The sequence below is a fragment of the Brachypodium distachyon genome, chromosome 2 (genome assembly GCF_000005505.3).
Source record: "Brachypodium distachyon strain Bd21 chromosome 2, Brachypodium_distachyon_v3.0, whole genome shotgun sequence".
Taxonomy (NCBI): Eukaryota; Viridiplantae; Streptophyta; class Magnoliopsida; order Poales; family Poaceae; genus Brachypodium; species Brachypodium distachyon.
The window spans coordinates 51,623,824-51,691,818 of NC_016132.3; the positions used below are offsets into that span (position 1 = coordinate 51,623,824).

General features: G+C 43.7%; 9 protein-coding genes across 12 annotated transcripts; 6 read left to right on the forward strand and 3 right to left on the reverse strand.

Annotated features, from left to right (window-relative positions):
• Positions 1-2,219: 2,219 nt before the first annotated feature.
• On the reverse strand, positions 2,220-3,769 carry LOC100837055. Its single transcript, XM_003564357.4, has one exon. It carries the CDS (start codon positions 3,736-3,738, stop codon positions 2,479-2,481), a length of 1,260 nt encoding a protein of 419 aa, XP_003564405.2. The 5' UTR covers positions 3,739-3,769; the 3' UTR covers positions 2,220-2,478.
• An 806-nt stretch (positions 3,770-4,575) lies between these two features.
• LOC100827881 (protein MICRORCHIDIA 6) lies at positions 4,576-9,819 on the reverse strand. 2 transcript variants are annotated; one of them, XM_014898387.2, is made up of 17 exons: positions 9,046-9,819; positions 8,860-8,934; positions 8,718-8,752; positions 8,530-8,608; positions 8,070-8,159; positions 7,912-7,987; positions 7,735-7,813; positions 7,520-7,654; positions 6,982-7,080; positions 6,766-6,861; positions 6,547-6,651; positions 6,292-6,384; positions 5,986-6,149; positions 5,453-5,867; positions 5,191-5,267; positions 5,067-5,109; positions 4,576-4,948 (listed from the first exon to the last, which is right to left on the reverse strand). In XM_014898387.2, the coding sequence occupies exons 1-17, from the start codon at positions 9,377-9,379 to the stop codon at positions 4,847-4,849; spliced, it is 2,097 nt and encodes a 698-aa protein (XP_014753873.1). In that variant the 5' UTR covers positions 9,380-9,819; the 3' UTR covers positions 4,576-4,846. The 2 variants fall into 2 exon arrangements, with proteins under 2 accessions (XP_014753873.1, XP_014753872.1); XM_014898386.2 differs by having other exon boundaries at positions 6,547-6,696; positions 9,046-9,780.
• A 6,741-nt stretch (positions 9,820-16,560) lies between these two features.
• Positions 16,561-18,719, forward strand: LOC100837361 (pentatricopeptide repeat-containing protein At1g33350). The gene has a single exon (XM_003564358.4). It carries the CDS (start codon positions 16,714-16,716, stop codon positions 18,034-18,036), a length of 1,323 nt encoding a protein of 440 aa, XP_003564406.1. The 5' UTR covers positions 16,561-16,713; the 3' UTR covers positions 18,037-18,719.
• A 923-nt stretch (positions 18,720-19,642) lies between these two features.
• On the forward strand, positions 19,643-25,346 carry LOC100828188 (nucleotide pyrophosphatase/phosphodiesterase). The gene is made up of 13 exons (XM_003567155.4): positions 19,643-20,219; positions 20,404-20,491; positions 22,322-22,591; positions 22,696-22,804; positions 22,939-23,056; positions 23,178-23,310; positions 23,605-23,792; positions 23,923-24,109; positions 24,189-24,256; positions 24,384-24,477; positions 24,570-24,761; positions 24,876-24,956; positions 25,075-25,346. Exons 1-13 carry the CDS (start codon positions 19,921-19,923, stop codon positions 25,135-25,137), a joined length of 1,890 nt encoding a protein of 629 aa, XP_003567203.1. The 5' UTR covers positions 19,643-19,920; the 3' UTR covers positions 25,138-25,346.
• A 1,665-nt stretch (positions 25,347-27,011) lies between these two features.
• On the forward strand, positions 27,012-27,866 carry LOC100828489. The gene is made up of 2 exons (XM_024460100.1): positions 27,012-27,334; positions 27,763-27,866. Exons 1-2 carry the CDS (start codon positions 27,031-27,033, stop codon positions 27,789-27,791), a joined length of 333 nt encoding a protein of 110 aa, XP_024315868.1. The 5' UTR covers positions 27,012-27,030; the 3' UTR covers positions 27,792-27,866.
• A 3,721-nt stretch (positions 27,867-31,587) lies between these two features.
• Positions 31,588-32,677, forward strand: LOC100829092 (probable F-box protein At5g04010). The gene has a single exon (XM_003567157.4). It carries the CDS (start codon positions 31,736-31,738, stop codon positions 32,567-32,569), a length of 834 nt encoding a protein of 277 aa, XP_003567205.2. The 5' UTR covers positions 31,588-31,735; the 3' UTR covers positions 32,570-32,677.
• Positions 32,678-40,599: 7,922 nt separating this feature from the next.
• Positions 40,600-46,465, forward strand: LOC100837972 (DNA-(apurinic or apyrimidinic site) lyase, chloroplastic). Its single transcript, XM_003564360.3, has 13 exons — positions 40,600-40,710; positions 40,806-40,918; positions 41,338-41,491; positions 41,592-41,689; positions 41,775-41,854; positions 42,093-42,329; positions 42,412-42,689; positions 42,851-42,961; positions 43,678-43,815; positions 43,899-43,946; positions 44,889-44,969; positions 45,540-45,699; positions 46,032-46,465. The coding sequence occupies exons 2-13, from the start codon at positions 40,875-40,877 to the stop codon at positions 46,151-46,153; spliced, it is 1,551 nt and encodes a 516-aa protein (XP_003564408.1). The 5' UTR covers positions 40,600-40,710; positions 40,806-40,874; the 3' UTR covers positions 46,154-46,465.
• Positions 46,466-46,932: 467 nt separating this feature from the next.
• LOC100838455 (DNA-(apurinic or apyrimidinic site) lyase, chloroplastic-like) lies at positions 46,933-51,879 on the forward strand. The gene is given in 9 exon segments (XM_010234156.2): positions 46,933-47,153; positions 48,218-48,482; positions 48,657-48,764; positions 49,189-49,230; positions 49,232-49,327; positions 49,429-49,476; positions 49,747-49,827; positions 50,808-50,961; positions 51,467-51,879. Coding segments are annotated over 8 exon segments (897 nt in total). The 5' UTR covers positions 46,933-47,153; positions 48,218-48,236; the 3' UTR covers positions 51,589-51,879.
• Positions 51,880-52,251: 372 nt separating this feature from the next.
• Positions 52,252-55,456, reverse strand: LOC100838767 (bifunctional endo-1,4-beta-xylanase XylA). Of its 3 annotated transcripts, XM_010234157.3 has the most exons (3): positions 54,952-55,456; positions 53,443-53,511; positions 52,252-53,271 (listed from the first exon to the last, which is right to left on the reverse strand). In XM_010234157.3, the coding sequence occupies exons 1-3, from the start codon at positions 55,046-55,048 to the stop codon at positions 52,538-52,540; spliced, it is 900 nt and encodes a 299-aa protein (XP_010232459.1). In that variant the 5' UTR covers positions 55,049-55,456; the 3' UTR covers positions 52,252-52,537. The 3 variants fall into 3 exon arrangements, with proteins under 3 accessions (XP_010232459.1, XP_003564411.1, XP_024314716.1); XM_003564363.4 differs by having other exon boundaries at positions 52,252-53,511; XM_024458948.1 differs by having other exon boundaries at positions 52,252-53,511; positions 54,177-55,456.
• Between the last annotated feature and the right edge of the window lie 12,539 nt (positions 55,457-67,995).

Consider the following 67,995-nt stretch of genomic DNA (forward strand, 5'->3'; position numbering starts at 1 on the left):
TAGTTGAATTGCTAGCCATTCTCCTACTCCAAGGCTCACATTGAAACCACGCGAGTTTGAGGCTTGAAATCTCTTACTCTAAGACTCCAAATTAACTTAAAATCGTCGATGGAAGACAGTCAAAAAGTAACAAAACGTCGCCAGGTTCCATCTCCACGATTGAAACAGCACCGGTAAAACTGAACCGAGTTTGGGGATAAAAACGTACTTCTGTCACTGTCAGGCCAACTTCTAAGGAAATTATTCGAGCTATTCTCAGTGCTGGGAACTGCGTACTAAAAGACTAAGACGGTTTTGCTTGTTTATCTGGCGCTACGGACGCGCACAGATGACAACACTTGGTTAGAATCACAAACAAAACCATACTTACAAACAAATAATCACAAGACCTCTTCCCTTCAGGCAATCATCAGGCAATCCTACATCATCACACCACACATGAATACTTGGCCGAGAGATCTGAATTCTGAAACAGTATGCTCTATGCTGACACATGGTGAACAGGCGAAGAGACGTGTGACAACAGTAATTACTGCTAATAACAGGAGGAAATAGCCAAGAGTCAGCAGCCGTGCGACTCAGCGACTGACAGCAAAACGACTAACAAAGGCAGAAATAACCAAAACATCAGCAGACAGAAGAATCCAGGCATCGAAAAATAATTCAGGGCAAGCGGATAACTCTTCCTCGTAGACACACACTGCAGATGCCTGTTTATTCAAAAAGAGAGCTCGGTGGTGGGAGCATGGGAGGAAATGCATGCTGTGTCATCCTCTTTTTACCTTCCGACGAGTAGAACAGAATGCCATTTCAGAGCAATAAAGCACTACGTCGTCGCTCACATGGCGAAGTGCATTTCTGAGGCATTAACAAAGTGAACAGCACAAACATGTTATCTACTGAAACTGGCCACAGCTCACATATATTACAGATCTGAGTGATTTAATACCAAAAAATGCCCTGTTATTTCTTATCTCTTGTATTTCTATTTCGAGAAAACCAACCAACTATTTTGGTTTCTGTAGTTTGTTTGGCTTTCCAAAGAGAGATTGCATAATGGGCACAAGGAATACTCCAGTCTCCGACCACCACCATGATGAAGAATTAAATGTACGAACCACTCTACAATCTACATACTACATTCTTGATGGACGTGAGTTCTAAAGTTTCCATACAGTCAGTAAGTTCAATAACCTTAATTACTGAAACAAATATGAAGAGCAAGAGAACAACAATAAAACATTATTGGTTTCATCCAAACCTTGGTGGCAATTGTAGCATTCTTGTAGCCTGTTAAATATAATTGCGTAAGCCATCTTCACAGATCTCTTTCAGTCATCGATAGTTGCTATTTGTCTTACGGTATATCCCACCCCACACCATTCAGCCTTTTTGGCTGTGAATGACAAGAAGGTCCCAATAACACCTAAAAGGCTCTTGAATATATAGAGTTCAACCAAGCCTACTTTGCAAATGCATAGCATGTTTTAGTATTGCAGTAACAAGAGAGCCTATTTTGCAATTGCAACAAGCTTTTGCTTCCTACTCCGGGATGAAAAGAAGATAATGAAGATAACTCTTGATGATAGCAACTTGTAACATGTGTAACAAATCAAGAACAATGGCATCACTGATAAAGAATGAAGACAAATTGCACAATGTTTTGACCAAAGTTGAAGAAGTTAATTTTTACTATTTCAGAAACATATTCCAATAAAAGTAAGTATACAAACTGAAAGAAATGCTAGTGCTTGTCTCACTCTCTACTCTTCCTATTTTACTCCGCTTCTTCCCTAACAATCAAATAAATATACGCCTCTATTAGATAATTTTCTGGCTAAATTCTAAAACTTATAACAGTGACCAGTCTTTTTCTAACATCAACATAACAATGCAATTTATCTCCCAAAACTCCCAAAGAAATTCTGATCATCTCCAACCCTGATTATGCAAATTGCTTCTGAATTCATCATAAGCATTCATAGTATCTTGAAGAACAAGCTCATATAACATTGCAATCACCAATTTTACAATATTGCTTTTTTTTCTAAGCCAATATAAAACCCTCGCATGATAATATATTCGACAGAGCAAGAGTACGAGCAGCATCAAACATGAACTCCTCACATTAGTAAAGAATAAATCCATCACACAATGCTAACCTCCATTCTTACACTAGATCACTAATCATAGGTCAAGGATCCTAACATGTAACACAGTAAAGTAAAGATGAACATGATTTTGCAAAAGAAAAATAATTTCTTTATGCATCTATGTTTCATACCACAGATTGGTCCATGATGTGCATTATTAATTACAGATTACAACAGAACTCATGCTTAGAGCAAACTAGACAAAAAGAGAACTAAATAAATTCTACTAACATGCTAGCACCTCACCCCTCTTTAGAGCAAGCAGGATTCAACAACACAGCTAATTATGGAGCAAACAAACGAGTAGCTTACCCTCCCCACAATCTCACAGGTTCTCCATCTGAATATTGCTCTTGAGGGGCACATACTCGCCAAGGTAACCACCAAGGTGCTCGTAGAGCGCGGTCCTGTCAATCTGCTGGTTGTGGAAGGCCTTGCAGGCGTAGTAGAAGACGCTCTGCACGAGCAGCCCCAACAAATTGACACAGACGAAAACAGAGACTAGCACAGCGCCGGCAAGCACCCGGCCAGGCATGCTGAGGCCTAGGCTCCCCTCCTCGCCTCGTCCCTTGACAACGGCGGCACGGAAGAGTCCGGCGGTAACGCCGCAGACGGCAAAGTAGGAGAAAACGAGCACGGCGGCGAGGCGGGTGCGGCCTTGAAGAAGTTGCTTGCTTTTTGACATGGCAGCGAGGCCGCAGAGCGGCTCGAGCACGGTGATGACGCTGGCGAGGTGCCATAGCGCGGAGATGTAGACGTGGATGGCGAGGAAGACGAAGACGATGAGGAGGAGGAGGAGCACGAAGGAGAGTGAGGGCGGGGAGGTGGCGGGCGAGGGGGCCAAGAAGAGGATGAGAAGGAAGACGGTGAGGACAAAGGCGAAGTTGTAGGCGACCATGACGAGGGAGACCCAGAGGAAGGTGCGGAGGAGGCGGGGGAGGATGGGCGGCAGGGCGGCGAGGGAGGAGGAGATGGAGGCGGGCTTGGCGGCGTAGAGGGAGGCGACGGTGAAGACGGCGGCGGCGGTGGAGAGGAGGGAGAAGATGAAGAGCAGGATGGCGTAGACGAACTGGTAGGCGAAGAGGGCGAGCCACTGGTGGGAGTCGAGGGTGTGGCCGGAGGTGTGGATGCGGACGAGGATGGGGTGGGTGAAGAGGGAGTGGGCGAGCACGGCGAAGGAGAGCGGGAAGACGAGGCAGGCGGTGAGCAGCGCGAAGGTGCGCGGCGCGGCGCGCGGGATCGAGGCGGAGACGCGGATGAGGTCCGCCGCGCCCAGCGCCGCCAGGTCGTGGTTCGCCAGCTCCATCGCGGCGGGAGGCACTAGCTCGGAGGGAAATCTGGGGGTTGGGGGAATCTCTGCCGCGGCGGCGGTCTGGTCTGGTGGGCGAGGCGAGGCGAAGGCGAGGTGAGGAAGGCACGCACGGTCGGTGGGGTGGGGGCTCAAATCGGGGAAGGGAAGAAAAGGTGCGGCGAGGCCGGCAGCATGGCAAGATTGCTTCAGTGGGGAATCCACGGAGGGATCCTCCGCGTGGCGGCCCGCGGGTTTCTGTAGGCTCTGGTATTCGCGTCCTCCATCGGCGGTCATGTGGCAAATCGTCGTTTTTTTCTCCTGGCGATGCTAGGCCTGGAGGTGCTCAGGTTAAAGGGAAAAAAAAGGAGTTCAAGATGGCTTCAACACGAAGCATCTCCAGAGTGGACCCGGCAGAGCTCACGGCAAAATAACGTACGGAGCATGTATTGCATTGCGCGTTAAGCTGACTTCAAATAAATTGCTAGTATTAAATGTCATGTTTTATAGTAAATAAGTGACATGTCCGGACGGAGGGAGTAAAAGCCCCTAAACACTGTGTGTTTTTTTAGAAAAACAGCGGTACGAGAAGTGTTTTAATTTGGTGTAAAATGGAGTGTTTTGTGGCAAAAAATTATGGTTAATTCTCTCTAAACTCTTTCTACCAAACAAACATTTTTGATTTGGAGTGGATAATACTTTAGAAAACACACAAAAACTCTAGTACCGCCAAACGAGCCCTTGTAAAATCAAAGGTAGCGAGGTGTCTCAAATGTTTATCGGTACTTCGAAAATCGTTACCGAAATACATTTAACGACTCATTCAAGCCCAAAACAACATGAAATAGTTCCGGTCAATGGATTTGGATTTCGACCTGGACGAGTCAATGTACTTGAAATACTTGCATGACGATTTCTGTTAAAACCTATATATGACATGTATCCAAATAGTTTTGGAATGAGCTGATTAACTGATTTTTAGATGACCCATGGCCATGTACCTCGTCGAAGTTGTTAGCGTCACTTCATGAAGCAATAAAGCAATTGCCAACAGCAACCGAACGAAGAAAGAGTTAGCGTCACGAGATGTAGCTCCACAAACGGTTTGGGCGCCGAATAGGGCGGAAGCAAGACTGACAGAAATGATTTTCGGGGGTAGAGATGTGACCGGGGACGGAGATATTGCCTGCTCCAGTATATATACGGGTACAAATTACAAAACCCAAAGTATCCAGCAACTGAAAACAGATGGGAGATCGCCATACCAAAGGCGCCATCTACTTCTGGAAGAAACGTCTATCTCTTCTGTATCCTTATCATGGCACACTCCGCTCTGTGCATGGTGCACGGATGTGCCAGGATCCCCATATCGAAGGGGCCAGTCATCTACGCCTGGAAGAAATGTCTATCTCTTCTGTGTTCTCACAGCACTAGCCGAAATGTACTCCTTCAGTAAACTCTTGTATTGTGCCTCCGCCTGCTCAATTTCGAGCCTTAACCTTTGTTCCTGAACGAAACACAGAAATAAAATTCACAAGGTATGTCAGTGAAGTGCGCGGTTTAAGCAAAATGCACTTTTATGCACTGATCATCAATCATCGTTGTCATCATGATATCAAACTTACCTTGAGCAAGAGCTCCTTCTCGGTCACCTCAAATTCCAAGCACCTACAAAAAAAAATGAATTTCTTGAAATTTAGGCCAAATTACTAGTATCTGCCAAAATGGAGCCATGTGTGTCGGACTTACTCTTCACGAAGGTGCTTATTCTCCTGCTTCAAGAAGGAAAGTTCATTCAGCTCTGTTTCTGTCATATGTTGGCATGCCTGCAAGAATTGAAATAACTTTCAATACGAAGCTCAAATCATCAATTGAGAAATGAATATGGTTGCATGGAACTAACACATGCAAAGTTAAATCATGCGCTATTGTTGTTCTAGGTGGAGAACATCTATGTTGAGCATGCAGGGAGGCACAGAATGCTCTAAAGCAGTAACCTAAACAGACTAACCTGATCGCTCGTCGTCATGGTGTTGTTCCCCTCCAGATTGTGTGTGGCCTGTCTCTTAGCTGAATCCATCTGAAAAGCAGCCTCGTTTTTCCTTTTTCTTGCCTCTGCTAAATCAGTGGCTGGTACCACAAGAGGTGAACTTGTCTGGCCGGCTTGTACGGTCTGCTCACTTGGCATGGAGTAGGCTGTGGGTGCTCTGGTTTCCATGGGTACTGAGAGATCAGGAGGAGCGAAAGCAATCGGAATTACACTCGCGGGATTATGACAGGTGCCAGGCATCGAGGGCGCCATTGAGAGATTGCTCTCAGATGGGTTAGCGATGGTGTTTGCTACTGGAAGAATTGCAGCAGGGGATGGAGAAACAGAAGATGCACGCGACGTTTTTTGGTATCCAATCAGGTGACTATGTAAATCCCTGAAAGCAAGTCTAAAGTTGCATAACTTCGGTAAAAAAAAAAGTGTAAAGTTGCACAATAATTATAGAACAGAACCAGACTTTGCTACTTGTGGAATTTTGATGAAACAGGAGTTACCAGTACTCATTCGTCATCTCTTTCAAGCGGGTGATCAGCTTCTGATAAAGCTGTGACTTCTCAAAGTCTTGCTTGTCATGAGTGGGCTTGATAAAGTTTGCCTCGAGCACTCCAGCGACGCTCCTACCTTTACTGCTTGCGGAACTCAAAACTCGATGAAAAGGCTGAAAAGTAGAGTTAATTGTAAAGAAAAAGGTCAGATAAAGATAAACAGGATGGAATTGTGTTGAACTTTGTTTTGATGTTTATGCCTATTAAGATGAGAATATCCAAACAGAGTAAATGTAGAAGTAACGAGAAGCTTACCAATATGAGGCGATTCTTATGATAGATATTAAATCCATGCACACTAATTGCTGGGGCCCCGTTTAAAAATCCTATACTTGTAAGAACCTCACCCTGAATTGAGCAAAGTGATTGCAAAAAGGAACAATGTAAACACCAGATACAATTACAGGAAGTGTTAAACAATTTGAGGATGAATTCCTTGTTGATATGATTACAACAAGTTGACAAGCAATGTGAGTGAAAATGCAAAAGAATGTTGTGTTCAATACAAACCTCCTTTGTTCGTCCGAGTTGTTGGGGTTTATAACTAATGCATTGGCGATATATGAGGTCAGTCGCAATGCTGTGGCGCATAACTTCTTGTCCCCGGAGTATGATCTTGAAGTACCCGGGTAGTTGCAAATACAAGACAGAGGCATAGACCTACAAAATGCTAATTCAGCAACCTTTACATGAGTACTGAGGAAAAATGGCTAGCCATGTGACATTCACCCTAAGAGAATAGCGCAGCTGATTTGCCAGATGTTCTTCATTCATCCTCTTTACAGCATTACTTGCCGGCTTTGGTGTGCCACTAATCATAATATCCTGATGAAAGGGAAAGCAAACTTCATAATTATGAATTTCACTTCAACAGCGTGCAGAATTACAAAAAAACGTTGGAGACATAATCTATCCCTTAATGCAGTAGTAGCAGCTAATGCTTACCTCCTCCTTGGAGTCAAAATCCAGCTCCAGAACACCATCATCATTAGACCACAAATTGAACACTATAATCCTTGTGCCATGTGGACCAATGTCATCAAACTGTTCCACCCAACCATGTAATTTACACAACTATTAGCACAATATAAAAAAAAAACTCGACCCTTAGGGGAAGAAACCCAGAAGACATTTTTTTAGGTCATGGAAAGGCCCCAAACGCAGGCTCCACCCACTGCGGCGGCGCGATTAGCGACCTGACACGCGCAATGAAATACTACTACTGTACTAACTATATTTTATGGTTTGAACACCATAGCGTCACGAACCAAGATCGTGGAACAACTAGTCTATTGGTTACATCTAATTGTACCATTTATATTTTCAAAGATATTTCCATAGAAAGCAATCATCTAACACCAGGCTCTAGCTTCGACAGGTCCAAGTTTGTCATGTTTAGTAACATAATTGTCTTCTTTGCAGGGTGCAATGTAAATATATATAGCATCTATGGATTGGCCAATAGGAAGCATGTCTAACTTACATTATGCATCAGCTCTTCTTCTGTTGCAAAAGGGGACCATTTCAATAACACTGACAGATTTGAGGAGAACTGATCTGCACCATGTCGCTCATGTTGTTTAGCTTCCCCTGTCATCCAATTGTAATTGTAGTCCACCTAATAAAAGCAAAACAAATTATCAGAATAATGAAAGTACAGTCCGTCAGAGTTCTGCCAAAGTAAATCGGTTAGCATACCATGGGAACTACTACATCCTTTTGATCAGTTTCCGTCAAGAAAGTGTAAGAGAGAAGACCAATGGACTGTGTAGGCCCACTGAAAACAACAAGAGTTTAGAATTATTTCAACAGAGTAAGACAAAAAAGAGAGGATAACAAATTGGTACAACGAAGCAAATAGAAGTGAGCCCAAACCTGCTCTTCAAGAAGCGACTGAAGACGATAGCGTCTGCCCCTAACCGCATTGTGCTCGTCTTGAATCCATTGCCGTCTGTCAGAAAGCCCAACGCAACTTAGAAAGCATGTTGTTTTGGGGACAAGTTAAGGTGTGAAACTGAGTTAGTAGTACATACATTGTCCAATTGAAGAACCTGATTTCTTATCAGAAAATCCAAAGCTCATGCAGCGCCTCAAGGAATCTGGATCCATGCCTCCTCCGTCATCTTTATGACAAGCAGGAAAATATGTTTAGTTTCATATTTATGAGACAGGATAGTCTGACGTTCTAAAAAACATTTATGTCAAATTGCAGTGGATTGTCATAATTGCATTTGCTCAACCAGCTTTTGTGTATTCCGTTTACTGTTTGGTTAACCAACTTTTTTCTAGTTTCTGTTTCTCCACAGTTCTCAACAACCTAGTCCACGAACTCGGCAAAAATGAACACTTTAGTCCACTAGATTTTTCAGGTTTTCTTTTTAGTTTGTAATCTGGAAATGCTGTAATATGTACAGTTTATAAGAAATATTATGATTATATATGTGGTTTGCCTTCCTTAAAAAAAGGATTAGCACGTGTAATCGCAATCAGAACCTTGAACAAGTAAAGCTGGCGACCCGTTCCGCTTGTTAACGATTTTGTCCACCACAATTTTAGTAGCGCCGCTTTTTATCTGTGTCATCAATCGAGAAGTTTCAATCAAATAAACAATCCAAAGGTACAAAATGTGCTGCAATGCATCCCAGAAACACGATTAACAAACAACGAAGCAGTTGAATTACCTCGTCGACCGCATTATCCAGTAACTCTGCCACGGCTGCAAGAAGGCGAAAAGAAGGTGTAAAGACGCCAATGCGCAAGCAACATACTTTGGGTAGCAGACAAAATTCAGGCAACGACGTAAGTCACGACGTAACCGCTTACCTCCGAATGGCCATTTATGCGAGGTCGCATTCGAGTGGAGGAATTTGGGGTGGACGCACATGCGGTTCTGAACATCTGCCAGAAGAGGGCAAAAAAAGCGAGGGTGAGAAGAGAAGCATGCAAACCAAACCAGCAGAATTGGTATGGAAGAATCGTAAGGCGCAATCTGCATCATCGCGGGCGTACTTCGTGCAGGTTGCGCGGGGCTCCCGCCGTCTGCTTCGTACTCGCCGGCGCTCCAGAATTTCCGGCTAACCCGCGCGGCGGAGCAGCGAGGAGGAGGACGGGCGCAAGTCGTCGGAGCGCCGGCCTCGAGCCCGTCGCCGCCGCCTTCCGGCGCCCGATCATCGGACGCGGCTCGGTTCAGCACGCAGGCAGCCTGCTGCGGGGCCGCAACCCGCGGGCCGCGGCCCAGCGGCGTCGGCGCGTGGCAGGCGCTGAGCCCGGGGACGCCTCGTTGGCTGGCGCTAGCGGTCGGGGGAAGGAAGGGCTTGGTGTCTCTCCGCGTGTCCATGTCCATGGAGCCCCTCCCTGTCTCGGTGTGGCGGTTCCTGTTTCACATGACACGATGGATGGATTAAGGGTGTGTACGATCGTGCAGTTGCGAGATCGATCACGTCGCCGATTAACCGACAATGCCGCACCATGATCATAAGAACACCCTGACGGTAGTATATCAAAGGGCTTTAGAATACAAAGCAAAACATAACTTTATGAGTACCTTTCAAGCACCAAGGAGTTGAGGTAAAATTCTAGTCCCCTTGATTGAGTTTTGGTACCATAAATATAAATAGAAGTGGATTGCAATCCGAATTGTATAAGACTTGTTTGTTGACCAACCACCCCTATTGTTTGGGTCAGATATCTTTATTATCTCTTGGTTTATGCTTGAAATTAGGGACCTCATAACCAATCTAATCTTTCAGATTCTAAAAATTAGGACTCCTAATCTAATACAATTAGTATACTCCTTCCGTCCCGAAATAAGTGACGTGGATTTTGTATAAATTTTTATACGAATCCATTCATTTATTTCCACTCATTTATTTCGGGACGGAGGGAGTATATTATATACAACTAGGATCAGATTTTCCCAAAAAAATACGATCCAATAAAGGAAAAAAATCAAAAGAAGAAAGGCACATTCTTTTTGCAAAAAGATTTGTTAGATTAGAACTAAAAAAAATGCAATGAACTATACAACAATGTGCGGGCAATTTTTTTTTTCTAGACTAGATAGATGGATGAAAATCAATCTCACTAATTGTTTTGTTTTACTTCCATCCATAGAAGGCAGAAGCGGATCAACAACATCGACCACTTCTACAATACTGATCATCATTATCACAAATTTCTTACTCCCTCAATTCCAGAATATAATGTGTATCTCCTTGTGCCACATATTGTTTATAGTATATTGATTTTCATCTTACTCTCATGATCCATAGCTACAACGATGAGAGTATAAAATAATGCTAGGATATCTACAAACAGAGACAAGGCATATGAATCTAGATCAAAGGCCAACAAAATTACTAATTTCTTAATAAAAAATGTGGGGCCTTTTTGGATCGAAGGAATTTCTTTTGGGATTTCAATCCATATGTGTTTTTCGTATCGATATATTTTGGTTCAAAAGAGTGGCCTCTTAATTTGATACGTAGGATTTAGAAAACATAGAACAAGAAAAACATAGGATTGAATGGCATGCCATTTTTCGTCAATGCCATGCCATGTTGAATCCTACAAGAATTCAAAATAAATTTTCCATAAGGTCATGGAGATTTTCTTACGGACTTGCCTGCAGAAAATCCCATAGGAAAAATTCGTATAGTTTCAAATCCTGTCAATCAAACGAGCCATATAGGAAAAATACCTAAGGGATATAAGTCTACAGATTTCTTATGTAATTCATTTGTATCAAAAAGAGGCCCTGAAATTTTTAAGATTGCTTTTCTATGCCCCAATTTTGTAGGAATAGTTTATAGTAAGAGTTTAGGTTTTTATCTGTTTCTATGACAACTATAGCATGCACTAAATCGGTATTAAGAATTTCTATATTTTTTTGATGGTGCAACCAAATAACTTTTATAGCCGTGTTTTGATCCATGCAAGACTGACATCTTCTTTTTCATCCCTAGGTTTCTCAATCCCTGCATCCTGAAGGAGGCTTAATTGAGTGATGATGGTAAACAATAAAAGATACATTCTTTTTTTCTGAAAGGAAAGCTCCCCAGACTCTGTATCAATTGATGTAGACGGCCGTTGTATTATTGAAGCCGTGAAAAGAGATCAGAGCTTAAAGTTATTACAGTTCAGAAAGACAACAAACTAGATAAAAAACATATTCCTCCCAGCGTATTGCTCTAGTGTCACCTTAGAATTCGTCTAAGAGATATCTGAAGCAGATTCGACGAACCTAAAAGTACAGACATATTTAATAGGATCTGACAATACTTACATCTGCCTCCGAATTTGCAAGTCGAATTGTCTGCAGGTTCAACTCTTGGTGTCGTTCCCTAGGATCAGATCAATCGACTTCAAGAGTTCATACTTTTGGCAATTGAAGGTATCGTAATTTGTCAGCAAGTTCTGTTGGAAGTTTCTCCAACTTTAGAAGCTTTTGCCGCTTGCCCTTGATGACAAAACCTAGAACCTAGAGATATGCTGTTTTGAGTAAACCTTTCTCACATATTTTTTATTTATAGGTATAAAAAAACTAAGGGCTTTGGGCCCAACAAAGTCCAATACATATACACAATAAAATCTAAAGGAAGGAAATAATCTTCAAAAATATATGGGCCAAGTAGAATCCAACTCCAACACAGATACAGGATTAAAAAAAAGTTTGTTAGCAAGAATCCTTGTACGATAAGGCTTTCTTGTTTTGGTATTGGTGAACACATGATACAGAGTTTTAAAACTTGGTTGGCAAGAATCCTGGTAGGATAAGGCATTCTTGTTTGGTATTGATTCATCTAAAAAAACCTATTCCTCTGTAGTCTCTGGTATCCTAATTGAGCTGGGCCCACCATAGATTAGAGTTCAACCAATTTTAAACGCACTGATCAAAATTTAGGAAACCTCGTAGTACAACAAGAACTCTTATTCTCTATGGAGTACATGAGTCGGAAACAAAAAAACTTGCTTCAGAATTCAGGTCCATTGCATATTGGGCTCCGTTCCATATTTAGCAACAGACAGGGCCACGTTAAATTATCGATCCACTCCAGGACGTTACAAGCTCGAGGACGTAGAAGGTAGAATCAGACTCGTATACGGGTGGTACTAAGCTCGAGGACGTTACAAGACTAATCTGGGACGTTAAAATATGTAAATTTTTTTACTGAAATTAAGGGCAATATTTTTTTACTCCCTCCGATTCTAAATACTTGTCTGCCCAAATATGAATGTATCTATTTTTAAAAGACGTCTAGATACATGTAATATTTCGACAACAATTTAGGATCGGAGGGAGTACTTCCTTTTGAGAGGTGGTCCTACGGACGGTTGGTTACCAACGGTGAGGAAACACGTGCCGCCACCGCGGTAGATCTCACGTTTGTGTTCTGCCGCATTGGCTACGGCCACCATCCGCGGCTTCGCGCAGGCACCGCCGTCCGTCAATCCCCAATCTGACATTCAGTCAATACAAAGTTGGGTTGTCATTTGCGTTGCGTCGATCATGACGTCGGGCTGTCGTCTGTTGTCTAATGTCTATCCTCCGAAATCGATGCTGAAATTGGTACCAAATCCAACACTCATGCCAAGATCTGTTGTCGATTTCTGCTTATGCTGTCCATCTAATCGGGATCCCGTTTATGTGGTTTTTCTGGCCCATTAGAAATTCAGAATTCAAAATCAAAGATTTGGAGATTGATCTAGAAGAAGATCATGTGCAGGATCCGCTTGCATCCCCAACGGGAGGGAGCATAACCAAATCTAACATCATAATGTCACCTATCCCTCCTCTCTTTCTCTACATCGCTAGTTCACCCCCAAATCTAACATCCAGTTGGACGTGGAGTCGTGTAATTGTTATATGTTGATCCTATCAATCCCCACCCCCTCCTCTCCTCTTTCCCTTTTCCCCACATCTATAGGTTGCTGACCAATCTAACATCCGTTGACCGTGTCAGTCCTAGAAACTCCTGACGATAATATGATGCAATCCTGATCATCATAGATGAAATTCAGATCCCAAAACCCTTGAATTTGATATACCCCATCAAACAAAATATCTACCAAAAGATCATAAAAATGTATTTATCTTTGCATCAGAACTGCAGTTTGTGCTTTTACTCTCCGACGGAAAGGCCACGATATTTGGATCAGGATTTACTAGATCCTAGCCTTTGATTTAGAGGTGACCAACAATAGACAAGTGGGAGCGGAGCAGGAAGGCGGTCTCTAGTGATTTAGGTATTAGGATGACAGGAAATGGATCTGGCAGGGTTGATATGCTGGAGACAAGAAAAGGTGTCGTGGGATGGCAAGAGAGTGATGCAATAGGAAAGAAACTGACACAACCAAGAAAATACAGTGGGACGACAAGAGAAATAGGCGACACAATGAGAAAGCAACGGAACAAGGAAGTGCGGGTTCAGAGTTAGGATGGAATAGGAGGTAAAATGACATCATGTGGGCCTAAAGGAAACAACGGCGCGCAAAAAAAAAAGGAGGTAAGACGAGGATGTTGACCGAATCTCCACCTTTGGATCTATATCTAATCTCCTGAAATATCGGTTGAAGGATTTATTTTCTTACTTCCAAATTATGTTATAGCTATTCTGCACATGTTGTTGGAATATTTGAGCATTTGGGAATTTCCACAATTTTGAAATTCATTTTCAGAATTAAAGGGAAATTAAGAAAATGAAAAATCATTCCTGCAGTGGGTCCCATGTGTCATAGAGAGGAAAGGATGGATAAGGTAGAGTAGAGGAAGAGATAAGTGAAGAGGAATTGGTCCTCTGTTCGTGAGCAGCAGAAGGGGTGACTCTGTCGCTGCGCCTATGATGCCCTCGACCGGCCCTCCTCCTCCTCCTCCTCCTCTATAACTAACTCCCACTCTCTCTCTTGTACACGAGTTGAAGCACCAGTTCATTCTCTCTCAATCTTCCTCTCCAACAAACCAAGCCTGTGTAGGTGTTGCAGTAGCGTCGAGCACACAGCGGAGGCGGCGAGCAGCAGCAGCGCCGCGAGGACTCAATCCTCGTGCTGCCGTTGTTTTGCTGCCCTGTGCGAAGGCTTGATCCAGGGGATTCCCCAGCTCCTGTGTTGTCGAGCCCGATGGTCGTGTTGGGTTCTGCTGATTGAGATCGATTTCTTCGATTGTGGTCTCACAATGGAATTCTTGTGTGGCTTTGACATCGTGCTCCAATTCCATGATTGTTTGGTTTGCCCCATCTCACGGATTGAGGCATTGTATCTCCGAAACCTCGCCGGCATACCGTGGCAATACGGCAGCGATAGGTTTTCTGGGACATCGTCTTGGACATGCCTTGCTTCAGACTTCTCGGTGGCTTTGAGTGCCATCTGCGTTGTGAGTAATTTAATTTGTACACTATTCTATTCAAGTAGCCATACTAGTGTTTATTGACTTTGGTATCTGATGCACTAGTATAGGGAAGCTTGTATGGTTTTTGTGGGCGCCGGATTGCTCTGTGAGGATTAGTGGCACTAGTGAGATTGTGTGTGGTAATTGGAGATTAGGTTAGGTTCTAATCAATCTTATTTTGTTGTGTATGCTTGCTTAGATTAATTGCTTATTCTGATTCCATTATAGCACTCTGTTGTTTTATGTTAGCCTGTACAGTGCTACTTTTGTAGAATTAATCATTGCTAACATATTGATTTGGTAAAATTACTTATCTGAAATCTGGAACCTAGTCTAGTACTTAGTATTGCCACACATATCGATGATCAGACTAGGCCATTTGTGGCAAGGGGGCATAACTTCTAGCTACTGTAGCCCGACATCTGAAGAACAAATTAGATAACACTAAATTTTGTTATATGCAATTGTTTTAGCTCACTTCTGGTTTGGATTGTTTACAGTAATCGTTGGGATTAAAATTATAAAATGGCTGAAACCGCAATTTTTGCAACACATGTTACAGCATGTTCCAGTTCCTCCTGACCCCATTTAGGAAGGTGGGTTTGCCACAAGGACGCCAACGTGTCATTGACATTCGGTTTAAAAAATTTGGATAAATTTGATCATAATTCCTATGTCCCATTTTCACTTTACTTTGCACTCGACAACTTGCCCTGCCCTATGCAGCTGACGTGCAAGGCATGGGGTGCCTTTCAGTGAGAGAAGATGGGGCTGCATATGATCAACATCCATTTATCATGTTATAAAATTTTAGTTCCTAAATACACACTAAATAGTCATTAAAAATTCTGGTCGAGTGCATAGGTTCAACATCCATTTACCATGTTATAAATTTCAGTTCAAATTTTGTCTCTCGGATTGAGAAACAAAGAAGACAAACCATGATATGAACAATAGGTAATTCAAAACCATGCTATAAAATTTTAGTTCAATTTCCATCTCTCAAATTTGGATATGAAATTTTGTGACATGGTACATTGGTTTTGTGTTTATACGTTCAATTATTTTTAGAATTTTTGACAACTTGTAAGGGGTGTGTTTCGAGTTGGATTTTCCTAGAGCACCGCAAGAACATGTTAGCCATTAGGTTAATTTTTAGCATTTATTTGGATCACAGGAATCCTAAAACACGGGAATACGAAAGATGCAGGAATAGGATGTCATGACATGTTGAATCATACATGAGTTCAGAATGCATGAATCAATAGTAGAAGTTGTTTGGTTGGACTATAGGACGAAATCAGAAAATTTACATAGACACTAGTCTAGGGCATACTTGTCATAGACAGAAAGATTTTTTTTTTCAAGAAATCTAACTTCGTGATAGAACTTCGACAGGAATAGAGTGCAGGAAAACGGTCCATAGAAATTTTGGAAAGTAAATTTGTATGATTGTTTTTTTTTCCTTTGATTGTCAGGGCATCTCTAATGAGAAAGATAGTACCGGCACTGTCCCTCTCTCTCTCTCCTCCTGCTTCAAAGCCAACGTGGATAAAAAAAGTAAGACGTCAGTTTCTTGCAGAAGAAACGGCTGAAACACAGGTACCAAGAGATGCAAGAGCCTGACGTGCGGGCCTAGCAGAAAAGCTAAGGTAAAAAATAATGCAATGTGTCGTGGTAGAGGAAAGAGATGATGAGGTGAAATAAGTTTGGGCTTTTTATTGAGGATGCCCTTAGAATCCTATCAAAATTCTATTGGATTTTCAATAGAGGCCCTTGGTCTGGTTCTGTGCGACCTTAGGGCAACTCCAGCGGGGAGACTCATTCGGGTTGGATCGGTCCAAACGGACCGACACGGACAAAACGCGCCCCCTCCAACCCATTTCCGTTTGCGTCCGGATTTTGGTCCGTCGCGTCCCGTTTCCATCCCAAATTTGGGTTGGAAATGGGTCGGGCCGGAGAACACATTTGCACTGACCCGCATGTATATGACCAATAAAGCGGACCAAATGTGTGGTCACGCCGTGGGCATTGCCGGACCCTAACGAACAAAGTACTTTGGTCTCTATGCACCGCGACTCAAACCGAAAAATAATACCGCACAATGGCCTCCCGCTGGAGTTGTCCTTATTGGGCCGCCCCCCTGGCGTGACAGTTCGCGCTTTGACCTTATTGGCCGCCCCCATGACGCGGCAGCTTCACGGTCCTGCAGTCCCGCCCCAGTTCCAAACCGAAGCAGCCGCGCCGGCGTCACGCCGCTCTCATCGCGGCGTACGGCCACGCCCCTACTCCCCATGCCCCTTCCTCAACACCTCGCCGCCGGCGAACTCCTCGACGCCCTCCGCGGTGCCGCATGCCCCTCCTCGGCCCTCCACTTGTACTCCCTCCTTCGCATTCGCCTCCGCCCCACAGATCCCTCCTCCTTCGCCTGGCGCGCCGCCCTCTTGGCGCTGAAGCCCCTCTCCGCCGCCTCCTGCCTCCCTCTTCTCTCCCACTTCCATGCCCACCTCCTCAGGTCCAACCTCCTTGCCTACCCTCACGTCGCTTCCTCCCTACTACATTCCTATTCACTGCTCTCCCCTTCCGTCGCCCACCACATGTTCGATCAAATACCCCCTGCCACCTGCAACCTTGTCGTCGTTAACGTCATGCTCGCGTCCGTCTGCCGTTCCTCCGACCTCGCCTCCGCGCGTCTATTCTTTGATGGCATCCCTGACAAGGACGTCGTCTCTTGGTCGACTATGCTCGGTTGTTATTTCTCCCACGGTCGCCTCGCTGATGGCCTTGCCTTCTTCCGAGCAATGACATTCACCACCCAACTTGCTGCAGATTATGTATCGCTCGTCACTGTCCTTACGGGCTGTGCGTCGGCTGGCTTGCTGCCACCGTTCTGCAGGTCCGTTCATGGGTATGCTGTCCGGCGCTGCGTCCCGGCCAATAGGCACCTCGGGACGTCGCTCATTGATTGCTATGGAAAGGCTGGCCGTCTTGATTATGCTTCCCGTGTGTTTGCACGGGTGCCTTCCAGGAGTGTAATGCACTGGACTGCCATGATTTGTGGGATGGCTATGCATCTGCGAAGTGATGAGGCTATCCGGCTGTTTGAGAAGATGCGTTGGCAAGGGGTGCAACCAAACAAGATGACATTTACAGCTGTGCTCAGTGCATGTGGGCATGCTGGTCTGGTGGATCAAGGGAGGAAGTTCTTTAAACTTATGTTTGAGAAATATGACCTTGAGCCAACTATACACCACTACGGATGCATGGTTGATATATTTGCAAAGGCAGGGCAGTTGGAGGATGCCTATGATGTTATCAAGACCATGAGAGTGGAGCCAAACATTATCATCTGGACTTCGTTGTTGGCGGCATGCAAGAGGTTTAAGAATTTTGACATTGCAGTGGAGGGACTGGAGAAAGTCTTGGCAATGGAGATATCTGATGAAAATGGTGGAGTATATACGCTTATATCTGACCTGTATGCCATGGGTGGGCGGTGGGATGATGTGATGAAGGTTAGGAGATTGATGGAGGAACATAATGTGCGGAAGAAAAGAGGGTCGAGCTCCATTAAGGCAGGCGAACCCCGGGGCTTGACTGTTTCTAAAGTCAGTTGATCTTCCACATGGTTTAACATCTTGAAAGGTTTGGGCTCGAATGTAGAATGGTAGTCTATTTTAATTAGACTTACTACAGATGTATACAGCAGATAGCTCCACATGTTGCTTGATGAAATCCAGTCGAAGACTTGGGGGAATATGCGGAATGAATCTTCCGCTCTGATCTCCTGCAATGTTGTCTTGACATATTGTGATCACTATTTGGATATAGTTTAGTTGGGATTATGAACTGTGATATTAGAAGAACGATTTGGTTGGTACAGGTGAGTCACACGCATATGAATATTTAATCAAGAAGTGTTATGAGTAAGCCGAATTCATCACTGAATATCATTGGCTTTCGGATGGTTTCCAGTCATAATCATGTGATCCTGAACTGTGTTTCAACCTCTCCATTGTTCCCATATGGTTGTAGATAGCAGATAAAGATGTCTTTGAGCAATTGCTGCGTATGGTTTCACGAACTCCTTGCCATTTTGGCCTTTCAGAGAACTGAATGCAGACTTACAATGGGGTTTCAGTTCAGCAGTCAACAATGCCTTTTACCGCTATACTATTTATACAGGCGGTTTTGTTGCTAACATTGTGCATTTCCTCAAATAAATTCTCTAACCTTGTCTCCTGAACTTTGTTGATGATCTGTCCTTTTGTTGAACTGTACTGGCGTTAGATTTCAAGAACTTTGCAGTGTTACACTAATAGGTATATATTCCCACTCTGCCTGTTGAAATTCTTTAAGTTACCGATTATCTGGGTCTGCATATTTAGCTGTTGTATTTGAGTTGGGAGCTGTTCTGTAATAGAAAAGGACCTTTACTCATTTAACGCGCGTATCAGTACTTGACTACTTCGTGGGAAAGCGTCCGAACAGTTGATTACAATTTACTACTGTACAATCATTTCCTCAGGTATTGTCACATTGGACGCACGGCTTAATTACACGATGGCGTGGAGTCCTAATCAACACTGTAGCCCAGTTGATGCGTCGGTTGGACAGTTGATAAAGAACTCAGGGGAAACTTTCACGCCAAGTGATTCTTCAATCTTGATGTTACCAACTGTTGAAAGCTTGCAGCATCGTCGCTACCACTGGCAATTACGGAGTACTACTACATCTTGGAGAATTTCGCATCGTCTCGCCCGCTCCGACAGCATATGCTCTGCTGCCTGCCTGTGGACGAGCCGTGGCAGCCGAGTCAACCGGCAACAACGAACCCTGCGGCTTCGTCTACTGATCGATGACTAGTTCCGTGACGCTACTAGCTAGCGGCTGTTCGAGCAAATTCAGCCCACATGGCAAATGTTCCAATCCATCATCCATCGCGTACGTACGTGCGATCCTTGTGCTCCACAGCTCTCCCTCTCGTTATTATCGTGGACGTCGCCACGCCACGGCGGTACGTACGTAGCCGTTGCGATCGATCGAGCGAGCTAAGCCGCGCGTGGTCGGGTGTTTACGTTCGGCCGTTCTGGAGAGCCTTGTGATCGCGGACAAAAGGAAAGGAATTGGCAGCCCCGCCCGGCCCGTTCCCATTGTACACCGTCCGCGCGTCTCTCGCTTTCGGGGACGCTGATATATCTCGATGCCTTCGTCCACTCTCGTCGGGGGCACCCTGTTAATTATCGTCCACACGGGGCAGCACTGCAGCAGGCAGGGACGCGTGCTGGTGTTGAAGTGGCCGTAACTAACCGCCTTGCCTTCCTCCTTTCTCTCCCGATCCCGGCCCCATCATCGTCAGACATATAGCTTGTTGCTACAAGCTACAGGTTTAATTCTGCCCGCGTGCACTCGCGCGCAATATAGCTAGCCTCGTCCCTTATTGTCTCGATCGTTGGTTAATTGTACGTGGAGAGGGGCCGAAGCGCGCGCGGTTCCGGGCGATGGGTTTCCCTTCCTTGCTCGCGCTTCTTCTCGGCCTCTGCGCCGCTGCCGGCTCGTTCTCGGCGGCGCTTTCGCCGCCGCCGGTGACGATGCACGAGAGCTTCGCGGGGAAGTCGGAGTTCAGGACGGTCAACCGCAGGCCGCTGGAGGCGTGCCTGAACCCGAGCCCTTACCTGTCGATCAATGTCAGCACCGCCGGGCCGCTCCCCGACGAGGCATTCATCAACGTGACCATCGGCGGCGTCCGCAGGCCCGACGGCTCGCACTGGGTCGCCATGATCACGCCTTCAAACTCCAGGTACGTATATTACTTTGACAACTTAAACTATCCCTCGTAGCTAGCTCGAAAAATATGTCATTTGATCCGTTTTCCTTGCTGAAACGAGCATTACTCTGACCTTTTCTCCAGTACGTACGTAAGTAGTGTTCCGATCGTCTTGATGGATCTGCATGTTAACCAATAATAGCATATGCATGCGCAGTGTTTTCGGATGTCCTCTGAGCGGCGTGAACTATATCGAGACTGGCGACCTAGCAAGTCTCCCTCTATTGTGCCATTACCCTGTCAAGGTCAGTTTTTCTTTTTCTTTTTTTGCCATGCTGTATTTTCTTGTCTTTGCTCATTCTTAGTTGTCTGTTGTAGTAGTTTTGAGAATCCAATCCAAGCCACCTAAAACTGAACTACTCCTACAAACTAAGCCTAAAATTGAAATATTTGAAGGTGTGCGACTTTAGTGAAAATATTTGAGGCTATTTATTTGTCAGTTTGTATGAAATTGGTACTTATAAATTCATTGAGTTGCCCATCATAAAGTCTAGAGTTGCACAAATTTTTTATCTAAAGTGTCCAACTGTAGAGTTGCACATTTTTCTTAAAGAAATGTACAACTACCTAATTACGAGGTCGAATATACAGAATCAATGCTTAGGGCTGTCAGCTTAGGATAAAAAGGTCTGCTTCATTATTTGTGATTGTTGAATTTTAGCTGTCACGTCCACTTCTCTTAGGGTGCATCTTGGGAATAAATGTCTACAAGGGGAAAACCTAGCAAACAACCCTTAAGAGTAAGTGCTTCGTGGACTAGTTTCTCAAGTAATTTTTTTGTTAAAAAAATCGCAGCAGTGACGAGTGCCGAATACAGCAGAAAAATGCGCACTAAGAACCAATGCAGAAACACAAGTATAAAAATGTAATAAGAAACAGTGCAAAAACCTGAGACAAAGCCAGATAAAAATGTTAACGGGGTCACCTCTATTATATTAAGTTCCTCCCTCTCACAATTTAATACTGATTGTCACTAATTTAATGAAGAACTCGCTAAATTAAATGGTGCCAAGTCCAGTGGTAATGAAAACTAGGCCTGCGGAGCGAAAAAAAACCCGGTACTGTTTGAAAGAAGAAGATCTTCTCACACAGGCCTAGAAAATCCCCAAATCTCATGCCTTACCCATACACAACGGCACCGTGGCTTTGATATGGGACAGACGAGAGGATTATTTTTAATCCTCCGGCCTAAAATTCGCTCCCAATGGGAGTCAAACCCAGGGCCAGTAGAGCCCCTAGCCACTGCGCTAGAAGCTGGTTCGCAAGTCCAGTGGTAATGAAGCAGCTGCATCCCTGGCAGAGTAGGAATCTGTGCAGAAACGCGATAGAAAATAATACAAAAGTGTGGTACAAAATGAGCATCAAGAAACACAGCAAAAATGCATCAAGAATACATGCAGTAGAAAACATTGCAGAAATACGGTAGAAAACAGTCCAACACAGTCAAACACACTCCGTACTTCTTTTTAGGAACACAGTCAAAGGCACCAGTATATACCGTAAGAACCAGGGCACGAGTATAAAGTTTTAGCACCACACGTGCAGCCGCCACGTGAAACTCTTTATGTCATCATGTTCAAAATTTCCGCTTTTATTTAAGAAGTTGTTGTGCTTACGGAAAGGAAGTCCTAGCTCAAGTTAACGATATCGCCATAACTCGTTACACGATCGAACATGTGCGTTAGTCTCACCTAAAATGCCCGTCCATGAAGCAAAGCCGTGCTGCGAAGCGTGCTAGCATCGACTATCTGCATCCGTAGACATGGGCGGCACATGCGTGCCGTCTGCCGTTGCATGTCTCCAGCAAGACACTGTCTGGCTTACGAAAGAAACTGTATCGCAAAAGACACGAACATAATTCATATAAGACATTTATGACGCATATGAAGTTTTTTATTTGCAAAAATAAATTTTACATTTTGTGATCTATTTAGAAATTTGCAAATAAATTTTATTTGCAAAAATTCACAAGACATTTATGACGCATATGACGCATATTTTTAACGTGTCAAAATTTAGAAAGTTTGAGCATCGCTGCTCAGTTACTTACACGAAGCTTTGCGGAAAGAATGCAGGCCCAGTTCGTGAAGAGCGACCCGAACTACCTGGGCTGCAAGAACGCGGCTTGCCAGAAGCGCAGCGCGTCGGGGGCCTGCCAGGTCCAGACCTGCGGCGCCACCCTCACCTTCCACGTCATCAACTTCCGCACGGACGTCGAGTTCGTCTTCTTCTCCGGCGGGTTCCAGACGCCATGCGTCCTCAAGCGGTCGGGCGTCCTCCGCTTCGCCAACCCCGCCAAGCCGCTGCACGGCCACCTCTCCAGCACCGACTCCACGGCCACCTCGGTACGTGGCTTGATCTGCAAATGCTGCCATGGTTTCTAAAATCTCAATGGTGCTTGGTTCTAAGCGCTAGCGCTGCGTGGATGTGGTTGTTTGTGTTTTACCAGATGAGAATTACGTGGGTGAGCGGGGACGGGCGGCCGCAGCAGGTCCAGTATGCAGGGGGCAGGTCTGCCGCTTCCGTGGCCACGACGTTCACGCAGAAGGACATGTGCAGTGAGTGTTCGATCATATGCTTGGCTGGCATAGCAAATTTAAGATTGCATTGTAGAAGGAGAGTTTTGTACCATTGTTATGTAAGTTGATCTGGTGCTGATTTGCCTCTGGTAAATAAATCTGTAATTGCGCAGGCGTTCCCGTGTTGCCGAGCCCTGCCAAGGATTTCGGGTGGCACGACCCCGGTTACATCCATTCGGCCGTCATGACCGGACTCCAGCCTTCACAGTCCTACGACTATCGCTACGGAAGGTAAAGTTCTCATATGAACTTGACCACTGATTGGGCCTCCACCATGTTGTGTAACTGTGTTCAAACTAATCGAGATGCTTCATGGGTCATGACTCCGCTGGTATATTTCTTGTGTATGCAGTGATTCTGTGGGTTGGAGTGACACTACAAAGTTCAGAACACCTCCTGCTGCAGGATCAGATGAGGTGTCCTTTGTGATCTATGGTGATATGGGGAAGGCTCCACTGGACCCATCAGTGGAGCACTACATTCAGGTACCAAAATATGCTACATCAGTGTAGCACAAAAATGTTCTTCTGTTTGCAGGTTGTACTTAGGGGTGCAACTTGGTGACCCTCGGGGTACCTTTTGACCCTCCTTAGTTCAAACAAATGAACTAGTTTTTCAAAAAGTTGTGTTATTTTAAAACTTTAGTTCATTTGGTTGAACTAAGGAGGGTCAATGGGTATCCTGAGGGTCACAAACTTGCAGCTCTAGTTGTACTGTAACCTCTCTGCACGAGATGCGCCCTTGTGTCTGATGTTGATGTTCCTGACACGCATTTGCAGCCAGGGTCAATCTCCGTTACCAATGCAGTGGCCAAAGAGATGCAAACCGGGAAGGTGGACTCGATCTTCCACATAGGAGACATCAGCTATGCCACAGGGTTTCTGGTCGAGTGGGACTTCTTCCTTCACCTCATCACGCCGCTCGCTTCTCAGGTCTCCTACATGACCGCCATCGGCAACCACGAGAGGTAATTTCTGACATCCAGATTCCAGAACCTCGAGCAGCATGCATGCAGTGGTTGGGTAATTAACAATGTATGTGACATGCGCCACCAGTAAGTAACACGAGAGCTGATGAAATGCCTTCTTTTCTTTCAGGGACTATGCAGGGTCTCGGTCTGTGTATGTGACCCCGGATTCGGGCGGAGAGTGCGGGGTTGCCTACGAGTCGTACTTCCCCATGCCTGCCGTTGGCAAGGACAAGCCATGGTACTCCATCGAGCAAGGGAGCGTCCACTTCATTGTCATGTCGACCGAGCATCAGTGGTCAGAGAAGTCTGAGCAAGTATGTAAATTCCTAATTTCAGAATTGGCGATTACAGTTTACATGCTGATGTTTCTTGAAAACCTCGTTGTGTGAACAGTACAACTGGATGGACGAAGATTTGTCGTCGGTTGATAGATCCAGAACTCCATGGGTAATCTTCATTGGGTGAGTTCAAGTTCAATACCTTTCCTCCTCTGAAACTCAAGCTAAACAAAATTGACTTTGCCTTTCCAAATAATACCTGAAATTCAACCTAGTTCAGTAACACCTGCCATTTCAATGACCATTACAGGCATAGACCAATGTATTCTTCCATTCAAAGCATACTGCCCAGCGTGGACCCAAACTTTGTCGCGTCTGTCGAGCCACTCTTGCTAAATAACATGGTAAGAAAATAGCCATGTGACCCCATCTGATCTGATCACAAGTTCACAGTACACAAACTATTTGTTTGAAATGTTTTGGCTTTTGAGAATAGGTGGATCTGGTTTTCTTTGGCCATGTGCACAACTACGAGAGAACCTGTGCCGTCTACCAGGGCAAGTGCAAAAGCATGCCAAAGAAGGATGCGAATGGAATCGACACCTACGACAACAGCAACTACACCGCACCGGTCCACGCCATTGTTGGAGCAGGGGGGTTCAGCTTGGACGGCTTCTCTAGTATTAATGTAAGAGTTAACAATGAATTATAGGACTTAATAGATAATTGGTCATTAATATAATCCTGCATTAGCATCTAATATATGCTATTCAACCTTGTATTTTGCTGTCCAAATATGCAGCGGAAGAGCTGGAGCGTATCGAGGGTTTCAGAATTCGGTTATGCCAGGGTGCATGCCACAAGAACCGATGTGTTGGTTCAGGTCAGTTTTAGCTTTCTTTTTTCTTTCGAGAAGTTCTGGAAAGCATCCGTTTGAGTGTTTATAAATGGATCAGTGTTTGCATATGAAGCCTGAACAGTTGATGATCTGTTTTCTTCAGTTTGTAAGCTCGAGTACGATGGAGATCCAGGATCAATTTAGAATTGTGAAAGGAGGCAGGTGATCTAACACTATCTACAGCTCAAGACAAAACAAGGAAAATAAGGGGAATTTAGGACTAGTTTTCTTTTATTTGCTATGAACTGAAAATACTAAGTAGAGGCTGAGTTACATCTTACACATCAATGTATAGCTTTTTTTGACGATCATGTATAGCTTTTTATAGCTGTGTACACGTTACTATAATAAAAAAAGTTGCTCCTTCCATACCAAGTTTATTCCTTGAGAAAGCCAGCAACACAGATTTCTGCAGGCTTGTAAATTGCAGTGTGTCTAGTTCTGATACTACAATTAAAAAGCTTTGCTGAATCCACGGAAGCCCAAATGTTACTACATGGTCTCTGAGCTTATGCTTATAGTACGTTCTTTGCAACACTGAACTACAAGCTAGAACATACAGAAGAATAATATGTTTGGATAAGTCATTGGTAGTTTAGTTTAATACAGCACAAACCAGAGTGAGACCAGAGCAACATGCATGGATCTCTGGACTCTGGAGTCATGCTAGGTGAGGCTCCGGCCAGTGTCTATGTTTTTATCCAAAGCAATTGTAATCATCTGATTCCTGATTAATATATATCCTTTTGGTTAAAAAAAAACATGCATGGATCTAATGTATCTGCACTTGTATCTATCACGCTGGCAAAATCTCTGTAGCAGTTTAATTTCCACGGTCATCCCGGTACCCTGTCAAACTTTTGCTAGACCAGCACAATACGTGTGTGTTGCTACAGACTAAAAAATAAACTACTCCTACATATTTAAAGAAAATCTTGTACTGTCATGTATCGTCTCAAATCAAATAATCTACAGTATACCCTTTCTCATCTCAATGACTGACGCAGCCTGAAGGTGGCGGACTACTGCCACCGACTGAGAACTGTATGAGAGCAAAATAATGGAGTTCATGAAAATATAAGTAGTGCAGTGGCTATTGACATGTAGGTCTGGTGCTGAAACTGAACAGTTGAACACAATTGTGTATGATCCTTAGGCAACACAACTATTGAACTGATAATGTCTTTGATACAATAAACCATTAGTAAGCCAGGTTTCCTAGCCGTTACCCGTTACATGTGCTAGATGAAGTCAGTTGTTTGGATGCTATAATCTGAGGTCCAGCAAATTGAAATCAGACATCTGGTGCATAGGCACCTGTTAGCAGTTTGCCGCAAGAATTTCGTTGGAAAAAAGAAATTTTTGGAGATTGGCGTGATGCGCATGTATTGGTGCATCCGTCGTATAAAGGGCTCGCGAATAATGAATTGATCGCCTTGAGAGTGGTGCAGCGAAGTTTGTCACTTTGTTTTGGTATGCAAGTATGCTAAAACAATACTGCTGCTAAGAGCTAAGCACTGACGCACTTGCGTGGTTAATACCAGAAATGCAGCTTTATTTGCACGGTTGATACATAATTAATGATAGGAAATCTACGCCTGAAAGTGTTAGTGAAGGTGTTAGCTAGGCGCCCTGTCATTAAATATACCGGATACCCTGTCACTGATTTTCTACGGGAAATGCAATAATAAGCTAGCTAGTGTCACTGTCAATTCAGAAAATTGTTATTCTGGGTACAAGATGCTTAATTCTACATGCATGGATGTTCTTCATTTCCTAAGAAACAGTAACTGGACGACAGAGCTTGGTAAAAGCAAGGCACGCATAGATAAGCGTTAGCTGTGCCATAAAAAAGGTACTAACCCCATATGTACACCCAAAGCACTCGCCCTTTTCCGAACCATGCATGATCCCTATATAAACCCAGCCATCCCATGACAAACCCACAGTACATAACACACGAAGCCACTCACATTTGTAGCACGTAACAACTGAATTACTGAAACTTCTTATCATGGCTAGGCTTGCCTTTGTGTGCTTGGTTCTCCTTACCTTCGCCATGGCCGTGGCGGGAGCGAGGCCGCCGACAAATGCGCCGGCGGCGGCGCCGGTTGCCTCGGGCCCGGGCAACTGCGACAGCGACCTGCAGGATCTGATTACCAACTGCCAGGACTACGTCAAGTTCCCGGCCGACCCCAAGATCACGCCGTCGGCGGCCTGCTGCGCTGTGATCCAGAGGGTTAACATACCGTGCCTGTGCAACAAGGTCACCCCGTCGGTCGAGCTGGTCATCTGCATGGACAAGGTCGTGTTCGTCGCTGCCTACTGCAAGAGGCCCTTCAAGTCTGGCTCCAACTGTGGAAGTACGTATATTATCATGAAATTTTCTATCTATTCATAACTGTACTGAAATATTTTGAAGGAAACTACGGCGGCTGTACTGAAATATCTTAAATTTCAATTAAATTTTTGAAAATCTCAGTCACATTTCTAGTCTTTGGATTGACACATCTGACAGTGCAGCCCCGCCTCCATTTCAATCGATATGTTACCTAGCTAGAAACCAAATTAAATTTGCAATAACGTTTTTGCTGAGGTTGCACATTGTCAATACCGGGACTTCAATATAACTGATGTGCAATTTAGAGAACTAAGATTTATGAAAATTGCAGGCAACTAAAATCTGAAAATTACCAAAACTGCAAACCTATATGTGTCTATGTCTAGCTCCAACCCCAATTGTGCCCATGCTTCATGCATTTAATGGTCATGATTTATTTATTTATTGCAGGCTTTCACGTTCCTCTTCCGATCGCATAATGCAGCACATATTTCTGGTCGATGATCCTGAAGATCGCGGATGCTATTTTCCTGCCTTCGCTTTTGTACTATTTTATTCATCCACTGTATTAAGTAAATAAAGTCGATGGCGGATAGCATGGCTTTTATAAGATTGGAACCACTTGTTCTAGTTTTGTTTAGAAGACAATCGATTTTGTGGACATCAGATCTACACTGACAGGTTATTAACCAGACCAAAGAGACAATTCCGACAATTGTCTTTAAACAGACTAGATGCTGCGTATTTACTCTTATAAAAGACGTTGAGGGTACCCTTCAACACTAGTTCATTTGTTTGAACAAAGGTGGGTTGAAGTCTTGGAGCACACCTTCAAGGTCACCTTTTTGCACCAGCACTTCCCAGCCAGCTTCAGTTCTTTGTTGCATGTTCTAAATAATTTGGGCCGGTTTCACTGATCACATGGGTTGAGTCTAGCCCATGAACAAGCCTAGTGGCCTAGGTGCAGGAATCGTTTGGTGTTGGCTAGATATGTGACAAAGATTGGGAAAAATTAAAAATTAAAAATGTTGTTGTTCTCGACAACAATTAGAGTAAGGGGTGTCAATGCTCGATGGCACAAGTGCGGGTATAAAAGTAGGTCGTGTACGCCGGCCTTATAGCAAAGGTCGCCGTACACTTGGACAAGTTGACACGTCGATATTTTTTGAATAGATTCGGTCGATCCTGCGGGTACGACTTAATCCTATGTTAGGAAAAGCTTCGAGGGGGTTGTTAGCCAGGTGCTTGGGCCGAGCGGATCTTCCCAAGTCACCTTTAGCGAGAGATTCGTCGGGGCCGCCTTGTACTTGGACCGAACGCGTCTTTCCAAGTATTGAGGTTAAGATACCCTCGGAACTCTAACCCAATCTCTTCTCCTTCGAGCCCGTGCCAACCAAGGTTAACTCGGAGCCTCGAAACTAGAGTCCCCTAAAAGGCTTCCTCGAGGCCGGTCGACTTTCAGTCGATAGCGGCGCGCGAGAGCGAACCTTAGAGGGAACACTCTAACCCTCTCCCCTTGAGTTTATTCAAGTTGAGAGTGAATGATACATGCCCCCATGGGGGGGTATTTATAGCCTAGGGATCCATGACAAAAGACCATGGTTATTCTCGAGGGAGAGAGAAAAGTGGGGGCAAAATGGTAAAAGTAGCTTCTTGGTCCATAACTTTTGTGTGCACCATGTGGGAGAAAGTGAGGGTTGAGAGGCTTTCTTGCCTCCTACTCTAACTCATTCCACCCTTTGACCATAGGATGAGAGGCTTGACTTGTTGACTTGTCTTCCTTTGTCACGTAGGATTGATTACGCCACGTGAGCGTCTTGACTCATGCTTGGAAAATATTGACTTAGTCGTCGCCACGCAGGATTTACGGCCCGGCTCATATAAGGGTTTTTATTTTACTACAAAAAAAAATACAAGCATAGTCTGTATACTTATTTGGCATGATAAGTTTGCCTGTCAACTTCAAAATGAGTGGTCCAATAAACTACTCTGGTTAGTGTTTTACTTTGGTTCAGAACGCGAAGTTGGGGCACCTCTCGTCACGTTGGGAGAGTGTTCCATCTTTCCTTCCTATCTGTGCGAGACTTACCCGTTAATCGTGTTATTGACCAAACTGAACCACCAACCATATTTTAGCGACCAAATAGTCAATTGAGGTTGAGTGGCCAAAGCGATTCACTGCACAAGTTTAATGACCATAAGTATGTCATGTTGGGAGAGTGTGCCATATTTCCTCCCTATCCGTGCCAGACCCTGTTAATCATGTTTTGGACCAAACTGCAACACCAATCAGAGTTCAGCAACCAAATAGTCAATTGAGGTTGAGTGACCCAAGTGATTCCTGCACATATTTAAAGACCATAAGTACATTTTACTCTCTTTTTTGGAATGTGTATATGTGAATATGTGCAAAATGTAATAAACAAAAGGTTACCGAAAATGTAGACATGTGTCTGCATAGGAGCTAATTGTTCACATTTGTCGATACAACACAGACACAGGTGTCCAAGTGTTGCCACTTGTCTATGCAAGAAGCAGAATTGTTGACACTTGTCGATCTAAGAAGTACAATTGTTAGCACTTGTCTACACAAACAACACAAGTCTTGACACTTGTCTACTAAGACCATCTTTATCTTTGTCTTTAGTGAACCCATTAGTTTTGCATCAAAAAGATTTGTACGACATTAGTGAGCATTAAATTACTCCCATGGATGCACCTATAGAAACTCAAGTGTCCAAGTGTTGCCACTTGTCTATGCAAGAAGCAGAATTGTTGACACTTGTCTACCTACGAAGTATAATTGTTGACACTTGTCTACCTAAGAAGTATAATTGTTGACACTTGTCTACACAAACAACCCAAGTCTTGACACTTGTCTATCAGGACCATCTTTATCTTTAGTGAACCCATTTATTTTGCATCGAGAAAGAATTGTACATTAACACACTCCCGCCGACACACCTATATAAACCGAAGTATCCCCCCCCCCCCCACATCGCACTCACATAGAAACCACACAACTCCGATTTAAACATCGGACAAGGAGAATAACCTACTACGGCAAAACTCCTCAAGTTCTTCTTGGTCATCGCCTTCGTGGTTGTTGTGACGGCCGATGACTGTGAGAGCGATCTAAAGGGGCTGGTGCAGGAGTGCAAGCAATATGTGTTGTTTCGTGCAAACCCAAGGATACCTCCTTCAGACGCCTGTTGTGGCGTGGTCAAGAAGGTTAACGTGCCATGCCTATGCAACAAGGTCACCAAGGAGGTCGAGAAGTTGGTGTGCATGGATAAGGTTGTGTATGTTTGCTAATTTCTGCAAGAATCCGCTCAAGCCTGGCTCACAATGTGGGAGTAAGTGTTTTTCATCAAACTCTAATATGGATGTGTATAGTACTGATTCTTAACATATATGTTCCTTTTATAAACGATCGATGACTTGTTTTTCTTGTCTTTTGCAGGCTATAAAGTTCCCGGCCAATGAATTACTACTGGCCTAGATTGGATTTTGGTCTTGAGATGCTTGTAGTATGTGAGATCAGGTTGTGCCCAAAAAAAACAATGAATAATTACTAGGGAATGTGGCCGATGAGAGGTGAAATAATGAACTCGCATTAATAAAAAATTATCCTCCAATTATGTCTCTGATTTCGGTGCTTTATTTTCGTTGTTCATGTAGTTCGTTTTGTCTTGGTTCCTTTGAATATGAAGGTAAAGAAGAAAAAACATGATAAATTATTCAAAAAAATCAAGATTAAGAAAAAAAAACATGGTAAAGAATGTGGCCGATGAGAGGGGAAGAAGTTGGGGAAGAAGGGAGATGGGGAGTGGGACCCAGCGGCAGTGAGAAGGTTGTTTTCACGGTGTGGTATTGGACGCGAATCTCAAGACAGATCGGACGGATGGGATAGCAGGAGTAGTGTGCTCGAGTGTAAAAAAATCCTGTCTCCTGTTGGGATTGACAAAAGTATTAAGATTTTTTGAGGGAAAAGTTATTAAGATTTTAGTTCGAGTCTCCCTCAATCCTCTCCAATCGCCAGGTGGGTGGAACGGAACTGAGTCCTTCTGCCGAACGTATCGCCATTCGCCAGTGTCGCTCCGCGCATTCGCCAGTTTCGTCCGGGCACGCTCTGTTCGAGAGCAACTCGTGGAGCAGCGCGCGCTGGTCCGTCTCGGCACGCTCCAACCTCAGGCGCGCCACGCGCCCTGCTCGCGCCGCGCCACACTGCTCCTCCCCTTACCACGTGTGCTCCTCTCGCGCCCACGCACCGCCCAGCGCCTTCCTCCAATAGCAAACTCGCTCTTTCTTTCCATCCCCCTCGGCCCTCGCCGTCCTCGTCGCCTCCCCCAAACACCTTCACGCGCGCGCGTACTCAACTCACCTGCAACGGATAGACACGACGTACAGCACCAACAAACAAATGCGCACAATGGCGGCACGGCGGGCGGCGCCGTCGGCGACCCAGGGGCCGCCGTGGGAAGCGCTTCCCCTGGTGGCCGCCTTCCTCGACGACGCGGTGTCCCTCGCGGCGGCCTCCTGCGTGTCCACCTCCTGGCACGCCGCCTTCGCCGCCGACCACCTCTGGGCGCGCCTCTGTCGCTCCCACTACCCGTCCGCCATCGCCCTCCTGCAAACCGACAACAATGGCATCATTAACGGCACCGGCGACCCACGCTCACGCTCCTCCCCGCACCGCCGCCTCTTCGCGCTGTTCCACGCTGCCGCCTCCTCCCGCCGCCGCCCGCTCCCAGCGCCCCGCCTCGCGCTCGCCGACGTCACCTTCGCCATCGACCTCTTCACATCGAGCGGGAACAGCATCCTCTCCTTCGCCGTTGCCGCCTGCGACGCCGGGGCTAACAAGGGCGTGTTCCAGTTCGGGGTGGACGTGAGTGGCCGGAACGCGGTGGCGGGTCCGGGGGAGCAGCATTGGAGCGTCCGCTGGACGGCCGTGCGGACGCGGCTCGGAGACGGGCTTGCTGCGCCTGCGCTGCCTGCGGCGGCAATCGTGATGATGGAGGCGAAGGTGCCATCGTCAAGGGCCGGGGAGCTCGGCGGCGGAGAGAAGGGGGAGGCGTGGGCGTCGGAGAAGCTGCCCGCGCCTGGGTGCGGCGGCGCGAGGATGGAGGCGGAGGTGGTGGTGGAGGTGAGCGGGGAGGAGAGGCGGGTGGAGACGGTGCGGTTCGGGGTGTTGCTGGATTGTAGGTACGTCAGCGTCGACGAGGGGCTCAGATACTTGCAGCATTTCCTCTTGTAATATTGCAGCATTTCCTCTTGTAATATTGCAGCATTTCCTCTCTTGTACTGCAAATCATGTACAGTACTGCAATGTTTTATTTCACCGGTACACCAGTTGTGGACAAAAGACGCGCACTGCCTTGCAGGCCTTGCGCAAGGCTAATTTTTTTAAAATAATACGATTTTTTTAATATTTTTTAAAATAATACGCAGTTTAATTGTCTTTCAAAAATAACACGGCCTCAGTTTGGGCCAGGCCGATTAGGTCCAGTCGGCCTCGCCCAGGCCGACGGCAGGCTGGCCTCCCAGCCCGCAGGCCGTAGGCCCAGTCGGCTTCCGACAGGCCGACTCGTCCATTCTGCAGTTACCTACAAGCTTTAGGCTAGGATAGGCAGGGGGCTGATGCATGCATGCATTCGGTCCACTTTTGCTGGTGAGCGTTGTGCATGCATGGGGTTTCTTATTCCTGTCCTGTCCTGCACAGTCCGTAGCTAGGGTGGCAGTGGACATGCACCTACTGCACGCATGGATCGATGCATGCGCTGAGCGGAACTACCGTGCGCGTGGTGTGCGGCACCCAGTCGCCCTGGCCTAAGCCGACTGGGCCTAATCGGTTTGGACAAGGCCGACTGCAGCTAATCGGTCTGTGAGCTGGGAGGCCGGTCCGCTGTCAGCCAGGGCGAGGCCGATTGAGCCTAATCGGCTTGGGCCAGGCCGACTGGAGCTAGTCGGCCTGGCCCAAGACGAGGGTGGCCTAGTTTTGCAATTTTTCAAAAACATGTATTATTTTTAAAAATGAATAAATAATTCATATTATTTAAAAAAATTAGTTGCATTGCATGGTGATGGTGTCTTTGAAACGTTGGCTCGTTTCCGCTTATGTCCTGGGTGCATCTCTACATGTGTTCGTGTTGTAAAACGTTCTTTTGTGGTACTAGTCCACTTGATGCTCGCTTCATGACCGATCACATCATGAAATTTCAGTATGCAGCGAATCACCGTGTAAATTGGCACCAGATCATGCAGGCTACGAAACACACACGCAGTTAGTTATGCAACCAAGTTAACAATTAAGAACATTCTTTGTTTTAAGAGGCAAATACTCACTCCGTCCGAAATATTATATGTATGTAAGACATATTTTAGTATATAGATACGTTCATATTTAGACAAATTTGAGTCACTTGATATATGACGCGGAGTTGAGTATGACAAGAAGATCCACAATCTTAATAATGCGGTTCCTTCGAATCCGCCCGAAGAAGAGCTTTTTTGCAGGTTTCCTTTTCGATGAAAAAGATTTGGGGGCCCAGGAGCAGGCTGTCGACCCCATGGTGGAGGAGGCGCTCTCTCCTCCACGCAGCGGCAGCGATGTCGACATCCTGACATTTGGGACAGGAGTTGATTCTTTGACCACCGCTGCCTCCGTAGATGGGTGCCTGGTCGCTTTGGCTGGGTTGGGCCCGCTCCTTGGTGACAAAGCTTTCGGACCGGCTCTCTGCGAACCGGACCCGTTCGAGACTTGTGGGTCGAGCCTGTTGCTTATGGAGCCAACTGCTCAAGATCGGGCCGTTTTGCTACTTGGGCCCCCTCCTGTGGTGGGCTGCAAGTCAGCGTTGGCCTCCCCGAACCTTATCGATGCTAATTTGCAGTCCTTCATCGCCGAGCTGACCACACCTGTGCCGGCCACTGTTCTCTGCTCGCCGCCGGCGGAGTCGGATATGAAGAGCTTGCCCAACCCCCGCCTTGCGGACGGCGCTGACGTGAGGAAAAGCGGAAGGCTGGCGGCCCAGCCAACTCGTGGCCTATCCTCCATGGACAGGGCACGGCTCGTGCTTCTAAAGAAGAGGGGGGGGGGGGATCTCCGATGGGGATGGCACTTCAGCCCCTGACGAGCTCCTCAAGTACTGGCAGCTGTTCTCCAAGCCTTTGCCGCCCAGCTTTGTGGCGGCGGTCTCCTCGCTCGTGCCATGTCATGGCAATGCAGATGCGACTCTGAAGGTGGGGGAGCCAACAGCGGCTTAGATGGTCAAGTTGACCTCTTGTGCGTCGATGTATCTCAGGTTCCCAATGTATCTCTCCTCTCTTTTGTCTATGTGGTCGTGGGTTTGGTCGCTGTTGTCTATCTGTTGGTCAATGTTGTTGGGGTTCAGTTCGTGGGCTGTGCTTCAGTTGGAACACAGGATGTGGGTTGAGTCTCTGTTTGTGGAATGTAAGGGGACAATCCAGCAAAGAGAAGAGCTATCTCCAATGTCGTGCAAGATTTGAGCTGCAATATTGTGTGTTTACAGAAGACTAAGATCAATAGCTTCGATCGGTCTCTGGTGATTGAAACTTTGGGTAGTAATTTTGTAGACAGTTTCATTTTCTTGTCTGCCGTTGGCACAAGAGGAGGAATTTTAATTGCTTGCAGCAGAGACTTCGACATTTCTGCTGATCATCTGGCGGCAGGGAGCTATTCAATTACCGGCACCATCAGAGATCGATCCAACAACGATGAATGGTCCATCATTGGAGTTTATGGTCCACAGGAGGATGGGGAAAAAAATCCTGTTCTTACAGGAGCTGGGAAATGTACAGCATGTTGCAATGCAAAAATGGTTGATTTTGGGAGATTTCAATTTAATATGCAGAGCAAATGAGAAGAGTAGCAATAATGTTAACCTGCGAATGATGGGAAGATTTAGGAGCACCATTGATGATCTTGAGCTACTGGAGATTCCTCTCCTTGGTAGGCGTTTTATATGGCCGAGTGAAAAGCACAACACAGTCCACACCAAAATTGACAGGGTGCTTATCACTAAGGATTGGGAGACTGCTTTCCCGCAATATCAGCTTAGACCGGCTTCCACATCGGTCTCAGACCACTGCCCGCTAGTTCTCAAGAAGATGCAGGTTCAACATTATTGGGGTTTCAGATTCGAGCAATTTTGGATGGGTATTCCAGGTTTCCAGGAGGTGGTGCAGAATGCTTGGAAAAAAGAGGTTCGTGCTGTGGATGCAATAAGGCGCCTCCATATTCAGCTGTCCAGAACATCCCGCGCTCTGAAGAAGTGGAGCAAGAAAATCAGAAGATCAAATAGGCTGCTGGAGGAAATAGCAAATGAGTTTATTTTCCAATTAGATCTCGCCCAGGAAGAGAGGGAGCTTACTGTCAAAGAAAGAGATCTTAGAAAGCTTCTAAAATCCAAACTGCTCGGTCTGGTTGCTATCGATAGAATTCGATGGAGACAGAGGTCCAGAATTACGTGGATCAAGCATGGGGACGCAAACACAAAATTATTTCACCTGAGAGCTAACGGCCGGAGGAGGAAAAATCATATACATGTGTTACATGAGCAGTCTAGGGAGGTCTCTGATCAGAAGGCTAAAGCGGCGATCCTCCACGATCATTTCAGAAATTTGCTTGGTTCGTCTGTGACAAGGAATATTTTGTTTAACTGGTAGGCTAATCTGCAACATCTTGATGCCCCATTTTCCATAGAGGAATTGTTTGTTGCTATTTGTGATATGCATGCGGAAAAAGCACCAGGCCCTGATGGTTTTTCAGGGGCCTTCTTCAAGAAATGTTGGGACATTGTCAACCAATTGCACGATCTTAGAGGCTGGCACTGGAATTTGTTAAGCACGGCTCACATTGTTCTTCTACCTAAGAAAGAGTCTGCGTCGACAGCGGTTGATTTCAGGCCAGTCAGTTTAATGCATAGTGTCTCTAAGATTTTGTGCAAGATGCTCGCTTGTCGTCTTGCGTCAGAGCTTCCAAAGCTGCTCTCATCTAGCTAGAGTGCTTTCATCAAGGGAAGGAGTATAAATGATAACTTTATGTACGTCCAGAGCGTGATCGGAGATGCTCATTTGAAGAAGAAGTCGTTGGTTTTCTTGAAGTTGGACATTGCCAAAGCTTTTGACTCAGGTTGATTGGGGCTATCTTCTCGAGGTCCTGCAGCATTTTGGTTTCGGGTAGAGATGGAGAGATCTAATTTATTTAATTTTGGCGTCTTCGTTCTCAAGGGTGCTTCTCAATGGGATTCCAGGATTACCGTTCTCTCATCGTAGAGATTTGAGGCAGGGGGATCCCTTGTCCCCCATGCTGTTCATTCTTGCTTTTGAGCCGCTGCAGCGTTTTCTTCAGAAGGCTATCGAGAGCAATGTGTTGTCCCCTATGCATCTTAGATCTGCGAGAATAAGGATAAGCATGTATGCTGATGACGCTGCATTGTTCCTAAACCCTGTTAAGGCTGAAATCTCTGTAGTTCATCAAATGCTTGCCACTTTTGGGGAAATTTCTAGGCCGAGGACTAATTTTGAAAAATGTGTGGCTTACTCAGTAAGGTGTGAGGATATTGACTTGGATGACATCCGGCATGATTTCGCGGGAATTAGGGGAGCCTTCCCTTGTAAATATTTGGGTCTGCCACTTGGATTAAGGAAGCCAAGAAGAATTGACATTCAACCTTTAATAGATAAAATTGCAGGGAAGCTCAAGACTTGGAAAGGGAGATTGCTGTCGAGAGCCGGCAGATTGGTCCTGATTAACTCAGTGATTACTTCTTCGGCTACTTATTTCCTTACTTCCTTCTCGGCAAATAAATGGTCAATCAAGAAGATCGACAAGCTCCGAAGGAATTTTCTTTGGAAAGGTGAAGAGGAGGCTCATGGAGAAAATTGCATGGTTAATTGGAGGGCCGTCTGTGCACCAAGAAAGGTTGGTGGTCTTGGAATTAAAGACATAGAGTGCTTTGGTAGAGCTCTGCGCTTGAGATGGTTGTGGCTGCAGTGGATGCCGGAAGATAGGCCGTGGAAAGGAGCTGCCATTCCTTGTGATGCTACGGACAAGGCTGTTTTTCAGGTTTACTCTACCATTACGGTTGGGAAAGGGCAGACGGCTTCTTTCTGGACAGATCATTGGCTGGATGGGGAAGCTTTGTGTGATACAGCACCTAAACTTTATAAACTTGCGAGAAGGAAAAAGATCACTGTCCATCAAGGTTTGGAAGGAGGAAACTGGATGCTAGGGCTGCAGCGAGTGCACACTGAAGTTCAGCTTGAGTCCTTCATCAAAATCTGGGATAAAGTACACTCCTTGGTGCTGTCAAATAATCCGGATTTGATTGAATGGAAGCCTGACAAGAAGGGGAAGTATTCGGCCAAATCTGCTTATGAGTTCTAGTTCAGGGCCAGAATTCAGCAACCACACCTTGAGAGGACTTGGACAATTTGGGCTGAAGGAAAAATTAATTTTTTTTCTTTGGATTCTAATTCAGAACAGGCTTTGGACAGCAGATAGACTTCGGGCTAGGGCTTGGCCTCACAATGACAAGTGTTTATTCTGTGATCCAACCATTGAATCGGCGAGACATTTATTTCTGAAATGTCCTTATGCAAAAGAGGTATGGTTCCTTTTCTCCCAGGAAAATGAAAGAGTGGCTTGGGCTGTTGGGGCAACAACAGTAAAAAAATTGGTGGCTGCAATTGACAAGAGGTTCAAAGAACAATGAAGTCATTAAAAAAGAGGTTACAGTGGCCACCTACATTATTTGGAATCTATGGATTGAAAGAAACAGAAGAACGTTTGAGGGAAAGATTAAAACTCCGAGTGCTTTGCAGGGGCAAATCAAAGATAGCATAGACGAGTTTGAAAGAGCTTTTGCAAGTAGCTATAGTCCTTGTACAGCTGAGCTATTTTGTTCATAGCATCGGTTTTCTTCTTTTAGTTCGGTTGTAGTCTGTAAGTTGTTGTTTCCCTCTTCTTAATGCAAAGGCAGAACACCTGCCATTTCAGTTCAAAAAAAAAGAAGTGGATCTACTTCCTCCGATCCTAAATTGTTGTCGAAATATTACATGTATCTAGACGCTTTTTAAGAATAGATACATTCATATTTGGACAAATTTGAGACAATAATATAGGATCAGAGTGAGTACAATTCTACGACTTTGACGTTCACAGTTTTAAACAAAAATATTACTTCCTCCGATTCTACATCAGTGACACTTATTAGTGTCGAAGGGAGTAACAGTAATATGTTTGATAATTCTTTGAACATATATCTTAACGGAAGACATAGCATTTAGTAGAAAACGGGTAGAAAAATAATAGGCTAGCTAGATCCAGTTAAATGTAGCAGAGCGAGTTTGAGTCTAAATGTAGCAAAGCGAGTCTGAGTCGAACCCAACTTGGCTAGCTCACGACTCATGATGCCCGGTAGACCTCAGACGTTCCTCCAGTTGACAAGTAACTTTCAAGCAGTTACAAAATTGAAAATACTTAAGATGAATCCAATTGTGAAAGTCGAGTGGCACCGCCAAAATACATCATCAGACACCAGCACTATGTAACCTATAAATTGACGTGTGACTTCAAATTTCCAAGTAAAAATAACAAAATGACCTAATTTGACTTCAAATTTGCAAGTAAAAACAACAAAATGACCAAATAAAATCACTTAAATGAGAACGTTACGCTCTTTTAGTTCCACAAAGCGATCAACCACTTGTTTATTGGTGACATTTTTATTTCTTCTCTCTCCACATAGCAAATGAGATCATCACTGAGCCAATTGTGCAAATACATTTTCACAAGTTCCATAGTGCTTCGTTTGGATGTTGGTATTGGGATCTTGGAATTGAATTGGAATGGAATACCAAATCAGCTTGGTAATGAATTGGACCATAATTTCAATTCTGTTGTTTGGTTGTACAGAGTATTGCTTGTTGGAATCATGGGAAAAGACAATTCCAATTTCTTGTTTGGATGTATAGAAAGCTTGAATCTGCCTTCTTCCTACCTGCACCTCACGAGCAGCTCCTCCTCGTTTCCAATTTCCCCATGCGTCTGACCTCCTAGCAGCCGACCTCCCCAACGGCGCTGTAGCTTCGGCATGTTCCCTCAACGGCTGTCCTCCTCCAAACACCGGAGGTGGAGAAGACGGCCGGAGGAGGCCAGCGGTACGCCGGAGCAACGGATCCATGGCGTTCTCCTAGAAAACGACCTCCTCCCGGACGGTGCTGACGGGCGGCGGACGAACACCGGCAGCGGCGGCGGCCGGCAACAGCGGTCAGCGGCCAAACTCCAGCGGCCGTACCAACGGCGGTTGGTAAGTGGTGGTGAAGAGGTCGGCACTCGCGCGGTCGTGCGGTCAAGAACTGCAGGCAAGACCGCAGGAGACGAAGCCAATTCAGCCCAATTCGGAGGGGTCGGGCTCGGTTTTGGGAATGGCCTCTTTTAGCCGTGGTCATACTGTGGAATTCTCCCAATTCCAGAAACATCCAAACGGTAGAATTGGAAAAACCCAATTTCAATTCCAAATTCTGGTATTCAATACCAACATCCAAACGGAAAACACCTCCCCACTGTAGCAGTGGCCACACGTAACACAAGTACTAGTTTTGAAAGCTAATAAACCAAAGGATTCCAAACTACGACAATTTTTGTTTTTGCACTTTAGAACTTAGTGATTCTTCGTGATCGAATTATTGTACTATATGAAATCAAAAAAATTCAAAAGAAACAAGATTATAAAAGGGGAGAAATTTACTAAATAGGAGAATTGAGTGAGAACAGCCCCATTCGCGGGATCACGCAGGATCGATCAATCAAGAGACGAGCGATTAGTTGCGGCCGTTCCAACTTACCTAAAGCCTTGTTTAGCATTAGTGTTTTTCTAGTGGTTCTAGAGTATTGTCCCCTTTAAATCCAAAAACACAAGGAATCCGAAATGAGTTGTTTGGTCGGCATATATTATAAGGGATAATCCCTAAAAAATCGACAGAACACTTCACTTTTGTATCAATCAAAACAATTTTCATACTAATGTTTTGGGTGGAATGAGATTTGAGATTTCTACGATTTTTTTGAGGAAATTTTAGATAAACACCCATTTTTCTCAAATGTACACTAGTAGCTAATGCCAAACAAGACTTAACAGGCCTGCTCAGCCCACGACAGCGGGCCGCGCGGACGGTCGCTTGGCTTCGACGCCTGGGAAGCTGGGCCTCCCCGGTGCACTCTGCTAATTACGGGCTTCGCTAAAAGAAAAACCCAACTAATTACGGGCACCAGGCAGGCCGCAGGCAGCCACCGAGTATAGGACAGGACCGTCGTCCCAATCGTGAATGAACAAACAACGACAACACAGGAACAGCGGCGGCGGCCCCTCGCCGGTAACTTCCTCTCCCGCATGTCCTCCCTCTCTTCACATCCATTTCTTTTGAGTTGAAGGTGATTTCTATTGGTTTGTTTATCGCATAAACCCTAGTTTTGATGGTTACGGAGTAAAGGGTTCGGTTTGCTGCACGCCCCGGCGCCTCCGCGCACTCACCCGTCGATGCAGCTGCTCCTGCGCGGTGTCTCTCTCCTCCGTCTCTACGAGTACGGTTGTCTACCCCTCCTTATATGCATTTATTTATTTCCTTTGTTGATTCAGTTCTTTCGCACGCCATAAAGCAGCAGCTTTCGATTTGGGGGATAATAGGAGGGTGGATTCCATGAAAGGTTTAGCTTTTGGCGACCGATGGGAATCAGGTTCCTCGATTCTCTTCAACCGTGTTGTGCAATGTGCTTTGAGGCTTGCCGTCACGGCACCGATAGGGCTTTATCACTTTTCTTCTTGTTGTGGACAGCTTCCACTAACTCATTTGCAATCTGTATGAATCGACGCTGACATTGTTAGCCATGCTTTTTTTAATCTATTTTTCTGTGCATCGGTCATCGTGCACATCTGGATTCACTGTCACAAGAATCACTTAGGATGTTTCAACAATATGTGGTGAAACGACTTGTTTTTATAGGTGTAGCTGTGGGCTTCCAAGTGCAAACTACAGTTGCAGAAACTCAGTGCTTACAAAACTGAACGTGATGAGGGAAGGGCTGCGGGCTACCTCTTCACGCAGAGCTGTCTCTAAGAACATTGAGATCAAGAAAGATGAATCAGTCATACAAAAGGTTAATCTTGTATTCCTTTTTCGTGCTGACATTATCCGTTTACCTGACCCTTGGTCGCGGTTTGATGTTTTCTTGTTGTTGTTTGGACTTTGGACCCTAGGAAGATGTCACTGAAAGCCAATTGGAGATAGAGCGAATCAGAGGTGACCCTAATCTTCTCCAGTCCATGACAGTGAAAGAACTCAAAGAACTCACAAGGTTTAAACTTTTCCTAGTCTGCCCTTATTGTCTGTTGTTGAGAATAAAATTTTCACTTTAATTCTTGTGTGCAATGAATTTGAAGGATGGTGGGAGTTTCTGCAAAAGGCAACAAGAAAGATTTAGTATCAGCTCTGATGGATTCTCTGGGCGAGAACATACACGGTACAGCTTACTTGCAGCAGACTTGTAGTACTATGGTTGAGCTGAATACTCTATTTTAAACAAAAATGATGTACTTCGACAACCACTTGATCCAATTATGACTTGTACACCAGTAACATAATACAACATACTCAATTTTGTCCTGAGAAATTGTACTGTAGATAGCCAGAGAAATTACTATCAATACATGATATGTATATCTAACCCTTTTGGCTGTATGCTGGTTTGTTTTCTGCAGGTAAAGAAGGAACATCAACAGTCGGGGAGGTTGGCCCGTCAGAAGTACCTTCCAAAAGAAAAGGTGCCACTTCAGTAGTAGTTGAACAAAATTTAGAAAGTTCCGAAGTTATTTCGGCAACTCCTAGCAAGAGAAGTAAAACAAAGCAGAAGTCAATTAAGGGTACCACTCCCAAGGAGAATTCTGTTACTACCGTCAAGATAAATAAGGCATCAGTCCAGAAGGAAGCACTTGTTGGTATGCTAATTGTTTCAGCAGTCTTTACTTAATCTAGAAATGTACCTTTTCTCTTGGTTAACTGTGGGATGATCTATCACAGTCCAAGGTGCTGCTGCGAAGGCAGGAATTGGTCTTGCTGTGGACCAGGCAGAGCCTTGGACTGTACTTGTACACAAGAAACCACAGCCTGAATGGATTCCATACAATCCTAAGATCATGAGGCCTCCACCTCTTAGCAAGGATACAAGAGCTCTAAAGATTCTATCATGGAATGTCAATGGATTGAAAGCTTTAGTCAAATCTAGGGGTTTCTCTGTCCATGAGTTAGCACAGAGGGAGGATTTTGATGTTCTATGCCTGCAAGAAACAAAAATGCAGGCAAGATATTCATTATTTTTGTTATTGCAAAATAATCTGATAAACATATGAATAGGTTCTTTCTTGCAAAGCTATCACTGCCTTTTATCCTCTCTAAAATATTTGTTGTACTTGGGTAACTGGAATAGTTTATAGACCAAGAGTTGCACTATTTTGAGCAGGATAAAGATGTCGAAGTCATCAAGGAAAGTCTACTTGAAGGCTACACCAATAGTTTCTGGACATGCAGTGTATCTAAGCTTGGCTATTCAGGGACTGCCATAATTTCAAGAGTATGGACTGCCATTCTCACACCCTACCACCACTGACATTCCCAATGCTTTAGAATTCACGCATATACAAATAAAACACCTATGAATTTCCATTGGTTTTATCTGTTGTATTGCATTTCAACCAACTGGATGGAAATGGAAAGAAGGAAAAAAGTGCTCAGATGTAGGAATGGTCACATTCTCATAATACCATCTGGTCCACTTCCATTGATACAAGATGTTTAGTTTTGAAACCTATAACCCCAGATTTTCTGAACATTCGGAAGGAAGTAACAGGAACAGTTCCATAAGAAATTACATGGCAAAAAGCATTTTTTTTATCTTCTCTCCATAGCAATATTCAGGATTCCTCCCTTCACTGAAATCTGAAGTCAGGTTCACGAGAGTTTACTTGTGTAAGAAAGGTATCAAATGCCTAAAAGCTCTAGCTAAAAATTACTTCTGCAATTGTTGGCTTGCATCACGAAGAAAACAAGTGACATGATACTAATTAATACATGTCACTTGATTAATCATTGTTCCATGCTATCTGTATATTTGATAGATATTAGACACGGAGATCTATTATATTTTGATCCTGGATTGCTCTTCACTTTCATTTTTACTGCTCCGGTTGACATGTGGTCACATGAAGCATAGCAAGTTAGGGACATTTACTCTGAAATAGGTACCTTATATTCCATTTCTATTCATCATTTGTCATGCACTTTCTACAGGTGAAACCACTTTCAATCAAATATGGGCTTGGTGTACCAGACCATGATACAGAAGGGAGGGTTGTGACGGTGGAATTTGATGATTTTTACCTGCTAACTGCTTATGTACCAAATTCCGGTGATGGTCTAAGAAGATTGGTAATATGTCATTATATTTTTCATTCTGATTAAACTCACTTGAGCGTAGAATCTAAATTCTATGACCATATACTACCGTGTAGACTTACAGGGTCACAGAGTGGGATCCATGCCTGGGTAACTACATGAAAGTATGCCTGCCTTTCTTTACTCTGTTTATTCCTTCAAACTAGCTTTCTGTGATGTTTTTTTAATGAAAAACAAAGTTCTGCCTCTCGCCATCTTTTCATATATTTTCTTTGTCAATACATTGATTTCTGCCCTTGCTATTCCTTAGTCCTTACTGTTCAGTTGTGGTGGATATCCATTTTTGTTTTGTGGTTGCACTTAGGGTTGATTTGTTATCCTGATATACATTTTCACATACAAAATCTTAGTAAGAGCTAAGAATAAATGAAAGTTTCTTAGCCCTGCCACTCTCCCTCCCTTGGCCACTTCTTGTGAACCGCTGAAGTTCGGCCCAAATTTTGGCTCTACTGAGGTTTGACATGGATATAAATGAGTTGAGTACGAGTATTTAGCTTGGTTGAAAAAGGGTTTGGTTCGAGTCAAAAGCAGTTGTGGTGGATATCTGTTTTTTATTTTATGGTTGCACTTAGGGTTGATGAGTTCTTCAGATATACATTTGCACAACTAAATCTTATTAAGAGCTAAGAGAGTAAGAATAGAAAAATGCTTGTTAGAACTTCGGAGGTACATGTCACAGTTGGAAATAGGGCGTCAACTTCTAGATTGTGTAGTTCGTGCGCCATATTTCATTTGTTAGCACATTAGAATTTCCTTATTTTGTTTGACAGAACTTAGAACATCTTTCATTTTTTATGTCAATTTTGTGTTACTAGTTAAAAATATTGGTCCTGTAAACCCTACACTCCTAGTATGATTCTGTGCAATTTTCATCCTGTCCAAAATTACCTTGTTAGTCAGAAATGATGGCTATGTCTAAAAATAATGCCACCCCTCTCATTTAGCATTGTACAGCCAGTTATCAAATACTCCCTCCGATTCATAATAAGTGTCTTGGATTTAGTACAAAGTAACTTTGAGCTGACAAATTTGTTATGATTATGTAGGAATTGGAAAAATCGAAGCCTGTCATACTAACAGGTGATCTTAACTGTGCACATCAGGAGATTGATATACATGATCCGGCTGTAAGTAATTGTTGGATCAAACCACCTTCATATTTAAATATTGTTTCATTTAGACAATTGTATCTTATGCTGCTATATGGTGTATGCGCTTGGTGTGTTTTACAAAGTTACATTTCAAACCTTTGCTCATTATGTTATTATACAAACACAGTAGTTTCTTCTGAATTATTACTGAGGCTTGAAACCGGCATCTGAGAGGTTAAGTTAGCCACACGAACATCCAAGTACATCAATGCTTAGTTTGTCAAAACGATTATCAACTTGGAACTACTTCAGCAGTCAATGTATTGCTCAAAATGTGCTATATATTATGCTAATTTGATATGAGATCTGTATCAAGATCCTTGTCAACATGTAAAGTTACTGATAAATACTGGTCCAAATTGTGAGAATTAAACAACCTTCATCATATTGCCATCGGACATGCATTGGATGGCGTGTCACGTATTCTAGCTCATGCCTGTGATGACTTGCCTGATCGGATTGTGGTACCTATTTCATTTCCACTTTAACTCCCCCAAACATTCTGTGTTAGATTTTCCTAACTTGTACCAATTGCCTTTTGTACAGGGAAATCGTAGAAGTGCAGGCTTCACAAAAGAAGAAAGGGAATCATTTGAGACTAATTTTTTGTCCAAAGGATTTGTTGATACGTTCCGGAAACAGCATCCGGATGTTGTTGGATACAGTTACTGGGGTTATAGGCATAATGCCCGGAAGACTAATAAAGGTATGACGCCAGTGATTTGAGCCTTGCCTGCCATAAAAACTGGAAAACATTCCTTTAGTTTGTTTGTTTGGATTATTTACTACTCTCTCCAATCCTAAATTCTTGTCGTCGTTTTAGTTCATACTAAGAGATGATGCTAATTACTCCCTCTGATCCTAAATTCTTGTCGTGGTTTTAGTTCAAGTAACCATTTATGCCCATCTAATTTATTCAATTGATACATTCTGCAGAGGTTTCGTCATTCCAGTTAGCCTCTCTATTGTTTCGCCATATCAATAGAAAATTATGATCACTATTTACTTTCTTGCCTTTCACTTTTGATGGATTCACAGGTTGGCGCCTGGATTACTTTCTCGTGTCAGAATCCATTGCGGAAAGAGTTCACGATTCATATATCCTTCCAGACATTTCTGCCAGTGATCACAGCCCGCTTGGCCTCGTACTGAAGCTCTAGGCGACAATGTATGACCTTACAATCTTTGCTTCTAGGGTTGGTCTGCAATGTTGCATGCTCCACTGGTTCCGGTTTTGTGCAGATGATTTTACATCAGTGAAATGAGATACTGTAATGACTATGTTCCGTGGACTTGTCACTGTATCAATCTTAAGTTGCACTAAATCAAAGACAGGTAATATGGGTTGAAGGGAGTAGCTTATTATGAGCATGTAGGGGAAATCTCTGTCAGGTTAAGTGACGTTTCAAAGTAGACATAGAACTGATTCTCAAAAAAAAAGGAGAGAGGAAACTCTTACTCCGATGGTCTAATTTCTTGTGGTTCTTGAATCAAATTTCTCAAAACTACACCTGTAGAGTTACACCAATGATCAAACTTCAATCCTATTTGTATTTTCTAAAAGGATATAAATACGGTAATTGAATGCAGTGTGAGCACAAGTACCACTAAGAGCTCCAAAATTTGAACAGCAACTCTAAAGTTCTCATATATTTACGCGGATTGAAATATTAATATAATGTCGGATGAGTTATTAATCAAACAAAAATTCTGAATCACACGCTTATCTTGTATAAGGTGGAAATAGCATCATTAACATGGACGGTTTCGGACCATTGATATGTTTTCCGACGGTCTATCTCGTGGGCACGAATGCACTTCAGTCGTCAGGGATGCTCCCAGCCAGGAAAGGCAGGCTTCGTTGGGACTTGGGAGCATCACAATAAAAAAATTCAGAAAGCTCCATGGCGTCCCTTTTTGCCAGGCACAACACAACACAAAGCCCAGGACAGTGGACACCAACAACACAGGCCCCTTGTACTCGGGAAGTTACCGACTCGCAGGGCTGGCGAGTCTTATATAAGTGGGATTAGTGGAAAGGAGTTAAACCCGGCCGTGTTTCAGGCTCCCTGCAAATCCGGCGGCGTCATCTGCGCTAAACCCTCTTCTGGATCTTCCCATCTTCTCTTCGATCGTACGCGCATCTTCCTCCCTCCTCGCGTGAGTGTCTATTCGTGATTGTTGCGTTTTTTGGGGGGGTTTCCCAGCGGACTCGCTCATGCCTGCTTGGAAGAGAAGTCATGGCGCTGGGGTTTTCCGTGAGCGCTTGTAGTCATCTTCCTCTATTTGCTTCGAAGCTGAAGTGATTTTCCGCGGACGTATAAGGGCGTGGACCGTGGAATCGTGTAAATGTTGGTTCGGGGTTGTATCTGCGCGAGCGAGCGGGTGCTTCATCGCGGTTTTCTCCACGGAATTTCAGTGGCTGCTGGACAGAGAAGGCATGGCGCTGGATTGGTTTTTTGACCGGACATGTCACTTGATTTGTATTCCGCTCCCGTTTTTCATTGATTTTGCTGTGGAAGAGGTGATTTTCTGCGTATGCATAAGGGTGTGGACAGTGAGTCGCAAATTCTGGATCGGGATTTGGGGAACAAGTTTGGGATGAAACCCTTCCCTTAGGGTTTACGTCCAACCGAAGGAAGCTACTCGCCCCTCTTATGAAGGCATAGTTTCGATTAGTAACTGAACAGTATATGAATACTTTTGTTGTATATATTGGGCGCAGACAAGCCCCGGGCCACGAATTTTTCTTTGATGGCCATCTTAAGCTTGTCCCAGCGTGTCTTCTTCCTTCTATCTTCTACAGACTACAATGGCCCTGTACTAGGAGTCTAGGATTTGATTATATCCTGGCTTCGCCAAATATAGGTGGAAAGATCATGTTTCTGCTTAATAAGTTTATTATCATTAATTTTATTGACCAGTGATTAGTTCGCTTATTGGTTCGGTCGTACTTTTGGTTCAGGTCTTGTATGCCATAACGTTTTTAATTTAACTACCGTTCTTGCCCATGTCTATTCGCAAAGAAATAGCTATGATTTCTGCTGAAAATTTGTTTCTCTGGTCTAATGTCACCTGCATTCTTGCATAACTACTGTTACTCTCATGTTCGGAAAGAATCACACGTTGCAAACATGTTTTTTTTTTAGCTTGGCGTGAAAATATGGGTTTTTCGTATATATTTTTTCAGAAGTCTAGTTTTGTACTGATGGCTGCATTTATAGTTTCTGGAATCAGGCAAACATGTCCAGCAAGCAGAGTGAGCCCTGGACCCGACTTGCCCACAGTAAGAAATTACCAGGATGGGTCGCATACAATCCAAGGACCATGAGGCCTCCGCCACTGAGCGACGACACCAAGCATATGAAAATTCTATCCTGGAATGTTAATGGACTGAGAACTATGGTAGGGTCAGGGCAGTTTTCTGCGGTTGAATTGGCTCAGAGGGAGAATTTTGATGTATTGTGCCTTCAGGAGACACATCTGAAGGCAAGTTTTGTTGTTTTCACCATTAATTACACCCTTTGTTTGGTTCAATGCGCATATGGGGTCATGCCCAACAACCATCACCTTTTTGTTTCTCAAACAAACCCAACAACCATCACCTGATATGGCGGATTACTGGTCTTCATTGCGGTCAAAGTGTTCTCGTTCTGTTTTCAGGAGGGTGATGTCAATGATTTCAAGAATCTGATACCAGGCTACGACCATTGCTATTGGTCATGCAGTGTCGCAAGGCTTGATTATTCAGGGACTGGAGTAATTTCACGGGTATGGTATTTTGTTGGTTAATGCTCATGGCTCTTATTCCGTGTAGATATAATAAAAAGAATAGGGTTATTGCATTAGAAGTTTGTATAATTCCATAAGCTGGATGATTTCACTCATGCATACTTGGAGGCAACGTATCGTTTGTCCAAAGTAGATAATGACCATAGCTATTGGTCATGCAGTGTCGCAAGGCTTGATTATTCAGGGATGCAGTAATTTCACATATATGGTATTTTGTCGGTTAATGCTCAAGTCTCTGATTCTGTGTAGATATAATTAAACAATGGGGTTATTGATTAGCAGTTTGTATAATGCCAAAACATTCCATAAGCTGGATGATTTCACTTTTACATTTTTCGCAGCATATCATTAGTGCAAAGTAGATAATGACATGATTTCGACTGTGATTCCATTGCCCTCATAGGTAAAACCAATCTCTGTCCAATACGGAATTGGAAAAGCAGAACAATGATCAGGAGGGCAGGGTTATTACTTTGGAGTTTGATTATTTCTACTTGGTGAATGCCTATGTCCCAAATTCTGGCCGTGGTTTACGTAGACTGGTAAGACTTATCTTCCTTCTCATCATTAATGATGCTTCATGTTTTACTATATTTTGATCTTCCTTGTATCTAATTTTATTTTCTTGCATTTTGATATTTAGATTTACAGGGTTGATGATTGGGATCCATGTTTCAGTGACTATATAGAAGTATGTTCACTTGGCTACCTTTCCAGTCTCATGTTTTTTTGACATAGATACATCATGTGCTGTATATTCACTTTATATTATATATTGTTATTGCATGAGGAATAATATTACAGTTCCTATCTGCAGTCCAGCACAATATCTGATCACATCTTCCCAATGCGATGAGGAATAATATTATAGTTCAGCACAATATATGATCACATCTCCACAATGTTATCTTTGAAAGATAGATTTGCAATGTAAAACTAATGCTAACCTTTTGATCTGTAGAAACTGGAACTTTCCAAACCAGTAATTGTTGCTGGTGATCTTAACTGTGCTCGTCAGAGTATTGACATTCACAATCCTCCAGTAAGTTCTCTTTCATACGCGAACAGCTTCTTATTCAGAAGCTCTATCATATGAGCAATGACATTGCTCTTGTCTTCATAAATGATAGTCTATGAAAAACAAATGGCTTTGACATGGTTACACACTTACACGATGCTTGTATTTTTGTTCACATATTATCATGTACTAGTTACTAATTTATTATAAACGTGGGAGAATTTCAAGTTTCAACTCTCTACATGCATGTGTTACTTTTTTGTTGTATTGTAACTGGAAACAGAAGTTTCTGTATTTTGTTGTTCTACCTTATCTTATTGAGTTTCTGCTGCAGAGCAGTACATATGAAATACAATTACGAAATTGCCTCGTAACAAAATATTCCATGTTCTTACCTCCTTTTGTGTGATATGGAAAATAACTCTGTTTGAAGATGTGTATATGGTTCCTTATTTTACAACAAATGTGACGTAGAGAAAGTAGAGAAACAGTTGAGGTGTTGGTGCATATTATGCATATTTTACAACAAATGTTACATAGTATTTTGTGAGCAACAGTGACATTTTGCGATGCTTTCGGGAGCAGACAAGCATATGAATTTTATAGGTGGACACAGTACATAATATTTTTGAGTATAGATCAAAAGAAAAATTAATTTTTGGTTCTTCACTTGAAAGGTGACTTCCAAAGAAGCTTGGAAGTATGTCTAGCTATTGTCAGAATCTGACATCACAAAATGTAAGTATCTATTGCCAGAATCTGACATCACAAGAAAATCTAAAACTTGTTTGCTATCCACAGTTCGATATTGGATGGCCAATATACTGTTAAAAGCAGTAAAGAACAAATGTTTATGGTTGCTGACTTGCTGTTTGTACACCTGCGGAGCACAAAACGGTTTAGGTTGTTCTGACTTCTGAAATCCCCTTATCAGCGTGCAGGTTCCTGTTTCCATAGTACCTTGCTGTAGGTGTGCAAATTCCTTATCCAACACTATTTTTCAGGCAAAAACGGAAGATGCAGGTTTCACCGTTGAAGAGAGGGAATCATTTGAGATAAACTTTTCTATGAGAGGTTACGTTGATACCTTCAGAAAGCAGCATCCCAATGCTGTGGGCTACACTTTCTGGGGTGAAAACCAGCGGCGTACCAATAAAGGTACATCACTGGATTGGTGTATAATGAAGAATATAAATGTTTTGTTTGCATTTGCTTTCTGATTCATGTTACCCTGTTGCTAAAAAGGTACTCACTCCGCTCCTAAATTCTGAACTAAAACCACGACAAGAATTTAGGAATGGAGGTAGTATCACTTAGTGCATGTCTGGTAAATATTAGCATCTGTAGAATTCAATATTCGGTCATCCTTGAGATATTTCTCTGTACTTCAAAATTTAATTGTACATCATGAAGCTTCTCCAAAGTAGCATGTCTACTTAGGACAATTTTATCAAATAGTCAAATAGTACTAAAATAAAGGTATCTGATTTTAGAAAAAATATGGTAAAAAAGATTTGAGGAACATGCCATATTTTTCGTGAATACAAGAAATCCCATTCTTATTTTCCTAAACATTTAGGCACTGAAGCCTTTCCTCCTGTTATATTTTCCTCGAGATGAATGCTTATCTGGTTCTAATATCTTGTTATTATTCATTTAACAGGGTGGCGATTAGATTACTTCCTTGCGTCAGAACACATCAGTGACAGGGTTCATGATTCGTACATTCTTCCGGATGTGACATCCAGCGACCACAGTCCAATTGGCCTTGTACTAAAGCTGTAGGCACCGAGAGATTCTCTCTCTCTCAAGTTGCTATAATGCTTCATCAGGCTGAGAAGATCCAAAGTGGGGTAGAGATAGTTTGCATAGTCATTTGTCCGTGAATTTGGGCTTGCAGGATATCAATCTAGAGTAATCTGTCAAATATGAATGTTCTTTTCCGTATCTGTTATCCCATGCGGGGTTAAGCACTCCCTGGTCCGACTGTCGTCAGCTACAAGTATTTTTGCATTCTTGAATTGAATATTGAATATACGCCTTGAATATATGGTCCTATGTGCTAATTCCAAGCCATCCTGCTGATGCACATGCTCATTGATATTTTGCTACTATCTCCGATCAATATTAACTGTCTCAAATTTGATCGGAGGGAGCACGAAGCAATGAATTCATTACCAGATAAAGCTCTGATTGGCCTCTTCCTACTGCAACTGTCCTCTCCAGTATGTCGCTACGGAGTAGAACTCTCTGATGCCTTAAAATGTCTTTTTTTTAAGGTTTTTGCTTGTTTGAGGGAGATGGATGCCATGTTAATCAAGTGCCGTCAGAAATTGCTCTCGGGAATGAGTAGCACATACCTTCAGATTTAGAAGTTACTGGCATGACATGTTGACATACCAATCTTAACACAAGAAACATGTCAAGACCCGTATCCACGAGAAAGAATGAAGAAAAACAGGGCACCGACAACACCTTCATTCCAACTACGATTATGCAACATTGACAACGCAATACAGCCAAAACAAAACAACTGGGCTCAAAGCATATATGTACAGAACACACAAATTGTGTGACAAAGCCGTCACTATCTCCAGGAACGTCAAGCAAAACAAAAAAAGTAGGGTAACACAACCTACAGGGGCCTTCGATGTTCTAATTTATCTGAAGATGTCCACATTCACTAGCACAAAATGACACCTCCAAAGTGTGAAGTGGCGAACATCAAGAGCATTCACATTGCCAGTGATTGGTTGGTGTAACCAGGATGCTCATAAGAGTAAGGCGTGTTATCTCTCACTCGGCAATGTCTCCAGCCATTACTCGAGCTGTTATGCTCGTCTGCCTGGTACTTTGATTTCATAACCTTGGAGCTAATGGAACCTCCTCTATCTCTATTCCTGCTGCTCCTTCTGCCAGACTCATTATTTCGCCTTCTCCAGTGCCCATATGACCTGCCTTGACTGTCAGACACATCATAGTTATCTCCATGGTTGTCCGAATCTGTCTGAATAGCTGCAGAACCCCAACAGTGGTCACCATTCCATGCATGCAGGGATTCATCATTCATGTCCCAATTGGATGTGGAGGGCAAGATTGGCGCCCCCCAGCTGCTTGTTTGACCTCGCTGTTCCACATACATGTCCCAATTTCCTGAGCTTTGTTGGACAAAGGTTTGAGCAGGCTGACTGGCATAATTATCGGGCCCATAATTATCCCAGTTCACTGAGCTTTGCCTGCAATGCACTTCAATCAGCTGTTCCTCATGATTATCCCAATTTACAGAGCATTTCTGACCGGTAGTGTTGCTTGTTTCGCCATCACCCCATCCTGTGGCCGGAACTGGCTTGTCTGTGAAAATAAAGGAGTCCCAGCAATCTGCTGCAGCGATGTCCATTTTGGGAACAGCACGTCGTGACCTCTCTAGATCAGCCACCAATTCAGGATCAACATGCTCATCTGGGTTGACTGTGTCAATAAACATGTTTGGATCAGGCAAAGGGATGTCACAAGGTTGATCATGATATAGAGCACAGAAACGGGCCTTTGCATCATTGAAAGCTTCAAATGCAGCTGAATCCTTCCAGTCAACAATATTTTTGTACAATGACATCAATCTCTTGGTCTCACACAGCTTACCCCAGGGGATAGCACAAGCATCAGTGCAGAATTTCTTCTCCCACAGTGGAACAGAGAAATTCCCACCGCCTGAAAATCAAACATAAACTAGATTTAATCTGAAAAAAATGGTAACGAGTGCACCGTCGGCAGACCGCATCTATTATTCTATTTATAAAAAAGTAACTTGTTTATTCCTAGAGTTCAGCAATATAATATTGGGAGGTATGAACACTGACCAGATGAACTAAAATGAAATAGACCAGCAAATAAAAGGATGAACCAATCAGCAATCATGGAGATATCAAATAATAATCTATGCACATAAATTGAGAACCAGGCACTTCTGTCCAACTGCTAGCAACCAACATTAAGTAATACAGGTTTGGGATGATAAGAAACTAGATTGTGCAACAAAATAATTACTAGTAACAGCGGAAACCAAGAAATCATTGCCAAATCTCTGCTACTTGTGACAAATTTCTCTCGGGCTATAATTGAGTGTAGTTTACTCGCAGTGTTTGTGGTAGTTTTGATCAAATAGATTTGGCCAGGAAGTGCTCACTTCGGATTATTATATTATCATTATTGTTATTGTTGTTGTTATTATTATTATTATTATTATTATTATTATTATTATTATTATTATTATTACGTTCAAATAATGGAGCTCAGAAATTTTGATATGTTACAGGAAATATAGTTTTCAAACACATGATGGAATCAGGATCAGATAGTTCATTACAAAAAGAGACCTTACTAAAGAATCCATCCCATGGTGTAGTTGCAAAACATCCATTTGATTCCTACTGAACGCTGGCAGAACACATAAATGTGCAGATGAGTGGTTGACCCCTACCAATTTACAAGGCTTGAAATTGTAGACCTGTCATTTGGTATTTCTGAAACATAATTTGCTTTTTAGCAAAGTAAACTGCAAAGAATGCTCCTGCTGATAATTCTTCTTAATACGTTTTTTCGAAGAAAAATTATTCTGATCAAGCATGTAAAATAAACTCAGCTAGTTTTATATTGCAGACCAAAATCACTACCAGAGTTGTGTGGGATCAGATGTCATAAACAAAATGTTAGCAACTCTGTGTGATTTCTCAAAAACAATATCATCTTTTCATCCATAAGCAGGTTCACGGCCACTATCAGACCCATAAAAGCAAGCAGTACAAGAACTCCCCAAACGTAGTCAGTGTATGCTCCAAGAGGACGCACTTACCCAATCGGGGCACTGGCATACGACTCAACCGGACATACATACTACTTGCATGATGTTGCTACCTGACGACCCAATTTTACCCAAAACGTTAGTTACCGCGTCTCGACATTGCCGCGAACAGATGAATCCTGGAAGGAAGGTAGTAACCCGAACACATGTATTCCCTGCGCATTATAGATTTCCCGCACAGGAAATCACCCGAGGAGAATGGGGAAAGCGGCGCAACCCATCTAAACGGCAAGCAAAGAGCAGAAATCGACAAGACTGGAAACAAGGCGAGGACGGATCGAGAAACGCACCGTGGGACTGAGAGCGAGGCGCCCTCCAATACTTGCCAGACTCGCCTGGCGCCGTCCTGTCCCTGTCCCTGTAGCTGGGCCGCCTTTCCGCCGCCATGGACGCCTGCCGAGAACTGGAACCCAGCTTGCCAAGGCCGGAGCTTTCCGCTCTCGACCCTAATTCCCCCGGGGGACACGTCGCAAGGCGGCCTCGGGAATCGGTAAGCGAATGGTCCGTCTCCAACCGGGGCGAACTAACACGGTGGCGGCGACCCGAGAATCTGAGATAGCACGCGTTCTATCAATCTGGCCAATAAGACGGTGGTGAACTGGACGAGCCGATTAAGCGGCGGAACCGACGACGAGACCGCGGGGAAGCGAGGCGCGGGCGGTGGCGAGGAGGCAAAGGCGGTTGGGGTTTGGGTGTGCCGTCGTTGGTTTCGCAGCCGGAGAGGACGGGAGAGGAGGGGATTAAAATAGGGAGTTCTTGTGCGTGCGTTTGCCTGTTCGTTGGGAGCCGTGTCAGAGATGGTCTACCACGGGCGCCCCCAAATTCCCCATGTGTTTCTACGTGCTCATTTAAAGCATCCCCCACCCAGTGTCACGTTTTGTTTTACGAGACGAACATGGTGTTGTTTTCATAGATCAAGGCAGGAGTAAAAGTACAAGAATTTAAAAGTACAGAGTTTACCAGGTTGTGCAACAGAACCAGAAGAAAGTAATGAGAGGAATGCGTTAGATTGTGACGAGAATGAAACTGTGTTTTTATTCGATGATGGTGTGTTCAATATACAGGTTTACAAAGGGTCGTGTCTTCTCCAGAGGGATGCGAGCAACGGTCGCGTCCGTCCAGGAAGAGACGCGCACGTGCAAGCCCGATGGTTTGCTCACAGGCAACCGTTCGGTGCTAATTACAAGGGATGATTAACTTAATTAATAAAATCTTAACACTCCTCCTAATCATTTCTTGTCCTTGCTCGTTGTTCATTATCTTGAATAGAGTTCTCCTCCAAAAACACTGTGGGAAAAATATGAGGAGAATGGTGTATGATATGTTGCTAAAACTCCTTCAAACCCAATGGAAAAATAAGGATAAAATGATGCAACATATAATGGTTATTGTCTCCATGATTACCCATACGAGAAAAACCTTTGAAGGAAAAACTCATGGTGAAGTTTAGAGAACAATAAAAATGTCATGTATACATTTTTTAAAAACCCTGGTGGGGAAAAATGGGAGGTACGACATTTGTACTTGTGTTGATATTACCTCATTAAAAACCTTTGATGAGAACCAAGAGAGTAAACTCATAAAGGGAAAAAGAGTGTAATATGATGTTTGAATAAGTTATATTTTCAGGAAGGTACTCCCCCTGACCCATGCAAGTCTCGAAGTCGTCTCATACCAATTCCAAAAACGTATTTCTCGAATGTTGAACTTGGTAGAGATTTCGTGAATAGATCAGCGAGATTATCGCGTGATTTGACTTGCAAAATGTTTATTTCCCCACTCTGCTGAAGTTCATGAGGATAAAACAATTTGGGGGCAATATGCTTAGTGATGTTGTTCTTAATGTAACCTGTTTGCATTTGTGCAACACAAGCTGCATTATCTTCATAGATAATGGTTGCTGATCCAATGGGACCAATACCACATGACTGTTGTATGTGGTTTATCATTCTGCGTAGCCACACGCATTCGCGTGATGCCTCATATAGGGATATGATTTCAGAATGATTAGTGGATGTAGCCACTAGGGTCTGTTTGGAAGACTTCCATGAGATAGATGTTCCACCATGAAGGAACACGAAACCCGTTTGTGACCTGGCATTGTGAGGGTCGTACAAGTATCCAGCATCAGCATATCCAATCATATTAGAGTCCAGATTTCTCTGAAATTGAAAAAATAAACCAAGATCTTTGGTGCCCTGGAGATATTTAAAGATATTCTTGACTCCCGTCCAATGATGTTTGGTGGGAGCAGCGCTATGTCTAGCAAGTAGATTCACTGCGAATGCGATATCAGGCCTGGTGCAGTTCGCAAGATACATAAGCGCTCCAATGGCATTGAGATAAGGAACCTCGGGTCCCAATATCTCTTCTCCATCTTCCCTTGGTCTAAATGGATCTTTCTCTACGTCTAGAGATCGAACGACCATGGGAATTTTAGATGGATATGATTTGTCCATATTAAATTTCTCTAATATTTTCTTGATGTAAGCGGCTTGGTGACCAAAATACCTGAGGGAAGGTGCTCAAGTTGAAGACCCAAGCAAAATTTGGTTTTAGCCAAATCCTTCATCTCAAATTCCATTTTTAGGTGACTGCGTGCTTCATCAATATCTTGTGAGTTGCCGATGGTGCTGATATCATCGACATACACAGAAATGATGCAAAATCCTGTTGAGGATTTCTTAATAAAAACACATGGACAATCATCATTATTGGAGTAACCCTTTTGTAAAAGGAACTCACTAAGTCGGTTGTACCACATCCGTCCCGACTATTTTAAGCCATATGACTTATTCAGTTTTACACAATACATGTTGCGTTTTGCGTTAGGATTCGGGATAGGGATTCCGTCAGGAACCTTCATGTAAATATCCGAATCAAGTGACCCGTAAAGATATGCGGTCACTACATCCATCAACTGCATGGATAGATGATTTTGGACTGCCAAAGATATAAGATATCGGAAAGTGATCCCACTCGTTACTGGAGAGTATGTTTCATTGAAATCAATGCCAGGTCTCTGCGTGAAACCTTGCGCTACAAGCCTTGCTTTATATCTCATTGTTCTCATTCCGTTTCCGGACGAAAACCCATTTGAATCCCACAGGGAAAACATTGGGAGGTTTAGGTATTGCGTCATTGAATACCTTCCTTTTGTTAAGCGAGGCAATTTCTGCTTGAATTGCATCCTTCCATTGAGGCCAGTCGGAGCGTTTTTCACACTCAGCCATGGTCTTTGGATCATGATCATTTTGAAGGTTGTTTGCAATCGTAGTTGAGAAATATATGTCGACAATTGTAGACTTTCGGTCATATGATTCTCCAGAATCAATGTAGTTGGTGGAAATTTCATTTACCCTTAGTGACTGATTGTTATCTCCCAATACGATTGAGTCTTGGTATTCCGATGTCCCAGTTAATGTGTGCACCACTGAACTGGGTTGTGGAGGTTGCCCTTCCACCGGGCAAATAGTGCCCGTTTGGTGTTTATCAACGTGGAGTTGACTTACAGTTACTGATTCGGAGGATTTCTTCCTCGGTTTCCTTTGTTGCTTGCGAGAAGCAGGATCCTGGGTTGCAGGCGTACTTCTCCCCCTCTTATTTTGAACGGGAGGTTGAGTGGTTTTAGTTGGTACCTCCACTCTTTCAGGCGCATTTCTTGCAGGATTGTAGGATTTTGTAACACCTTTATAGTCAGTAAATGAATCTGGCAGGTTATTTGCAATGTGTTGCAAATTGATTATTTTCTGAACCTTGAGTTCAGTCTCTTGAGTACGTGGATCTGAGGAGGAAATGTCTTGGTCATTCCAATTGATTTCCTGGCATTCTTTCTGGTACTTGAAATCTCCCCCTAATGCCGAGAATGGTCCTCATTATAGATGCAATCAGTGTGACGGGCTGTGAATAGATCCCCTGTAAGGGGTTCTAGGTACTTGATAATCGACGGCGATTTGTACCCCACATAGATACCCAATTTCCAGTGTGGGCCCATGGAGGTACGCTGCGGTGGTGAGATCGGTGTTGGAGATATGCCCTAGAGGCAATCATGTGACGATGTTATTTCCTATGTATTCATGAGTTATTGTTATTGTCCTTGAACATCATCACTGATATGTATCAATAAATACGTGATTTGTTTGTGAGACTATGTATTCTATGATGTTGTTCTAATGGTCCCTGGTCATTGAGATTATGCGGACACATAACCTAAACTAACAATGTGAATCAGTATGATGACTATGTTTCACAAGTCATAGGGCAAGGTGTTGCCGACTGATAGCATGGACTCGACAATGAGATTGTGGAGTCGGACAGACCCGCACTGAGACACAACGAGATGATTGTCATTTGTTAGTCTCAAGTACGATGTATATGCCAGTCCTAGACCTGAGGTCATCGCATGAGCTTGGGATGTGAATCGGCCTACTTAGGGGTTGCCAAACGCTACTCCGTAACTGGGTGGTTATAAAGGTAGCTTGAGGGTTTGCTGAGAAGCATGCTGCGAGTCATGGTTGATCAAGATGGGATTTGCCTCTCCTATTCTGAGAGATATTTGTGGGCCCTCTCGAGTGATCAGATTCGGAAAGCATGGCCATGCGACTTGGGTTAAGTGTTAACCCGTTCGGGAATCTGTATCACAGGAACGAGAAGAGAGTCGAGCTATCCACAAGGATGACAAGCACTCGCCTTGAGCTCGACACACATATCGTGAGGCAAAAGGAATGTTGCATATGACACATTGCATGGTTCGTCAATATACCTTGTGGTCACTCGGGAGTTGGCACGTGCTGCTAGGCGCCGCTACCAACTATCGACTTGAGTCGGTGCCAGCGAACGAGTAAGGTGTTACTCGGGCCCGCAATCCGAGCTCGTAGTCGTGTCCGACTGACCGCGAACCTGAAGGGTCACACGCTTAAGGGGTGGGGACCGAGTTGGATCGGATCCAACTCGTATCGGGCTTAGGCTCCTAACGGGCCTCAAGTGTTGAGCCCACTAGGGACGTCTATATAAGTTCGTATCGGGCTTAGACTCCTAACGGGCCTCAAGTGTTGAGCCCACTAGGGACGTCTATATAAGTGGAGGAGACCAACCCAGCTAGGGTTACACTAGTCCAGACGCGAGTTATACTCGGCCATCACACCTCCACGCCCCAAACCTTGTGATCGGATCTAGCAGTCCGCCGCACGGAGTTCCTGCCTGTACGTGTGGATACCTCGGAGGCGCTGCACCTGCGGCGCTTGGACGAACTGCTCGTGGGATCGGCAAGGAGGAGCAGGCCGAACGACTACTCGGCATCGACACGCATCATCGACTCTACTTCCGCTTCGGGTCTGCGCGTCTAGTGGTAATCTCGTGATCCATTATCTACAGCATTGATCCGGGCGGAATCGGTAGAATTTTTATTTTGTGCTAGCGTAGCCTACCGCGTTCCCCAACCATTGGCACATATGTGGCGCATCCGAATTTACGCAGATGGAAAATATTTGGAGTATTTCCACGTACTAGTTGTAGAGGGAAAGTACTATGATATGCAGTAGGTCGCAATTGAATTAAGTCAGCAGCGTGTAAAACTGCATGACCCCAACATGAAGTTGGTAAATTGCAATTCATAAGTAAGGGTCGTGCAATGAGCTTGATTCTTTTAATCATAGATTCAGTCAAACCATTTTGCGTGTGAACGTATGGGACAGAGTGCTTAACTTCAATCCCTAGTGCCATACAATAACCATTGAAGGCTCTTGAGGATAATTCTGTGGCATTGTCCATTCAAATTGATTTAATTCGATGTTCGGGATAATGGGCTTGTAACTTAATAACTTGCCTCATTATTTTAGCAAAAGCATGATTCCGTGTGGATAATAGACACACATTGGACCATCGTGTAGATGCGTCAATTAGAACTATGAAGTACCTAAAAGGTCCGATTAACGGTTGGATGGGACCACAAATGTCACCTTGAATGCGTTCAAGGAACTGAAGTGGTTCCGCTTGGATTTTGAGATGTGAAGGTCTCAAAATTAGCTTTCCAGTGGCACAAGCAGCGCACATAAAATCTGAAGATTGTGGGAATTTAGCATCAATTAAATCATGACCGATAAAATTGCTGGTGATTTTCCGCATCATCCCTATTTCAGGGTGACCAAGGCGATCATGTCAAGTTTGGAATGTATTGACATTCTGGAAAATTACCTTATACGCAACATGTGTTATGGGTTTGATGTATGTATAGTACAATCCAGACGTTAAAGAAGGAATTTTCTTAAATATCCGTTTGCCATATCCGCTATCTTTGTTAAAGAGGAGATACTCCTCTTTATCGTTATCATTGGTCTCAATATGGAAACCATTTTTTTGGATATCTCTATAGCTTAGTAGGGTACGGGTTGAATCTGGATACAACAGACCATTCTCGATTACCAATTGAGTACCCATAGGGAGGGTAATTATGGCACGTCCAGAGCCAACAATTACCGCATCGTGCCCGGCGATTGTTAAAATCTCTCCACTCTTTTTAGTAAGAGTCTGGAAATATTTAATCTCCCTTAGTATAGAGTTTGTGGTAACGCTGTCCACAAGACATAATTCCTCTTCCATCAGATTGACTCCCGTAGAAATCTATGTACCAAAATGTAGAATTAAAATCTTATTGGATATATAGAATACATACAACTTTATTTATATCAGAGTGCTGATACAATATTGTAATATACAATATAAAATGATAACGACAACAACGACTATATGTTCTATCACAATACATCAATATAAGTAATGGACTTGGTATCCACAGAATGATGAGATTATTCAAAGTCCGCAAACAGGTCGTTTGAGGAATATTCAATCATCATGTTCTCCGTACCCAAAACATTCCTGTGACTACTGGAATGCCTCGTTGTTGCTTGGTTCCGGAGGAACGGCTTGCGAACGATCAGCTTCCTTGATGCTGTCGGACTGAAGATTGAAGTGTGCTTCATATCTTTGACCTTGGGGAGGTTGCTTCTGTCCAAGGGATTGTTGATACAGATTGACCAGTTGTCGTGGAATGCGGCATTTTTTCGTGGCGTGCTTGTAGCATCCACATTTCTAGCAAAGATTAGTTTTTTCAAACTTAGGCTTTGTGATGCCCTTCCCGCGGTCTGAGTTCTGTGGCTTGCGCTTCTTATTGCGTTTGCGATTACCTCTAAAGTTCATTGGTTGGCTTTGAGATGAGCCATTGAACTTGGTATTCCGAAAATTTGCATGTACTTCAGGGAGAGGAGAAGCGCCAATAGGTCGTTGTTGATGATTCTTCAAAAGAAGCTCATCATGTTTCTTAGCTTGAAGAAGTACATGAATTAAATCGGAATAAATTTGGTATCCCTTGCACGATAGTGTTGCTGTAGAATCCTATTAGCCGGGAGCATAGTAAACATAGTCTTTTCTATTTTTTTCCGCATCTGTAGGTTCCTTTTCGCAAAAGCGCAACTTTGAACAAATTTTATGAACTTCATGATTGTACTCTCCGACAAACTTGAAGTCCTGGAGTCGGAGTTGAGTCCATTCATGATTAGCTTCAGGCAAAATGACTGCATTTTGCTGTTCATATCTTGTTTTAAGTGCTTGCCACATGGTACTTGGAGATTCCTCCATTAAGTACTCAGCCTTGAGATCTGGATGAATATGATGTCTTATGATGTATAAGGCAGAATATTTCTGCATTTCAGTTAGTTCGGCAACTCCCTCCTGGGGAGGTTGGAGTGCAGCAGCAATCCCTCGAGATGCGAGGCTGATCTTTACGTCCATCACCCATGTAGGGTAGTTGTGACCGTTGAGCGCTAGCTCAGTGAATTCTCTTGCGGTCTTCTTTGTCTGCATGGAGTTAAACCAGAGATTCGATTAATTTACTTGTGAGTAAATTAAATATCATCATGATTACATTGTAATAGTATTTGCAAGATTTGAAAATAATAATTCAAGTGAAGACTTGAATATAATAGTGTAAACCTCAAATTATTGATATAACACGTTGAAGATAGTCACCAAAAATGGTATAGATCTCTCAGTACTATGCGAATAATTCGCTGGTGTCAATAAGGTATATGTTCCCACGGAACATTCAATGTCATTTAGCATTTTACCTTTAGTGAGAGACCATAGTACCTTGTGTTATATTCAATTTAAATATTTGGGAGCACACGTTGAAGGTAGTCATTATGTCAATTTATGTCATAATGTAGACCTCTCAGCAGCACGCGAAAATTCACTGCTTTCAATAAGGTGTATGTTCACACGGAACATTCAATGCCATTTAGCATTTTACCGTTATTGAAAGACTGTACTACCTTGTGATCCCAAATATACTTTTGAGGTAATCACCTATCAAATTGCAAAGGGTTCGAACTTAAGTCGTCGTACGAAACCCATGTTGTAGGTATTGCTAAAAGCAAATGCATTGAACATGGATGTATTTACATTTTGTACATAATCTGAACATACAGATACTGGTACTGTAATATAAATATACAGACCCGAAATAATCTAGTGTAATTTAAACAATAATCAAGTTACTCTAGTTCTAGTAATTAAACAGTGCACGTGAAAGAAAAGAACAAAAGCTAGTGCTATGTTGATTCCACCGAAGCATGCAAGCCTTTATGGCCCATTCGGCCCAGCCAGCCCATGTAGTCCACCGATGGGGATAACAGACCACCACGAAGCTTCGTCGTTGACTCAGTTCGGCAACTCCCTCCTGTCTTCATCTATGGCCACCGAATCGGGGAATAGAGAAGGGGGCGGTTGGATCCCGCAGATTCCGGCGAGGAGTTGGCCGGAGTAGACACCCGGAACGGAGCCGCATCAGCCGTAGGCACAGACGGAGTCATGGGCGGAGCCCCCAAGGGCATGCCGAACAAAGCCACGGGCGGACCGACTTCAATGGCGGCCAGCCATGCCCCCACGTCCCTGCTGTGCATCGGGTCGGGGATGGAGGCCAACCAAGCGCCGGCGGCGTCGATGTCATAGGCAGGCGTCGGTGTGGGGATTGGAAAATCCCAAGGGGCCGTGCGTCGAGGGCACGGTCCATAGCCGTGGACGGGGCACCAATCCGGTGCCATAGGCACACCAAGTGCCGGATCCATGGCGTCATCGACGAGCGGCGGTGCGGCTGGACACCCTAGAAGCCATTCCAGTGGCGGATCTTCGGGTGGTGCATCCTGGGGCACCGGCGTCCTCGGTGCTTGGCGACGACCGGAGCGGCGACCATGACGGCGACCACGACGGCGACGGTGACGGCGTGGGGCAGGGAAGCCAGGGGAAAACGCACTACAACACAAATGTTTTGTAGAGACATTTTTGTTGAGGCAATATACTCTTTTCTCTATGTAGAGACAATTTTGAGGTAGAGTTTCATGTAGAGGCAATTTATGAGGCGCTATAGAAAATGTCTTAAATATAGAGACACTAGTTGAGACATTATGGTGTAGAGACATTTTTTGAGGCATTGAATATATTGTCACAAAAGTATGTAGAGACATGGTTTTGAGATATTTGATGAAATGACCTTATGGTATGGTTAGAGACACTATTTGAGACACGTTTTATGTTGTGTAGAGACATTTTTAACAAGTTTGAGACATGTAGTAGACTACTCATAACAATTTCATTAGGAAGATAAGCACAAATTGGTATTAGGTTATGATGGTTAGATGAGTGTGGACTTTTCCTTAAGGTCTTGAGTTCGAGGATTGGTCTCAACATGATTTTTTCATTGTATATTTTCTAACACATGGGTATAGAGACACAATGTAATGTCTTTACAAAATATCGCATTGAATGTAGAGACAATATAGTGTCTTTATGAAATGTCTAAAAAGTATAAAGACACAATGCAATGTCTTTACAAAATATCGTATTGAACATAGAGACAGTATAGTGTCTTTATGAAATGTCTAAAACAACAAAGGCGTTTTATTAGTGTCTCATCACACATATCGACGTGGCAGTAAAACACTGTACCAAGTGTGTCTAAAGTTATGTAGAGACAATTATAGTGTCTCTACGAACCAAAAATAGATTTCTCTTGTAGTGACGAGACGGTAATGTTCATCTCCATCTCACCTCTTGGTGTTCTTCTTTCTCCTTCTTCGGTTCTCCTCTTCGTTTCTTCTCGTTTTGCTCTCGGTAGAGCAGTGCTGATAAGGTGTTAGATTGTGATGAGAATGAAACTGTGTCTTTATTCGATGATGGTGTGCCCAATATATAAGCTTACAAAGGGTCGTGTCTTCTCCGGAGGGATGCGAGCAATGGTTGCGTCCGTCCAGGAAGAGACGCGCACGTGCAAGGCGTGCAAGCCCGACGGTTTGCTCACAGGCAACCGTTCGGTGCTAATTACAAGGGATGATTAACTTAATTAATAAAATCTTAACAGAATGCTATGGGGGTTTCCATCTGGCTAACCTGATATCAACCCTTGTCTTGAATGGACAGAAATGAAGTCACCCATATAGCCAGTTGATCGATACAATTCTAGACAAGCCCGCCGTTTCCCAAGCCTACATTTCATCCTTGATAACAGAGATCACAGTCCGTACCTAGTAACTTTGTTATTGAAAATCCTGTCATTTCATTCGAGCCAAATGAACCACCAAACCGCCACGACAGTCACAGACTAGCCTTTCCTCTTAGCCGCTAGCACAGATCGGTGCACTAAAAAAATGTTTCCAGTTACTCTCATAAGGGTTATACATGACATTGCCATTATTTTGTATTCAAAAATGATTTGGTAATCTTGTTATGGATCGGAGGCAGTAGAAAGGTGATAACACAAGACCTCCAACATTATCTCGCTCCTACACAGAATAGTCGATGAGCCCTTCTAAACCCGCAGTGAAAATAAGAATGAGCCATATACAAGAGATCGATGGACAATAGTATGTAATATTTCCCTAAAAAAGAGAGTAAGTAATACTAAGTTGGTTGATACTAGAGATCAAGCTTTTATATAAGTAAGTACTCCTTTTATATGTGTATTTATCATGAAGACGGATTAGTTCTTTCCATGGGAGACGATGTATCAATTGATAGTGAGTGCCTAATTTCCTATGATGACTTTTTCCACTTCAAGCTTCACACCTCGAGTCTTCAATATACTCCGAACATTCCTTAAACTAGGGCGTATATTGTTTTATTTGACCGAGCCTTTGACCAAAACTTAGTTTATTAATATATATATTTTGTAACATAAAATTGATATCATTAGATTCGTATTCAAAATTACTTGTTTATGATTATGATTTATATCGCATAAGTCACACGTTGCTTGAGTAATCTTTGGTCAAATGCTCAGTCAAAGAAACACTATAGGCCTTAATTTGAGGAACATAGGGAATGCGTTGCATAAATGTGTCTGGGTCTACTTGGTGTGCTTAGGCTACTCATAGTGGGAGTAACGTAGGTGGTAACATAAGTGACAACTAAGCAAATTTGGTGATCTGACATGTTATTAATGAGGAGAGATATGTTTGTGGTAACTAGATATGTTACCATGACATCACACATATGAAGACAAGATGAGTCAAAAACTAATAAATGACATAATGCATGACACCACATATATATTATTATCTACTATGTAGATAGTAACTTGAACTAATAACATATACATGTTACTATTTTAAGATACTTTCCACTATGACCGGTCTTGATATCATGATGTTCGTCCAAGAAAATGATTTACCTATTCACGTATTCGTCCAAGCCGTAGAGTGTTTGATTGCGTGACAGAAAACAAAGCCATAGGTTGGGGACCATCCAACCGAACCGGGTTCTTCAGCCCACGCTGGTTAGGGGCCACAAGAACAAATGTACGATGCACTGGGTATGTATGGCCGTATGGGCTATCGATAAACCAAGGTCAGTTGGGTCCACCTCCCCGAGTACATGGAGAACACAAGTTCAGTGAGCTCGTGGTAAAAATAGTAGAATTCCTTGTACATGAACAATAAAATAGTAGGTATGTGAACGTGATCATATGCTACAAGAGTCGTACGTCACTTTTGATATATATGTACTGGCGATCAGCAAGTAAAAGCATCTTTTACATCAACGTGTCGATCAATCCTTGAAAAGGAACGAGAGATACCACTGGGCAGTCTCAGCCGTCCCACAAAGTCTTTTAATTTAAACCCGACGACGCTGTAGTCAATTCATAGCCCAGCCTGCCTGAGTTCAGTTGCCGCACAGCAGCGGGCTGCCAGCAGCGAGGATCAGTTTTGTCAAGAAGGTACACTCCTCTCTACTTCCCCTATGGCCTATGCTCCCCCAGATGTTCTCTCGATGTGACCACGCAGATCTGGATTTGTGATGTTGTTGCTTTCCTAGTTGGTTGCTAGGAAGACAAACAGCCCTACTTTATGCTTCATCCGTCCGTCGACCAACCAAAATTGTTAATCAAACATGTTTGTTAATGAGAATTTTGGAAGATTCACATACTTTTTTCTACATACGAGCCTTTTGGATCATAGGAGGAGATACAACATGCATCTGTCGAGCTTGTACTGCTAGTACTGAAAATCAGACCGTTAATGGAAAAGAAGCAAGTGCTACCGAACACTGATGCTCGACTGCGATGTGCACACCTTCCAATAAAGTTCTAGATGTCCATACTGTCCTAGTGTCCGGCTGCAGTGAAGGCGTGAAGCGGCCTTTGCTTGCTGCGCAGAGGTTCCAGCAGATTTTCGTTTCGTTGTTCGTCTCCCATTCGACGCAGCAGGACGAGAAATGGCTTCATCAATGCTGCGCTGTTGACCAGTTCTCATCGAGAGGTCGACTCCGTAAGGCCATCACGTATCCGTGAGAATAGATATGCTTAAGAAGTTGCTTAGTAGTGGGAGGTTATGGAACGTCAATTAGCAATCATTCAAAAATGTTAGAGTAACAAATAATCTAAATGTCTGCTCATCATTTCTGGATCTAGTGACGAAGCCAACTATAGTGCCTTGTCGCGTCAGCTTCTATATGTAACCTGGAGTTCTGGACGACGGGACGGTCACAGTGTCTCGGTTGTTTATGTGTCTTCCGCTCTCCCTCCGTCGCACAGTAAGTTTCCAAATATTCACGTTTAGATAAATTTGAGTTAGTTAATATGGCACCGTGGAAATATCATTACTTAGGCATAATATCCACACAAGGGAGTATATATTCAAATCCATATCATGTCCTTATCGTCCGTCCAAGATCAACATCGAAGAAGCTCGTGTCTAACATGTTCAAAGTGTTCATTCTTTGGAACTATCATGTCCGGAAGCAAGCCAGCCTGTGATAGAGTGCGCAAGGGCCGTGGTTTCCAGGTTTTT

Coding starts and splice junctions, on each gene's coding strand:
- LOC100837361 (XM_003564358.4), top strand. CDS start 16,714: ATGCCCCTTCCTCAACACCTCGCCGCCGGCGAACTCCTCGACGCCCTC.
- LOC100837972 (XM_003564360.3), top strand. CDS start 40,875: ATGCAGCTGCTCCTGCGCGGTGTCTCTCTCCTCCGTCTCTACGA. Junction 40,919..41,337: donor TCTCTCCTCCGTCTCTACGA/GTACGGTTGTCT, acceptor TTGTTTTTATAG/GTGTAGCTGTGGGCTTCCAA. Junction 42,330..42,411: donor CCAGAAGGAAGCACTTGTTG/GTATGCTAATTG, acceptor GATCTATCACAG/TCCAAGGTGCTGCTGCGAAG.
- LOC100837055 (XM_003564357.4), bottom strand. CDS start 3,738: ATGACCGCCGATGGAGGACGCGAATACCAGAGCCTACAGAAACCCGCG.
- LOC100828489 (XM_024460100.1), top strand. CDS start 27,031: ATGGCCGTGGCGGGAGCGAGGCCGCCGACAAATGCGCCGGCGGCGGCG. Junction 27,335..27,762: donor GTCTGGCTCCAACTGTGGAA/GTACGTATATTA, acceptor TATTTATTGCAG/GCTTTCACGTTCCTCTTCCG.
- LOC100838767 (XM_003564363.4), bottom strand. CDS start 55,048: ATGGCGGCGGAAAGGCGGCCCAGCTACAGGGACAGGGACAGGACGGCG. Junction 53,512..54,951: donor GCCTCGCTCTCAGTCCCACG/GTGCGTTTCTCG, acceptor TTTGATTTTCAG/GCGGTGGGAATTTCTCTGTT.
- LOC100827881 (XM_014898386.2), bottom strand. CDS start 9,379: ATGGACATGGACACGCGGAGAGACACCAAGCCCTTCCTTCCCCCGACC. Junction 6,385..6,546: donor AACTCGGACGAACAAAGGAG/GTTTGTATTGAA, acceptor TGCTCAATTCAG/GGTGAGGTTCTTACAAGTAT. Junction 4,949..5,066: donor AGAAGGAGCTCTTGCTCAAG/GTAAGTTTGATA, acceptor TGTTTCGTTCAG/GAACAAAGGTTAAGGCTCGA.
- LOC100829092 (XM_003567157.4), top strand. CDS start 31,736: ATGCGCACAATGGCGGCACGGCGGGCGGCGCCGTCGGCGACCCAGGGG.
- LOC100828188 (XM_003567155.4), top strand. CDS start 19,921: ATGGGTTTCCCTTCCTTGCTCGCGCTTCTTCTCGGCCTCTGCGCCGCT. Junction 24,257..24,383: donor CCATGGGTAATCTTCATTGG/GTGAGTTCAAGT, acceptor TGACCATTACAG/GCATAGACCAATGTATTCTT. Junction 24,957..25,074: donor GAACCGATGTGTTGGTTCAG/GTCAGTTTTAGC, acceptor TGTTTTCTTCAG/TTTGTAAGCTCGAGTACGAT.